Here is a 72,089-nt window from a genome sequence, read left to right on the forward strand (position 1 = left end):
GAATACTACTGTTCACTATTTACAGATTATGTTAATACGTCAGTCAGTCTAGACTCAAGTGTGTACATCTGTGTGACTTTAATAAATATTTGCGTTTGTTTGTTTACTTATCAGATTTGGCATGACGTGGCAAAAGCCTGAATTATTTTAAAACGTAATATAGTTGCATAATAACAACAGCTCATTTTTACTAAGACTGTATTCTAAAAAACTGTTTATCAGATTGTTTTAATGATTTATTTTAAATTAGCAATAGAACTGATTACACTGGTTTTTTTATATTTTTAGCTTCTTTGCTACAAATTAAATGTAAAATGGTAGTTTTTTTTTAGGTTTGAGCAAGAATATTTTTGAGCAATCAAAAAAAGCAATATCGAAAAGATGACTGGCTATTTTAATGGAGAGGTGGGACTTTTGTTTTCACTTTTGATCTATCTATCTATCTCTTAGACTTCCATTGACGAGTTTAGACTTGAATTAGTGCTTACTTAGTTTTTCGGTATCTTGATCAAATAAACTAATCTAAACAGAAATCTACCTTATGCAATCAGATTGTCAGGGAAATGCATTTAGTTTCTTATGTGATTCCAGTTGTGATGCAAAAATACGGGAAAACAAGAGATCCATAGATTTTGTGAGAGGGGGAGGAGGTTTGTACGATTAACAATAACAAATAACGGGGTCTGGACGTTGTGCGATTGGACATCCCCTCACATTCCACACAGACTCCTCCCTGATCCTCAGTTTTTTATTTGACTGCATCTCCATCCATATGTTTCTTCTTAGCCTTATTTGGAAATGCAGCAGACAGAGCACTGTATGTTTTATTTATTTAATGTTCATCCGTATGTTTATGATAATTAGTGATGGATAGATCATAAAACAAGAACTGCATGTTAGAATATGTCAGGATATGCATAATGTTCATAAACAAGCAGTTAGTGTGTGTAGTCCTAATAACAAATCTAATGTCACATTATATAATATAAGCGATAATGTAAAAAAAAAAAAGCCATGCTAGATTGTTAAAGAACTCAAAGTTTTATACAACTTCTTTCTTTAAATAATTAAAAAGAATTACAATAAATGAATCGGAAATTAAACACAATCATACATATATACTTGTATGTTTTAATATGTATTTATTATTTTACTATTAAATTATCTAAATATATATATATATATATATATATATATATATATATATATATATATATATATATATATATATATATATATATATATATATATATATATATATATATATATATATATATATATATAATTATGTATTATTTATTTTAACTCCCCTAAGTATATATAATGTAATACATAATTTTTTATTTCTATTATTTTCTATTTTATTTTATTGTTTTACAAATGCAAGTATGTCTATACATATTATATACTATATATATATATTTATATATAAAATCACCCTCATAATATGTACGTACATTATACATACTATATCCCCAAATCTAAATCAGTGCATAATCCTAATCACACATTCCAATATACAAACTATTTAAAAAAAAAAAAGGATAAAATAGGATGCTGCCATTAATGCAGTAACACAGACAAGTAAAATAATGGTCCTCTATGGGCATTTATTTTGTTATGCTACTCTTAAGATACTGTATAGACGGCCTCAGAATGAACTCGTCTTTCATTTAGCCATGTCACCTGCAGTCTGGTCTGTGCTGACTCATCTGAAGCCGCCTGAGAAGTAACAAAACCTGGTAACAGTTTAATCTCACCTGGAGCTACTCTGTGTGATGTGGAGTAATAAAGTGGCCCCACCTCAATGACCTCATTTATAATTACTTCTCAGCACTTGTCTGTGCAGCTGTTATATGAACATGTCTCACAGAGGAACAATGACTCCATGAGACCTTTGATTTATGAAAATGTTTCAGCATTAGTGTATAATCCCCACTGGCTTTAGGTAAGCAGCAGTTTAACATGCACTGGCCATCAACAGCTATTGATGAGAATTTCACTTTCCTTGTATAACTCACAACTACTGCACCAAAAAAAGTGTTTTACGGTGCAGTAGAAAGCGTTGCATTAGTGCTTCTGGTTGTTGACATGATTGAAAGTCACTTCAACACTTTTAATGTTGGCCAGGCTCTTTTATTTAATATATATATGGATTGCACTTTTGATATAGCTATTGCTATGTTTGCTCAGATATACATTCAAATGTTTTTTTTTAAGAAGTCAAGGTTGGTGGAGCAGTATTTAGCTGTTGTACGATTACTAATGGCAAATGTTTTTTTTCTTTTGAGAAAATGCAGAAGAGCCTAAAAAGAGTGTGCCTTATATACAGCTTTCACTTTCAGTCTTTCTTCTCCTTAACACACAAAAAGAGAGAGACTTGTGAAAAACAAGCTGTTTTTTTTGTTTGTTTTTTTTGATGCGCATTCAGTGCCCCGCCGATCTGACAGCCCTGAAATTGTGTTTTTCTGACACTTGATTTATGTCGTGTTGAAGTTTCACATAATGGCTATTTAAATTTGCACCACTCTGATGACAGACTCAAATAGCGCTCTGACAGCTTGGCCTGTGCCCATAGCAAACTCTCCCCAATCTCTGTACACAGTCCAGCAGTCTTCAGAGCTGAAGTCAGCGTCTCTCTGTTGGGTGACAGTAATCTCATTCCCCCAAGTGAACTCGCAGGTGTGTGTGAAATGTAAATACAGGCCGAGATGGATTGCCCACCTGGTGGTCTGTCCCTGCCCATCCCCATCGCTCATCTGCCTCCAGGTGCAGGATGGGAAATGGAGTGTTTTAGACTGCTTGGAAACTGGCAATAAACTCAATCTGAGCACCGGTGGGCCTTGAAGCAGACAGAAATGAATTGAAGCGTTTGTGGGTGGAAACGTCCCTCACCTCTGATGTTCTCACTTGGGTCGTTGTCTTCGGTTCCTGCCGCGTATCGGTTTCAGCTCTGAGCAGACAGAGGCTGGATTTTTCCAGTGTTAATGTGTCTGAGCAGTCGGTGTAAGATGATTTCTCCAGACCCCATGGCTCATCTCCACCGAAGTCTGACCGCCTTCCTGTGCCGCTCGCTGACTCCGGTTTTGAACCAGAAAGCTCATATTTCTCCAACTCAGAGGACTTTATCCTGGCGTCTTTCTGATGTTGTGTCTTAGCCTATTTAAGTCAAATCCATTCATTTTTCATTTGTATAGCACTTTTCATTGTCTGAAAGTAGCTTTACAGAAAATTGTGTGTGTCCACAAGTTTACCTCACGTGGTTGTCTCAGAGAGTGAACTTATTTAAAAATAACATGTTGCATGTTGACTAATCATGGATTTTTAATTCTTAAAATCATATTTTTTATTTGTTTTTCTCTTAAAATCTTTATAGATTTTGAAGCTATTATTGTAAGAAGTGTTTAAAGCTCACCAAGCCTTATCAAAAATGCCATAAAATGGTAATTTTGTAAAATATTATTACAGTTAATAAAATAATTTCTAGTATTTCTAGTAATTTATTCCTGTAACACAAAGCTGATTTTTTTTAGCATCATTACTCCAGTCTTCAGTGTCACATGATCCTTTAGAAATCATTCTAATAAACTGATTAACTGCTTTATTAGAAACATTATTATTATTATTATCAGTAACTATTATCATTCTTGTATTAATTTGGAAGACATTTGTGTTTAATGCATCCTTTCTGAATACAAGTATTAATTACTTTCAAACTTATATTTGAGTAATGATTTTAAGTGTTATGTTTAATGAGAAAAAAACTTTATATATAACCATATTACGTTTTTATGGTTGGGGGGGGGGGTGGTCAATAAGGTTAAATTAGTTAGTTAATGCATTACTATATATATATATATATATATATATATATATATATATATATATATATATATATATATATATATATATATAATTAATATATAATTTGTATTTTTTTCCTATTATTAATTTTTATTATTTCTTTTCTTTGTGTGTTTGTTTGTGTTTCAGGTGCTGTGTAACGGTCCAGGAACGTGTGTCCCACTGTGTGCCGCTGGGTTGCTCCTGGGCATCCTGGGCCTAAAAAGAGTCTTGATCGTCTATGTGGAGAGCATCTGTCGTGTGGAGACGCTGTCTCTATCCGGAAAGATCCTCTACTACTTTTCTGACTACTTTTTTGTGCAGTGGGCACCACTAAAAGACAAATACCCAAAGGCCATCTACTTAGGGAGACTGGTGTGATCCCTTTCTGTAGACTTTTTCACTTTTGTATTGAGAATTACATTACATTTTGATGCTGTTCTTCAAGGTGAATTCATTCCTATGCCGTTACTGATGTGCTGAATACACAACTATGACAACTATCTCTGAGTTTTGTTTTTTTAAGCCAAACACACATGATAGGCTGATGAGATGTCCTGTTCTACCTTTTACGCCTTTGAAGTCAACAAAACTAAACCAAGAGAAGTTTTTACACATGCAGGTGCTTCTATTAGCACTTATAGTTTCAGTGTTTTCTTCATGCACCACTTCATGGAAAACAGTATTTGGCTTTTGATCAAAGGTTTGTCCATTTCAAGGTTATACTGTCATTCAGATAAATAAAAGACTTGTCTTTAATCTAGATTGTGATACCTCATTCTTAAATGTGAATGCATTTTTTCTTAGTGTTGTTTTGAAATATTTTCCAGCTCACTACGCATTTCAGTGGTACTTCATTGTCTTCCTGTGCTGGTATGTGATTCTAGAGGAAATGGTGTGAAAGAGAGACTATAAACAGATGAAAAGGCTGCAGTTCTTAGCTGTAGTGTTTTATGTGTCTATAATATCCTGTTCTTCTTGTTTTTAGAGATGAGACGGCACTCTGATTCCTGCAGCATGAGGTAGAGCGTAACCTGGTGGTTTCTTTTGTCTTGCATAACAAGTTCATACAGGTAACTTAGTCATTTACTTCTCAGCATAAGGTTCTGCGACTGTGATGTTTCTGAACAGCTGCAAATGGATGATCCCATCAGACATGTCTGAAAGGTATGTGATGTCATGTGGAATTCGGTTATTATGAGCATAGATGATAACCGTAGCATTGCAGAAATAAAAATACCACCTATTTTATCCACAATGAAATCGATTTTTAAAGAACCAGTTCACCCAAAAATGCCAATTTGCTGAAAACGTACTCGCTCTCAGGCCTTCCAAGTTTTAGATGAGTTTGTTTCTTCATTGGAGTAGATTTGGAGAAATGTAGCATTACATCACTTGCTCACCAACAATGAATGCAGTGAATGGGTCCCGTCAGAATGAGAGTCCAAACAGCTGAGAAAAACATCACAGTAATCCACGCCACTCCAGTCTATCAATTAACATATTGTAAAGCCAAAATCTGACCATTTATGGAACTTTTTGGGAGGAGGTACAGGCACCAAACACCAACGGCAAGAGTAATTCAGCATAAGAGTTATCAGGAAACACCTCACCCATTCATTTTTCACTGGGTGATACATCACCAATATCATCAATATGTTTATTTCAGATAAATCACACAACATTCTGGCATTTTGTTTATACTTATGTACTAGAAATATCCACGAAACGCAATCAACCTAAGAGAAAATGTCTTCCTTCTTGACACTGCACAGGTTGAGTGACAGTGAGAGATACTGATCTCCTCAGAAAACCACCTCCATGATAGTTGTTTTTCCTCATGTTGTTTTCTCTTCAACCTTTCAGACAAAAATAACCCTGACATCATAGCTCCACCCAGTACTTCAAGCTCAAAGCATCAACTGCTCATTTAAAGCTACTTGAAAATACAAAAAATGGCAACACAGAAATTGGATGCATACACTTGGTGTGTTTTATGATAGACATGGTTTGATTTCTGTTGATAAATTGTGGTTACTGGTATTTTACCATAGTTAGTATTACCGCAGAAAGGCTGGAGTCTTATTCCATTTTCTATTCTTCTTGTAATCTGGAAGCTTCATTTTTTTTTTTAGTGCCCTGCATGCTATATGTGACCCTGGACCACAAAAGCGATCACAAGTTGCGCGGTTATATTTGTACCAATAGCCAACAACACATTGTATGGGTCAAAATAATTGATGATTCTTTTATGCAAAAAGTCATTAGGGTGTTAAGCAAAGATCATGTTCCATGTAGATATTTTATAAATTTTGTACTGTAAATATATCACAACTTAATTTTTGTTTACTAATATGCATTGCTAAGGACTTAATTTGGACCACTTTAACCTCAAAAAGGGCAAACCCATAAAGAGACATCAGAAAATTAATTTAATGCTATTTTTCATCTTATTGGGACTCAAATAATACAAAATCATGATTTTTTTTTTTTCAAAACTTGATTCTTATATGTGATTTTAATGTTTGTATCCCCCAGGATGTGTTGCTCCTTTCCAACAAACAAATATTAATAAATTATTTAATGTTTAACAAATCATTAATGCACACTCAGAAATTTTGTAAAAATGTCATTTATTTAATTCAATTTCTTTTTTAAGTTAATCAGTGCTTATTATTAATAACATGTTTCAGATAATTCTTAATATATAGAATTTAGTTTCGTTTTAATATATTATTTGTATGTAGCCTACTGCATTCTTATCTGTTAAGCAATAAGGTTTGTAAATTGACAAAAGTTAACCGTGAAACGTTTATCCTGTTATCAAACTAGCAAACATAAAGACTCGAAGAAGACAAAGAAAGTATTATTACTCCATATAACTGTAGAGATAAGCAGCAGCTTTCCAGTAAAGTGAAACTCGATTAATAGTTGTGCTAGGTGATCTATTACTTTCTGCAGTGGCGCCAAGTAGTGCCAGAGAAACAATAGGCTGTTTAATATGCAGAATCGATGCTTCTGATTGGCTCTAGTGGTTCATCATTTAACTCCACCCCAAATTCTCTATAGAGGATAGAAGTTTTTGCGCGAGTCGCTGTTGTGGAAGAAACTCACTGAGCGCGGATTATTCAAGCACGCGGAGCGCCGAATCTTCTGTAAATTACTGTGATCTTACTGCAGCTTTAGGACTTTACTTCTCTCGTTCCCTGTTGGTCAGTACAGTGACTTTAAGAAAAAAATTACAAAAGTGAATCATGACGCAGTTTAACAAGGGACCAGCCTACGGATTATCCGCGGAGGTGAAAAACAAGGTAAACTGAACTTTATTTCTTTGTTTTAAATATTCTTACATTTTTAGTATGTATGGTTTAGAATAGAACATCTCTGAGTTTTGGTTTGCATTATAGAAACAGTTATGGATATTACTGTGCTTTTCAAAAGTAGGCTAGTTTATTTTGCATTATTCCCTACAAATGTTAGTTTGGCATTGGTTTAGTTTAAATGTTTTTTTTTTTATCTACGTGATATTATTTAATACTTGAAAACTTTAATAGGCACGACACAATTATAATTGGAGGTTGAATTCAAGTGAATTTGAATTAAAAGCACATTAATAAAAAAGCTAATAATAATAATAAAAGTTAATTATGATTTATGTTGTCTTTTGTTTAGTATTGAATTTATTAAATGGAAAATTGCTCTAACTGCAAGTTATCATCCCTAGATACGTTTCTGATTTCGTATGGTTGTGTTAGAGTAATCATGAACAAACAACAACAAAAAAATAATAAATTAAATCAAATCCTCAATAGATCTTTGATTGTCCAGAGTTTAGAGATGACCTAATTTTAATATGACTGTCATATAGGCTGGAAAGCTTATTACTTCTGGAATAAATATGTTGTTAATAAATTAAATAAAATATTCTTATAAGGAGCAGGAGGGTCATTTTAAGGAATCGTTATGAAGCATGTCTAATCTTTAATAATTTGGCAGTGATAAGTATTAGTGATTAGTAAATCATGAGTCAAAATGATCAGACAGGATGTTGCATACAATAACATACGTAAACCAATGAATCAACTTAAAAAGACCTCCCTCACACAAACATACATGCATACAGAACAGATGTCTTAAGCATGACATCATCATTTTTGATTCAATCTTAGGTAAATTAAACAGTTGTTTACGCCTGAACAATCCTGGTAGGTTTCTGTGTCTTTCATCTAACCCCTTCGGAAGTAAGGATTTCATCTTGGAATTTTAAGCATTCCTAAAAAGTGACGACAGTGCCGGAACAGCTGTGATGTGTATAATCCTGCTTCATTCAGAAGAGTTCAACTACTGGCTTTGATCTGTCAAAGGGTGTATTGCAATAATGATATATTTAGCTCAATGAATGAATGTAACTTTTTTTAGCCAGATGCCATACAATAAATATTTCACACTGAAATGTAAATTATGTGATTCATTTACTCATGTTGTTTCAAACACGTGTGACTTCTGGTAATACAAAGGGAGAAATAATGGTTGCTTATTGCAGTTGAAAAGAAGCTGGAGCATTCAAGCTTTATAAAAGATGCAAAACACTAGTCGTTATTCTCTGATCATTTTCTCCCCTGGTGAGTGGTAAACTGATCATTAAGTTAGTGATTTGAATCAAATTTGGTTCATCAGACTTGTTTTGATAAACTGGATGAACCGATTCATCTCGTAAGAACAATTAATTCACAAATGTCTCTTATGAACTATGATACTTTTATGATGCTTTCTTGTTTTGTTTTGGAGCTTGACATTCAAATTGAGTTCAAATTAACTTTTTTCCCTCAGCAGAAAGAATGTCATACAGGTTCTTTAAGCTTTTACAATGAAAAGCATGTGGCTAAAACTACAAATTTGATCTTGCTAGTGTAGTTCTAGGGACCAGTTCCATTACACCATTTCCTCTCTTTATCCATGACTTATTTTCCATTTTACCCTGCTGGACACTGAAAGACTGCGGGAAAAGTGTTTGCTTTTTTGCATGCTTACAGTTTGAGGTCAGTAAGAGTTCTGAAGATTTTTCTCATGCTCATCAAGAATGTATATATTCGATCCAAACTACAGTAAAACAGCAATATTTAAAATATATATAAATATATATATATATATTTATATAGATATATTCACTGAAACTTCAAAAGAACAACATTTACTTAAAAGAGAAATCTTGTAGTGTGTGTATATGTCTTTTGTCTTATATAAATAGAAAATAAAACTTTTTATATTGTGCAGGGATAAATAATACAATTTTAGAAGCAAAAATAATATATTCATACAAGAAATACCTACTTTTCAAACAATAGTAGCCTATGTGAACATTCTTAAATGTATTAATTTCAGACTTTTTATAGGTCATGTGCTTTCCGAGGACTTGTTTGTCTCGTTCCTTGAGTTTCATCAACACTCTTACTCTGCTGAAAGCCGAGAGCTGTTTTCTGCCTTTGGAAATGTGGGAAGTCAAAGCTCTTACAGTGAGATCTAGAAACATCGGTACATCAGCCTGTAAATGTCAACAAATCTCTTGTCAAATAGAATTATTCCTTAAAATAAAACTCACAAATGACATAATGGGAAAGGATCTTTTCCCAATCAAATTAACGACCCTCTCTGGTTATGTAATAGCAGACACAATGGTCCGTTCATTATGGTCTTGTTGCCAAAGCATCATCCTCTGCTCCAGTCCAGCACAGTGGAGATATTGTTCAGACTGGTTTATTTTTACACATGGAAGAGATGTCAATTAGCAACCTATTTTTATAATGGCCATTCGTGTTGCATTATATTAATCATATCAGTTGTTTTTGCCATGTTGTTTTCCCCGGACAGTGGGTAGAGACGGACAGGGATTCCTGGATGAGAGCTTTTGCAAGCCATTGAGGATTAGGTAGCTCTGTTTAGTAGTTAAATACTTTCTCTTGTATGTTGCATCCACAAATTTTCTATTGTCAGAACTTTGAATATGGAGTTAGACATGCAGGAATTCCCCCTGAAATGTTTGGATGTGGTTCAACAGACACCTTGATTCTTTCAGGCATGAGAAACGCGTTTTCAGACTGGAATTAATTCATTTTATTCTTGGCTCTCATGCGCATCTCATTCTGCATCTATCTTAGCGTGCATGTCTGTGTTGCAGTCTTGGAAATATGCCAGTACTGGGCCCACAGCATGTCCTGGGACAGGACGAAGGTCAGAGCAAGGAGGTCACGGTGGTTTTTGGGTAAAACCTGACCAGGTTAACCTTAGGGCTTTAATCTGTCGCTCTCTAATACCACATTCCATGTTGATCCTCGGCGTAAAAACACTTTACTGCCATACTGTGACTGCTGATGGGCAGGCGGCCCAGTGAGGGGCCGTTACATTCCCTGCAATGTGCTGATCAGCAATATTTTCCAGGTTTGGTTAAGGCTCTGTGAAGTGTGGCCATGGTTGTTAACCCTGTGTTGCCATTTTAGGAGGAACAGGAAAGCGTGTCTTCCTGAAGCTATTGTTTTGGGTCTATTGTTCAGCAGGATTTTCAACAGTGTAAACTTAGACTAGGCTTATTGAAACACTTATTTAAAAAGATTACCAATGTCTATTGAAGGTTTGAAAGCCTTTTGTCCAAAATGTGCCTGTGAACTGAACTACTTGCACTACTATGCATTTAAAAGCTTTGTGAAAGATGTGTCATTCTGTCATTGTTGTTTTGAGTGGTGATTAAGTCAACAATCGTCATCATTATTATATTTTTATACTTCGGTGGAAAACTTTAGTGACTAATCAGAACTCCCTAGCTATTACCTAGCAACCACCTAAAAATACTGAAAAACTGTGGTTCCAAAGATTATGTGCATTTTCTTCACAAAATCAAGTTTGAATGTTTGAGTTATCTAGCAACCACTCTGAACACCATAGCATCTACTTTGCAACCAATCAAAGCACCCTAACAATCACCTAACAATGCCCTAGAATTGTGGTTACAAATATTACACACAATTTAAACAAAATAAAAAAGTTAAAAACAAAGCTTGGATGAAAAATGTAGCCACCTAACAACCACTCAGAACACCCTAGCAACGCCCTAGCAAATACCTTAGAATTGTTGTTCCATATATTACTCACATTTTATTATAAACGACAATGTTAGGATGGGCTTTTTTGACTAAAGCAAGTAAGTAGCCGCCTAGCAACCACTCAGAACAACCTAGTGATCACCTATAATTGTGGTTCGAATATTACACATATTTTCTTAAAGTGTCGCTATTATGCATTTTTGACTATTGCCTTTCATGCACTGTGTCATGTTGCTGTATGTGAACATAAACTATCAGCAAAGTTGTGAAGCTGACTAAAAGTTTTAAAGTTATTATATGTCAAATAAAGAGTCTGCTCGCAATCGCCGAAACCATTCGTCAGGAATTTGAATCTCAATTTGTTACGGCTCTACACCAATCCAGGGCTGTAGAGAGCGATCTCTATTTCTCTGGACCAATCACAAAGGACTGCACCATCTGACTATTCACAGCATAGAGCATCACAGTCCCGTCAACAGCTGGTGCCGGAAGTAAAAATTCAATGCAATTTCTGCATTGACAGTTTGGGTATAAGCCATAAAAATGTAACCATACATGGTTGACTTTAAACCAGCTACAGCTGTACTAAGTCATAGTATCTGCTCATATAAACGCCAAAAGTTCATGGGGCACTAACCTTGTTTTGAGATAAATGCCTTTTATTCACGATGTCTTGGATAAGTACTTCATTACCCACAATCCTGAACAATCCCACAATCCCACAGTGATGCATCTGATTGGTGGAACTCGTGTAACCGTCTGGTTAAACCCCGCGAAGGTCCGTGAAGACTGAATATCATCAATAAAAAATAAACTTGTGTTGCGTTTTTGCACGGTAGACTTATCAGTGCAATCATTATCTCCTTGGCTTCCATGATGGCTTTTTTCAAGGAGGAAAACAAAAGTGTTCAAAGGTGTGAAAACCACTTTAGATAGGGTCATGTAATATTAGTTGAGTGTAGCGTGTCCGAGGGTCAGCTTGTGGGTTTTGTAAGGGCCAGCATGAGGGACTAGAACTACAAAGTTTTGGTGAGTTTTGCAGGGAGGTTGGTAACGTAAGTTAGCATTATCATCCACTTTAGCTAGACTACTGTAGACTTCATACGGTATGAGTCATATCAATTATTTTATGATGCCACCGACTGTCAAAACAATGTTTAGCCTAGGCATACCTTTTTGTGCATTTACTGAACATTTGTGTAATGGCAAAGACATGTGTTGACGACTGAGTGGTGATTGCAGTCAGGTACAAAGCACTGCACCATTGGTGACGTTATCGTTAACCGCTTTCAAGCACGCACACAATATATAAAATACACAATGATAAATATAAAAATCAATACACAATACCTATATAAAACACTATTTATTTACACGATTAATACTGAAAGAACTGCTATTACTGCACATTCACTATATAAAATAGAATTCACTGGAGGAAAAAGTTTGCGCGACCGTCGTCAGTTTTGGAAGTCACTAAAAAGGCTCGTTCGTGGCTGTGGGCTTCAGTCGAATTCAGTGAGGCGCGGTGGTTTATGGGATGAGTAGTTCCTTCGCTCGAAATGGCATACAGAAATAGGGGGAAAAAATGTAGAGAGGATGGGCTTGTTTGACTGAAGCTAGTAATTGGCCACTCAAAACGCCCTAGCAATGCCCTAGCAACCAATCAGAACACCCTAAAATCACATTGCAATCATTAGAACAACCTAGCTTTTATCTAGCAATGCCATAGCAATGTAGTTGCTAAATATTACACAACTTTCGAAATGTAAACCTTGCTAACATGTTTTTTTTAGGACAAATGTCTGTCAGTTTGTGACTTAAAAAGTTCCTTTTCAAATCTGAAAAACAAGCTGATTTCACAGGCAAATCTCTCCTCATTGTAGCTGGGGTATTTCCAGAGCACATGGTTAAATTTTGCCTAATACTGGCTGGACTAGTTGCTTGCATGCCATTAAACAGGCATGCCTGATTTCAGCACAATACTCTGTATTAGTCAGAGAAAATGAAGTCAGAACATTTGCTCGTTTACCAAGTTTGTTTTTTGCTAAGTTAACTATTATGATGCCACAGTAAGTTATGCACACTTCTGAAAAATTAATTATTTTGCTAATAGAGAAGCTTAGTTTGTAAACAAATGGAATTTTTTGGTGTTGAGGATCGTAGATTTGTGTGTTTTTTAGTCTTTACCCAAGGTGAAAAGGTCACCCCTCCCCTCCTCCGTTGTCACCACTGTTGACATCGATCTCTCAGGGACTGTTTGTCGAATTGATCGCGTCGCATCGCGAGTCCTTTCACTCCCTGCCCTTTTTTTAGTCTGATGTTTGCTTGCCTTTTGTGCTGTCATCAGTAAGCTCTCAGAATTATGAGTGGGGGAGGAGAGCTAGAGGTCGGTCTCTAGCGGGATCAGCCCACAACCTTCCAGAATGTTCTTCTTCCCCAAATGCTTCTAACATCTCCATCAAGGGGTCACTTTTCCACATTTTCCTCTCTTTTTTTTTCTACCACTGGCTGGTTTCCCAGTGGACTGGAAGGAAAGACAAGACAGACACATGGTTCTCCAATCTTTGCTCAGTTTCTCCGTGGAGTTCTTCTGTTCTTTCCCCTTCTTTTGTCAGTCTTGATTTTTTCCAATCCGTGTCTAATATACATCACCCCAGTCAATGGCTCATTATATCAGAGATATAACCTTCTTTGTCTCCCACTACGTCTGAAATCATCCAGTGCTCTTTTGAACTATTTGGAACATGCCAAAAGTCATGCAGTTCTTCAAAGATGAGAGACTGTGTACGGTTTAGCTTTTTGTCTGTCATTATAGGAGAAAAGTCATCTCGGCTGACCTCAAATTGCGCAAGGGACCTGCCATAACACCCCACACACCATTTTTTCCTAGTGGTCTCACATTCTGACTCCTGGGCTGCAGTGTGGGAGGATATCTGATTGAACTTCAGCTTGCCGAAAGGCCTTCTATGGAAGTTTATAGGGCCCCTGAGCTATATCTTCAAATCCCTTAGGAGGAATAAAAATAGGCACAAATGAGACAATTGTATAAAGTATGTGGACATCATAGCTCAGATACTATGTTGGTAATAGATTTGCCGAGACACCAGTGTGATTTTATGCTTTTATCCAAAGCGACTTACAAATGAGTACAATGGAAGCAGTCAGAATCGAAGAGCAATTATACGCAAGTACATGTACAGTAGCAAGGATTTTTATCAAATAAATAAAAAGAAAACAAATAGAATAGAAAATGATTTTAATATTATTATTATTATTATAATATTATGAATACCATAGTATTTTCATACCCTAAGGAGTTATTTTTTTAATTAATTTGAACATTAAAAATTACTTTTTGATATTAATGTTATTTTGTTGAATAATAATCGGGTTCAGTAAGATTTTTTGAAAGAAATTAATACTTTTATTTAGTGAGGATGCATTAAATGGACCAAAAATGAATGAAAAAACATTTATAATGTACTTTTTTTTTTTCAAATAAATGCTTTTATTTTGAACTCTTTATAGATCATTCAACACTGATGATAACAATAAATGTTTCTTGAGCAGCAAATCAGCATATTTGAATGATTTCTGAAGTATAGTGTGACTCTGAAGACTGTAAACGTTAAGTAGCGATGGTGAAAATTGCTTTACCATTGTAGGAATAAGTTACATGTTAACACATAACTTACTGTACAAGTACAACATTTTATTACATGCAATATTTAGCAGTATTACTGTTTTACTGATTGCTCAAATAATGCAGCCTTAGTGTGCTTAAGATACCCCTAAAAAAACAAAAACAAAACAAAAACACGTACCGACCCATTACTTTTGACCAGTAGTGCAAATAAAGCACATACCTGTATGTTAGCTGATCAAATATTTTTCACAGTGACTCCTAAACATGGAGCTATCGTGGTACAAGACCACAAAACTCTGAATGCTAATATTTCCCTCCACTTCTGAGAAGAAAAAGCAGATATTGCAATTAACCTAGAACCTGAAACATAAGCTAAACAGTAAGAGGACTCTAGCTAGATATCTCTGTGGAAACTCGAAGGGTTAGGACTGTGTTTGTGCTGTAAATATGTTTTGAGATAGCAGACGGAAGGCCATGAGGAAAGCCTTTATCATGTTTTGGTGGGAAAGAGAGACATTTTCTGTCTTAAACACCTCATTCTGAGAATATCTTACCCACCCTTTTTTCCCTGTAGGTCCCTTTGTCCCTTTCTCTCATGATCTGTATGATAGCCGCATTTAGCTTTGTCTTTGTACAGTCTGACCCTGAATCCTGAACTCGAAATGGAGTGATAGAAGCCATTTCCTGGAACTTGTATTGTTAGCTACTTTAAATCAGTTTAAACATGCTGTGTTTAAATGTAATTATTTGAATGTCCCCCCAAAATATGTAAACTATTTTTGAAGGCTTACACTTGAAGCTAAAGTAATAGTTAGGACTCATGAAGAAGAAAACAAATCTGTATTAATAAGAAGTGCTCAGTGAGGCATGTTTGACATCTACTATTACACATACTTGATTTTAGAGATTAGAATAACCTAACTCTTACTTTGATGCCTCAAATCACTTTACTAAGAATTACTTCATCACCTACTGCACAATAAACAGACTTAACATTGACATTTCGTTCTGGCATTTTGTAAAGATCTGCTGTTAGTCATACTGTATTTGTCCACTCTGAGCACATTATTCAATGTCAGCTGGTCAACAGTGCTATTTACGGTCAGAAAAGTCCTGAGAAAGAGCGAAACGGCCAGAATAGATTCTCGCTGTGACTCTTTGTGGGAATTTTATGCACAATCGCACGTCGGTGTTGCCTCACATGCTTTGAACGCCATTCTATTCACAAAGGAGAAAGCCAAACAAAGCCAGAAATGAGTTTTTATAGGCAATCCAATTTAATTAGGCTCCATTTGATGATTTTCCATTAGCTCTTATCCAACATTTAAAATTCAAACGGATCTTTTAGGTGTTTCAAACTATTGTTTTGGTGAGTTTTTTAGTTAAATATTCTGTGTGAGGATAAGCAAAAAGTGTATTGACATTACAAAAGTTTAGATAAGCATGTATGCTGACACATTACAGTAGAATCTAAAGGAAGATTGTCCAGGACACATATCTGTGATCCTGCAGAGCCGGTTTGACTCATAAATGACTGATGCGTGTTGGCTGACTCACTGATTGGGTTGTTTCTTCTCACAGATCGCACAGAAATATGACCTACAGAAGGAGGAAGAGCTTCGTTTCTGGATCGAGGAGGTGACTGGAATGCCGATCGGAGACAACTTTCAGAAAGGCCTCAAGGATGGCGTCATACTGTGCGAGTAAGTTGGTAAACATAAACATAAATTGGCCATGCGGGCAAGGCTTCCCTGCTTAAAACAAAAAAACAGTTTTAACAAGCCTAAGCTAGTTTGCTGGCCTTAGATTTTCTCACAGGCTGGTCTATTGGTCAGTTCTGGGAACATTTCAGTTGGTCAGAATGGAAAAAAACACTTGTCTGACCAGCCAAACACTTTTTGTGGCACTATTTGTGGCACTATTAAAGCCTTACATAATGAAAATGGCCAGACATAATGAAATGGCATACCAATGGCATACATTTGGGCTGAGACTGTCTGTTTGGGTGACCAGTATGAAAACAATCATTATTTTGCCAATTCCATTGGGTGACGCTGGTAGAATCGAAATTACTTACTTTACACCTCTATTGTGCCCATTGAAGATGCTTGCAAAAAGAAATAAATTGAAATCATTCGTTGTTTTTATTCTTTTCAGATTGATAAACAAGCTTCAGCCTGGATCAATAAAGAAAATAAACCATTCACAGTTAAACTGGCATAAGGTAAATATCTCAGAGTCTCCTACGGTCTTTGTTTTCATCCAGATTAGCCCGTTTGAGAAGTAAGAATCACTTTCCTTTCAAAGTGACTTACAATACAGCATACGAAATCACATTGTTGGCAAATACTAAGACAGGCAGAAGCTGCTAACAACTGCAGAAACATATTTAGTGTATATAAGCTCTAGTATCAGAACTCTTTACTTGCTGTAAGAATAAATGGACCCATTAATGCACTCTTTGACTCATCAACCAAAACTAACTCTTTTATCTGAAAATGAGGTAACCAATGATGTTATGGAGAAACATACCCTTAATGTAACCATTGTACCCTCAGCTAGAGAACCTTGGGAATTTCATCAAAGCCATTCTGGCCTACGGGCTGAAGCCCAATGACATCTTTGAAGCCAATGACCTCTTTGAAAATGGGAACATGACGCAAGTCCAGACCACACTTCTCGCTCTGGCCAGTATGGTACGTTCTCAGTTCTGCTCAACCTGTGTCTTACATTGAATATTTTGTGTGATTTAAAGAAATATTAAAAATAAAGGGTTTCCTTGAGTAAATATAAATAGGTTCCATAAAATAAAATAAAATATTGACAGCCTAAATTTTGCAACTATAAAATGTTTATTTCTTTTTCAACAGGCAAAGACCAAAGGCATGGAAACAAACTTTGACGTTGGTGTGAAATATGCAGACAAGCAGCATAGACAGTTTGATGAAGAGAAGATGAAGGCTGGCCAGTGTGTCATCGGACTTCAGGTTATAGACACTATTTCTGGAACTTGTTGAATGTTTCTGCATGAGTGGGTTTAAAGGAAGCCTAATTATTGAGAACTGGTCATTCAGTTAATCCTTTTACCAGAATGGCACTCAAAGGATCATTCATTATGAGGTTTGAACCTCCAGATTAAAAATAGCGACTCAATCAAGATCAGTGCAGACATGCCTCTGGGAAGGTTTTCTAAAGATAAAGGTTGACTGCAGGCTTGGATTGTTTGGAGAAAATTCAAGGTGAATCATCTACAGGGGTGTTTTAACCCAAGTGTTTCTGACTTTTGTTTCAGATGGGAACCAACAAATGCGCAAGCCAGGCTGGTATGACCGCCTATGGGACTAGGAGACATCTTTACGACCCCAAGACACAGACAGAGAAACCCTATGACCAGACCACCATCAGTCTGCAAATGGGCACCAACAAAGGAGCTAGCCAGGTATACCAAAACGCAGACATGTATCAACAATATATCAAACAAAAATGATCAAAAATGACACATTTACCATGTGTCTGTCTCCAGGCTGGCATGTCTGCCCCAGGAACTAGGAGAGATATCTATGACCAGAAGGCAGCTCTGCAACCAGTGGACAACTCCACCATCTCATTGCAAATGGGAACCAATAAGGTAGCCTCTCAGAAGGGCATGAGCGTGTACGGCTTGGGACGGCAAGTTTACGACCCCAAGTATTGCGCAACCCCTACAGAGCCCATGATTCATGCCAACGGAAGCCAAGGCACCGGGACGAATGGCTCCGAAATCAGTGATAGTGACTATCAGGCAGAATATCAAGAGGAAGAGTACCAGGGTGAATACCACGATGAGTACAGAGGGCACTACAACGACCAGGGCATCGACTACTAGAGAACGCTGCTGCGCTGTTAGTCAAAGCAGTATTAACATGATGTATATCAACAGAGCAAGTCTTTTGCTATGCCTTTTGCTTCTCACAGTTACCCCTTCCCTCCCAGCGCATGTGTTTGGGTAAACAATCGTGAGTGGTGATATCTCAAATCTGCCATCTTAACAATGGTGAAAATGATCTTTTATAGTTTCTTTTATAAAGTGTTTTTTATGAAGTACGGAGAACTGTAAAGAGAATTTTCTAGTTTTGCAGTACGATTCTTTGTTTTACACCATACGCCTTGTGTTTTGAGTTTATTTTGGCCTTGCATCTCGAGGCTAAACGTTATCGCTAGTTTTAAAGCTCATCCGCCATTAAAATCCCGCTCTGCTCCAACTGCTATATACTGAAAGCCTTCCTGAAGACATTCCTTCCTAAGTCATTCCATTTGGAGTCATTCTGTTTAGAACTCCAAATGCCTGGTATTGTTACAAGCTTACAAATGTTAGCGTTTTAAAGATTAGCTGACTGGACGACCAAAAAAAAAAAATCCCCTATTGCTTAGTTTTTTGTGCCATAATGTTGGAAAATCTTTCCCATTATATTTATTGTCCTGCTTTTCATTATAAATCTTCTGTCATGTGGTTCTCTTATGAATAAATTCTTAATTCTTATAAATAACGTATTGATTGTCTACTATTATTTTGACCATTATTGCCTTTAAATTTAAATATAGCTGCTCGGTTATCTATAAATTCTAACTGATTTCAGTTTTATTAAGATTGAATAAAACATTTTCTCCTTTTTCCTTGTAGTCAGACTGGTTCTCTGCTGTTGTCCTGGTGAGGTGTGGTTTCGGCAATGGCTCTGATTTTGTTATTTGGTTTTTTGCTCTTATATCTTTTATGAGGGTGAATTGAAGTGGCACAGGGCCTTAGATGTGCGCTGGCTCTGCCCAAGTATCACAACGCAGCCATAAATCATGTGTTTTTGAGGCTACCCTCAGAGGCGTTTGGAAGCTGCTCCTCGTGTCGATAGCCCAGAGTTTCTGGAAACAGTTATATAACCACAAAAAGCAGCGAAAACCAGAATCTAAAGTAGAGCAAGTCAGTGTTCAAGCACCAGTTCATAGAACGATTGCATTTTGTGCATATGTATGGGTTTTTAAATGAGTTACTGAAAAGCACCTTGTTTGTGTCCTGGGAAATAAAAAAAATAAAAAAATCATACTCTGCATCTTTTCATCCTAAACCTTCAATTAAGTCAATGAAATGAACTTGATGACTTTACAGCTCGGCTGATGTCCACGGAGGGATTTGGAACGAGTTGCACACCACTGAATTGAATTACGCTTCCCATGCCATGACCTTTCTGCATTCTTACTGGCCGCAGTGTCAACCAAAACGTGACGGAATGGTAAAGTTGTGATGGAACGTTCCAGACGTATTGGACCAGTTTAAGTTGGGTTGAGGCTGTAGACTTGAACCGAGAGCAGAAGAGGAGAGAGCAGCAAATAACATGTTAGAGTTTCATGTTGCTTTCTGGGTCAAAACATTTGGTTTCCATAGTGATTTGAAGGCCAATAATATGTAAGAATTCTCTTCAATGCGTAGTCACGCCAGTGGTTGCAGTTGTAAATGATGAACCAAGAGTCTACTAATTTAAGTAACATGTTAGTGCTTAATCTGGGCATCAGTGAACTCGGTTGAACTGCTATTGTGTAAGTATTGGGTCCACATATGAGGGGAGGACCACATAAAACTACCCATGTGTACAGGACAGTGAGCAAACAGCCAATCGGCTTCATGAGAAAGCAATGGCATTCACTCCAGTGCTGCCCCCTGCCCCTCCCGACTTTGTTACGGCGGGATAATCAGCGCTTTGTGCTCCGGGACAAAAACACAAGACTCAATTAGAGAGAAGGTCCGAAAAAGACTGTTACCGCAGCAACCTCTGAAAGCCTTTAAAGGCAGACGGGAATTCAACCGGTGTTGCAGCTTTTGTATGCTTCGTCACGCTGCTAACTGTGCCACCCTGGTGCCAGAATAGGGGCCCAGGGCCAAAACCTTGTGCAGTCTATGCCAGAACTTCAGAGAGGATCATAAGGTAGTTGGTGGTGTTTGCTAAGGCAAACATCACTATTATTAATGCTCATAGAAACCATAACACTAAGTATTTAACTTCAGCATGTAATTCCTCCTGCACTGTTTGTGCTACAGACATAAATTATGCCTCAAATCATACAGGAAGTTGTCGAAAGTTGTGCAAGTACTTTTCTTCACTAGCAGATGTTAAAATAAACCAGAAATACCACGGATTTACACTAAAGGAGGCACCCAAACCAACCTGGCAACCTACCAGAACTACCAATAATGATACAGATGCCAATCATGATACCAATAATGATTCAAGCATAGCAAGTGTTGCAAAAATACAGTTTCTGATAGAAGCCACCAAAAGTGATGCAAGATATGAGCTATGCTGGAGCTTATGCTTCACAGAGATAAAAGTAGCTCCCAAAAAAGAAATGTGGTCAGCTGTGTAGAGGCAAGCTGGACCTAAAAACAATAAAGAGTAAAAGATGTGTTGAACCAGCCTGGAGTTCATTAGCAGATCAGCTCAGTTCCTCAGGCTGAGCCTCGCTGCAACGGGCCTGGAATGAACAGAGCGGGGAGAGGATGAAGAACAAAGATACACTGATCCACAGACAAACACGCTCCGAGGAATTGTGACTGCTTATCACCATTAATTCATTACTCGCAGTAGAGAAAACAGGCCTGGTGAGAGTATGTGAGTGAAGATTGTTTGTTTGTCTCTCCAGCCCAATGTGGAATGTGTTCAAGCAGCAAAAAAAGCTAAACAAGCTGCCCGTTTTCTGAAAATCTGGCTGCGTTTGCTTTAGGAATGCTTATTATATCCATACAGGAGTGCCTCAGTTTTCTTTCAACCAAACCATTGAATCAGTTTAGATTTATATTTCGCATTATTACGATCATTATAGTAGGTGAACGATTGAGAAGTGGGCTTTAATGAGAACCACAGATGGTTTATAGCTGCTCTCCCAGTTTAAATTTCCCTGCATACAAGCTGAAACCATGTGTCCGTGACATCCGAGACGTCCTCACATGCCTGTGGATATTTTTTTTTTTTTTTAGCAGAACGCTCACTTTCCCTGGCCGCTCCGAGCCTCTGAATTTCAGAACGAGGAGTTCAGTATAGATTCTTCTCCTTTCAAATGCTACCAAGCGGCCTCTAGCCATCTCCATTTATCCCCCAGATACTTAACTCTAAAAGCAATGGATCTTTTCTCGACGGAGAGGAGGAAAACCGTGCTGTATGTTGAAATGCCAAAGGTTTACTTTATTAATTAAAAGGAGTTTCTGTTATAGTACCTCCTGTTAATCTAAAACAGCTGGATTTGAGTTGGGAATTATATGTTATCTCCAGAAAGCCCCAAAATAACTTACTAAAGCCCAGGTAGACGAAGGCGCATTTACAGCAAGGTGAGCACGTTTCTGGACTATCTGTAAACAATGCCACATATTTTATGACATAAGCTGAACAATACAGGCCACATTTCTCCAGCATGATGTGAACCCTCTCATATTTAGTCAGCTTATAAAAAGAAGGTACGACTTCCTCTGTTTTACAAGCAATTAGTTAACTAGTTCTATTTACAGGCGGAAAACAGCACAGGAATTATAATCGTCCCAGAGTTCATCAGGAGCCACACAGTGGAAACCACACATGGGAAATATTACCCATTTATAAAAGATTTCTAAATAAGTATTTAATATTTCTAGAAACATATATTCAGAACAGAATATAAAAAAGCTAATTGCAGCTTTATACTTTATACTTTATATATATAATATAATATATTATACTTTATAGCAGGACTAAGCTTCCATAGATATTTAACTCAAAATGAAATCTAAATTGATGCTATTTACTTTCTAAACACACTTTACTGGAAATATTACTAACTAACCAACTAACTAAATAAATGAATAATTTAAAAAAGAAGATTTTATTCATGTTGATGTCTGAGTATTTTTCACTGAAGCCCTAGATGGTTCTTTAGAGATTAAAAATACTCTTGACTTTATTTTAAATCAGGATATTGGTCGTTGCGTTCTTTAAAATTCCAGTACATAGCTTGTTTTTCTAAAGAACTGGACTGTAAAAATTCTTTGTAGAACTTAAAAGAACTCTAATGCCTGCAAAACTGTTTTTGGTTCTATTAGGAACCGTAAAGAGTGTAGATGTAATGCATTGGTGGATGTCATATGAAAGCAATGGAAGCACATTTGCAGATGCATTAACTTTAGATTTACAACAAGAGCAACACAGGCATTTACAGCCCCGGGGATTATGACATGCTCTCAATTTCCATAAAAGATGAATCGCCAACCAGAGAGGAATGTCTTCGCACATTGAGGGAAGAGTAGCACACATGTGAACAAAATCTGAGACATAGTTGTAGAAAGGAAATAGGCGCTCACTTTGGCAGTGAATCCACTGAAAGAAAAACAGACCTTCTTACTGTACCTTTTTTTTTTTTTTTGGTGTGACTGGCTGGCATTGTGCCATAAAGTCCAGTCTGTTGCATGAGCCATTTTGAATGGCTTTGTTAAAGAGGAATTCAGCGGAAGAGCCCAGACCTCACTGGTCTAAGTAATGCAAAGGTTCTGGGACATTACATAACCTAGCTATGAATGCATAAACCACTGCTCTTATACTCTCTCTCTCTCTCTCTCTCTTTCTCTCTCTCTCTCTCTCACACACACACACACATCAGTATTTTTTCAGACTGCAGGACTGAGGTGGAGTTGATCCAAACAGAGGGTTGTCTGTAACTCTGAGCCTGTTTTCCTTTAAGGGAGGAATGTTCGTCTGGTCAAACAATCACGTTTTTGCTTAGGTTGTTGTGAATGAACAGAACTAGTTTGGATTAGTTAGTGGTTCTTGCTAAAGGTTATATATATATGATATTTGTTTGTAATGAATTTATATAGCCATACATACATTTAATCTAATTTTAAATATCTAAACAAATGTAAAGAATCCCACTGGTGTCAGTCAATATGTCGACTGATATGTATACGATGCCTGATTGATATTTCGCCAGTGGTCTGACAGAGCAAATCTTTATCCCCCCTCGGATCTACTCTGATTTCTCCATTTCAGTCATATTGGCATCATGACACGATGTGTTTTGCTGTAGCCTCTCTCTAAAGTTGGTAAAATTATCTTTGTTGTGTACTATGTGTATGTATATATATATATATATATATATATATATATATATATATATTAGTGCTGTTAAATGATTAATTGTGATTAATCACATCCAAAATAATTTTTGAGTGTGTACTGAATATATATATATATATATGTACACAAAAACACGCATGTATTTATGTAAGAAAAATTTGTTATGTATATATTAATCTATAATAAAATAAATAACTACAATAAAATATAATAATATAAATGAATATACATGTAAATATTTTCAATATATTAAACTATAACAAAATAAATAACTCGAATCAAATATAATGATGTAAATGTATAAATGTATATACATGTAATATATTTTATGTGTTTGTATTTATATAGAAATAATACATCAACACAGTACATATACATATAGTATGCAAACAAAAACTTTTATTTTGGATGTGATTAATTACGATTAATCATTTGATAGCACTATTATATCTATTTTTATATGACAAAAACAAGAAAAAATATGTGAAAAATACAAAAAAATTATTGCATATAAATTCACAGTTTAATGATTACTATACACATAAGTTAACTTTTAAGGAAAAATTGTTTATAAATAAACTAAATAATGTTTAAATACTTTAATTAAAATGTCGAAGATATTTGGCTACATGTCAAATAAATAAATGCTTTGGAAAAGCATATTTTGCAAAAAGCACTTTCTACATCTTTTTCAATTATTATTATTTGTATTTTACAATTAGTTTCATATAATTATGAAATATAATTTTATCCACAGTGATGCAAGTGCTGGCGAAACTTAAAATAGAGCCTGATTTATGCAACAACATATCCACTCCTAATGATTTCCTCCTGAGGCCCCAAAATTGATTCCAGATAATTTGACACTCATAAATATCTTCAGGCAGTGTGAGTTCAAGAAACTGCATATTGTACATTGGCAGGCAGCACAGAGACTATTAATAAAATAAAGCTCAAAGCAGCTTTTACTCAAGTCAGGCCTATTTCATTGTTCCTGTATGTGTTAGTTAAGTCAGCCCGCTCTGTGTTTCCTCAGGAAGAGCCTCGGAGGATGGAATCCTTTCCTCATGGAGCCTGATAAAGTGGAGGGTGGAGTGTGACACAGATGGAGGAAAATCATGTCACTGTGGTGATGGATTTCATTTACACAGGATTTGGCATTTGGGAAGTGAATGATCTGGAACCATGTTGGGTTGTGAAAGTCAATGCTAAAATTAAATGTACTTTATTAATCTGATTACAGTAATTACTAAAGACGTCTCACTTTGGACATGGGAAGTGAGAACTCTTATTAAATCTGTGCTTGTATTGCTCCTGTGCAAAATCACAATCGCACCACTAGGGGTGAACTGTGTAGATTGACTGCTCTCTGGTGGTGAGTAGAAAAAAAATGCATTTTTATTTATAATTTGTAAAAAATAATGTGTTGTAACCTCTTGGCACCTGTCCAGATGCTGAATCATACCTTCTCCTGCCCTCATAAAGGTTTGGCACCTGCCTGTGTGTGGACCACAGGCTGTGGTGTGAATTTATCATGCATTTTTGGAAATAAACTGCCAAATGTGACGAACAAGCTATTCTAGTGCCCTAGTTTATTCACCATAGGGGGTCAACATTTGAACAGCCCACCTGTTTGTTCGGTCAATATAATGTGAACTTTGTGTGTAGGTATATACCAAACATCAGGTTAAATTATAATCCAAGTTTCTGAAAAGTAGCTTTAAAAGTTGCAGTTGTCTTTTTGTGAAGTGGCCTGGTGTGGGAAAATAACTAGGGCTTTTTAAAATCACCAAATATAGCTACAATTATTTTCCATTTTTAAAAGAAACTTTAATCTCTGACAAAGCTTGGATCATTTGTGGGAAACCCCTTTTACCTGCTATCCAGCATATTCATGAATGGGGGGAAAAATGTAAAAATATTTCCTAAAAATATCTGAATAATAAGAAAGGCGATTAGAGGAGAGTACTGATGGATGGTGCTTCATTAAATAGTTTGCCATGTGGTTGGAGTGCAGTGGTGTGTGGTTCTGACCTAGCTATTTTTAGCTGTCTGGGACAAAAATAAAAATGGCTCAAATTTTTCCAGATGATCATCTAAATATGTCCTGCTTATGGCAGAAAAAAGAGAAAAACAAAAATGACCAAAAGGAACCTTTATACTTGGGGATGTACTAAATAATGTTCTAATACTATTATTAAAGTCCGCATGAAATCAAAATAGCACATTGCTAGTCTTGATGTAACCGATTGATCCGTGCAAGTTAATCCTCTGAAGAAAAAGACTCCTGGCATCAACTTTAAAATTTCAGTGCTTAGTTACATTTACGAACAACAAAAATCAAAGAGAGGTCTTCACGAGTGTCGTGAACGAATAGGTTGTGTCTAATTAATCTTTTAGGTGAGCAAATTGTTCTCGACTCTTAAAGGGATAGTTTACCCCAAAATGACACAACATAATTTTATTAAGAATTGTTAATGTAGAATTGTTGAATAAATTATGTTCTTTTGTTTTCTTTGTGCACAAAAAGTATTCTGGACTCGTAGCTTCATATAATTGAAGTTGAGCCACTGATGTCACATGAGCAATGATGTCATATTCTGGACTCATAGCTTCATATAATTGAAGTTGAGCCACTGATGACACATGAGCACCTTTCACGTTGCCATTACGGAAAATACATGTGTAATATGTCCCGGCAATTGTTCCCGGGTCACTAGATTTTGCCCTTTTCACACTGCCAGTGATTACCAAAAATATGTGCGTGCATTCACACCATAGACTGTGTTTCACACACAACCCGTAATGGTCCCGTAAAGACACGTGACATCAGGATGTGAAAGTTAACGCACGTTAACTTTCACTTAAGCTGGAGAAGGATCTCAGATTCAGCACGGATAGTGAGGAGCTAACTGATCTCTGCTTTATTACAGTTTGCACATATTTTTTTAGTTGCGAACATTGATCTGCCTTCAAAACACCCGCTAAAAGTGTCATCATTATGTCACACCTTTTACAGCATTGGTTCTGGCTTTTGTTCACATAGAGCTCATTCCGGGACTGAACCCGGCAATGTTACTAGGTCCCCGACCCGGGTTCAATCCTGAATTAATCCTGGACGTGTCTGCATTCACACAGAAGGTGACCCGTTAATTTTCCGGGTCCAACGTGCAGTGTGAAAGGGGCTATGGACTGCTTTACCGATGTCCTTACTATGTTTCTGGAATGGGACATTGCTGGTGCATTGCTGTCTATCAGAGAGCTCTCAGATTTCATTAAAAAATATCTTAATTTGAGCTCAGAACATGAGGATGAATAATTAATGACATCATTTTCAATTTGGGGTGAACTAACCCTTTAACCCTTTAACTTTTTCGTTCACTTAGGCACTGACTCTTTTCCTGACTCACGAGCCAATAGCGGACTGTAAGAAAGCATCACATTGGTTGGATCTACTAAACGAAGCTCGATGAAACCCGGCAGCGGACTAATGGAGGAGAGTTTTTCTTTGCAGGGAAAATTCTTATTACATTTCCTGAAGACTGTTTTTTTTTTAAACAAATTAGTTGAGAGAATGATTCAGTCACTCAGATTTTTTTTTTATTTTTTTTTGCCACCTAATGTTACTGGTGTAACGATAACCTGCAGAAACGGCCCCTGAATGAATCCTGTTAGTGAATAACATTTAAAAGACTCGACTCGCTGATGAATCAAACTTCCCACCACAACAGATGACAATATCCGTGTGTGAATATCTCTTTAAGAATGAAGCTGAAATTGGATCCTCTCGTTCCCTTACTTCCACCACCACATACAGCAATCATTCTCAACATGCTCTCAACGACGCGCGCTATAAAACCCACTCGAATCATCGCAGATTGAGATTATTATAAGGACCACCAGTTTTATCTGTTTGATATGAAATCATGCATTTCATATCGCCGTGGAGGGAGGAAAATCATGCATGTGTCTAATTGACGAAAAACAAGGATTTGTTTCATATCAGACCATGTTTTCAGACACCATGCACAACTAGCCAGCAGACGATACCATTGATGATCGATAAGAGGTAAACATATGGTTAACGCATTTATTTCGTTATATTAGATCATATTTTAATGCACAAGCGTTGTGTTTTCAGTCAGTATTGCGTTATGATTTGGCCTAAAGAAAGCAGCAGGCATGTTGATAACACGAGTCAATATCCGTCCATCGCAATGTTTTTTACATAGCTTTAGTAGAGATGTGATTCAGGATTTGTGTCTACAGGCTGTCAGTGCTGAATTGCGGTTTTTGATGTATATTCAGCAAGCATTCATCTTAATAAAATGTTCATCTAAGCACAAATGTATACAATTATATGTGTGCATGTGTTACACAAGCAATGCAGTTCAATGCTGCACACCAGCTGGAGTTAAATGACCGAGTTTATTGACAAACGTAGGCTTCAATATCATCTAAAAGCCAAACTCTGAGTGGAATATTTGAATATTTATATTCATGCGTGCGAGTCTACGGTGAAAATACTTGTCAGTATGAAGGGAAACATTTGTTCAGGTTTGCGAATAGAAAACATTAATTTTCTCTGTATTTAATGGACATGCTAAATGCAAACTTTTTTAACGTATTCGGCATTTTTCATAAAAAGAAAAGAAAAGTTTCTGACTTTTAAAAACTTATTTTCTGCTGAGGTCTTTTATTCTGCTCTTCCTTATTTTGGTTTACTTTCAGTTTTGAGAGCTGTGATGTGTGTACAGTATATACAGATACCAAATTAAAATGATTTATTTTGTTCTTTTATAATCATGTAATGTTCTTAGAAATGTAATATTTGTAGTCATGCATTGTTTTGGAAAACATTGATGCCATTTTTTTTAAGGTTTGATTTCATTGGCTCTTAAATGTCATGTGGTACAACTCAAGCAATGTTTAAAATTCTTTTGCTGACAAAAACGAAGACAAAAACAAATTTGTAATTAATAGATCTGCAATCCATTGATCAATTTTATGAAACTACAATGGTATTGACATCAGATACCATCATTATACCATGGTATCTGCCATAAAGCATATAGTATATAGGCCAATATTTGATAGTGTGATAAGTAAAAAAAACAAAAACAAATTCTAAATCGTGTTTTTTCAGGCCTTTAAAAAAGAAAAGAAAAAAAAACTTTTTTTTTTTTTTCTGTATACATATGTTTGCTTGTGTACTTGGTAGATTGTGTCAGACTGCTTTTGCACTGCAGTTTCCTCATGGTTTTAATAAAGCATCCATTTAGCTATCCATCCATTATGCTGCTCTATGAGCCTTTCTTTACGCAGCAGATCTTTCATTCATAGGGCAGCACTGCTTCTCTTAATCTATGATGCATTTACTCAATGCACTAAACTAAAGCATGCCAGCAGTGCAGCTTTGTCAATGCTGTGATCTGCCACCCACATGACAAACCTGTGCACCAGTAAGGAAAGCATGTTAATCTACCCAGTCATACATTTTTTTTCAAAAGTTTTTATTATTGGCTTTTAGTTTCTTAAACTGCATGTTCACAAATGAGATACATGTACATGGATCAGAAAACCTGCAATCACCCTTGTTCATCTGTGAAAACTGCTGAACTTCCTGTTACTATTGCTTTATGGCCTCTTTGGACATCTGCCCTTCACCCGTATAGGAACTATAGTACACCCACCCTCACCCCTCCTCTATGTGGTCATGTTGCCTATTGCTACATAAGGAACATCTAAATTTAGAGACCGCATGTTTTTTGACTCTTATCGCCACATGAGGAGATGTGCTGATGTCAAAGTCTCTTAGTTTAGCTGTTTGACCATATCCGAAATAATGTTGACTGCAACTTCATTGATTATGACCGCTTTAATTCTTGTTATGTGTTCATTAGATAAGTTTGCAGATTTTCGACCAGCTTTGTTACAGTGTGTATAGTGGTTGGCTGATATGGATTTTGTGATGACTGCTATAAAGTTGATATTAATTATATTACACCATATCGTTTAAATAACATGCATACCAGTTGCTACAATTAAATTTAATACATTTTCTAATTTTAATAAATTAGAAAATTAATTGCAAAATATTGTAACTTGATAAACTTCTTGATTCTGTAGTACACCTATAGTAGTTTTCGCAAATAAAGAAATGTTTAAAAAAAAAAAAATAAATAAAAAGGAAGTAAATGCTAACTAACAGTGCATTCTGTAATCTTGTAAGGTTTTGCACATTCAGAATAATTTTCTTAAATAAAGACCGGGCAATGCTAATTTTACATTAACTACACATCATAAATTGAAGTTAATAAATATAGCACGGTATAGTTTGTTTGTAATCAATGATTTATAGATTATGCTTACGTCTACAATCATAACAAACAGGACAACTTCTCTGCAAAAAAAAAAAACTAGTGTACCACACTAGTTAAACAGCTTTAACTAACCCAATGTAGACACATTTGCTGAACCAGTGGTATTTTGGGGTGGAACCGCTTTTTTTGTCCACTTATTGGGAGACTGGTGTAGGAACCCTACAGTTTGTTACCACTAGTGGTGAAGAAATGACACACTTCACCTTTTGGGATATTGAATATTGAATTTAGGGAGGTGGGATTGGCTATTGTTTGTTTTAGCAATAATGAGCAAGTTAAGGCATGTGAGGATGTGTGAATGACCTCCTGTGTGAATGACCTCATTTGTTTCATTTGCATCTCTGCTGATATGCAGATCTCCTTTCATGACCGTTGGAAGTCTGCTTGTTGTGACATGTAAAAACATTAGAGACTGTGTGCTGCAGATGATGGTTTAACGGCTACATCTGCCATTGATGTGTCAATGTTGAGTGGACATTCATGAGTTGTTTTTTGTAATTATTGTTTCTCTGCTGAATGTTTATAGTGTAGATGACCTTAAAGCTAGTAAACCGATTAAAAGCCACAAAAGTCCAATTTCCTGGTTTTCAAAAGTGTGTCAGTTTCTTCTCGCTACACTCTCAGTGCAATGGGTTCATGTTTTGTGTTTTTCTCTCGTGCTTTGAACACTTTTAGCCTCAGGTAAGAGTGCGATTCATGTTTTCCATTAGCTGTTATGGGCCAGAGGTCTTGAAAGTAGATCAGCAGGATATGTTATGAGCTATTAGATGCCTTGTGGAAGATGTCTTGTAAAACAACCCTTCTTCCTTGAGGTTTCTTGAATTTCCCGGTCTCAAGGATATATATGTACTGATATTAGTAATATTGTATATATAATTATATGTATATTGTTATTATTATTTTATTATTTTAATGTGTTGTAGTGCCAATTATTGAATGATACAGTGAATTAAATGCTTGTTTACAGATGAAAGGTTTAATCAAGTGATGTGATATTTGATATGGTCTAACCTCTAACTAGATTTAGTCCAGCTAACCATTTAAACATTAACCCAGTGCCTTTTTCCTCAGATGATTAACCATATACACTTGCAGGAAAAAAGGTACAAAAGTTGCCACTGGGATGCTACCTTTTCAGAAGGTACACCTTTGTACCTGATTTACCCCTAAAGGATGCAAGATGTTAACTTAAAGATGCATATAGTATTACCTAAATGATACATATCTGTACTTAAATGGTATACATTAGTAGTTACTGCTCCAGTTACGAATTTTGTACCTTTTTTTCCCCTGAGTGCATGAAAGACACTTTGTACAGGAAGTGAGAAAAGCGCAGGCGAGCATGAATTCGATCTACTGTATGTCTTTTGCTCTTTGTGCTGAATGATTGAAACGCTGTGATTATTTTAGCCCAAGGTTTATCATTATGGATCACTGCTTTCTAACTTTGTGCCTCAAAGGGGACATGTTTTTCTGGTGCACAATCACTGCACCAGACTGCAAGAGAAACTGTTTGAAAACATGACGAGGACAAGGTTGACATTTAGAGCTAAGCTCAATATGATCTGTACATACAGTACTTTTATAAAGGATAACGTCTAATGCCATTTATGACACTGAAGCCCACTTTTGACTCCGGAACAGTTGTCCAACCATTATGTGTAACACGTCTGAGATTTTGGAATGGTCAACCAAGTCTTGCATCACTCCTGGCAGCAATAATATCAACCAATATGATGCTTTAACTAAGTCTGAGAGGACTGATACTGTGACACTTCCCACAGCCTTTATTCGTTTTATGAGTGCAGATAAAGACGTGGGTTTTGCATCACCTCGTTTCCCTTTGCTAGCACAGTAATGGTAGAGGGCATGTCTGTTAAACATTTACTTTGCTTTTCTCCTGGAACGGTGAGTTTTCCGTCGTGTGATTTCAACGGGACATTGATGTTCGTGTCTTATTCTAAAGTGTTTTTCTGCTCTTTCTCTTTCAGTGGGGTCGGGTGGCCATGGACCCCTTCAGCCAGCTGATCCTGCTCATCTCGGTGGTGAGTTTTTGCACTTTCCAGTGGCTTTTTCACAGCGTGAGCCCCTGGGTATCGTCCAGAATCAGCCCTGGCTTCCTCAAACTCTCCCACAAACAGAAGATCGAGTGGAACTCAAGGTACACAAACATGATTTGTGCCGTCTGTTGGAGTGCTGGGACTAGTTCTGCATTTCTCTTTCCATGTATTACCTTCTCATGTTCAGTGTTTCTTAAGTTTAAAAGAGTAACTGTAAGCTGTATGTGTTTGATTCACTAAAAAGAACTGACTCACAAGAGTCAAGTGTTTAGGAATCAGACTGCATTGGTTGCACGGTGTGGTTCTGATTCATTCAAAGAACTGACTTGGAAGACTAATTAATTTTGGAGTTGCATAAACATAACTAGTTGCACTGTATATGTTTGACTTGCTAACAAGGTCCAGGTCAAAATACAAATTTGTTCAGGAATCATTTAGAAAACAGGTCAACCTGTGTGGTTTTGATTCACAAAAAATAAATTACTTATAAAGAGTTGTTTAGGGATTGGACTACTGTGGTTGCACGGTGTGGGTTTGATTAATTAAAAAGAACTCAAAACGAATACATTTAGGAATCATTAAGATATAACTGGTTGCACTGTATGTGTTTGATTCACAGAGAAGAACTGGTTCATAAGAGTCATAATGATTCGGATTCCCTATTTACTAAAATTCGGATTCCGATTATAAAAAGATTCTCAATGGAATTATTTGGTCAGAAATCATTTGCAATATCTCCGCATACTGAATGGTTTTGATTTACTTAAAACAACCAGTCATTTGTTAATAAATCATATTACACCGTTTTTATTTTTTATTTTTATATATTTACTTAGAAGAACTGGGTCAAATGACTCGATGATTCCTTAATGAATGTTTTTGATTCACTGAAAAGAACTGTTCGCACTGATCCACTAGTTCTTAAGAGTCATTTGTTTAGAATTCAATCTCCAATACAATTAAAACTATAATATCCGTTCTAAACAGGCAGCTTGTTAAATATCGCCAGAGGATTCGCAGTGGTGCTTCAGTTATTTCCCTGTTAAATGACTTATCAGAAGATAACACTGTAGAGATCGAGCTGTAAGCTGTCGCTCAAAATCACTAATGTCTGCATATGCGTATAGAAACTGGCAAGAGGCGAAGATGGCAGCGATAATGCTCATTTCAGCAGGCTGTCAAGAGAACGGCCAGCTGGAGGAGATCTTTAGATGTAGGACACAGCGCTGAGTTGATTGACAGCAGCCAATCGCTCCGTTTCGATTGTTTCAACTTGACATTATTCAATGGGAGAAGTTAACACTGCTGTCAAGTCATAAAACCTTTTGCGTCTCTGCAGGACTGTGTCCACGCTCCATGCCCTGTTGGTCGGCCTCTTCTGCCTCTACATCCTGTTCTTCGATGAGGCAGTCAATCATGACCCCGTATGGTGAGTGCTCGACCTCTCACGCTGCATGAAGGGCATGCTGGGAAAGCGCTGCTCTCCACAGATGAGCAGGATGCTTTCCGGAACTGTTTGTGAACTGAAGGTGATCTTCCAGTAATCTCTAGTAATCCTCATCTTTACCTCTACAGGGGAGATCCTGCTCTGGTGAAGATAAACGTGAGCATTACTACAGGCTACCTCATATCTGGTGAGAGCTTGAAAATTGAAATTAATTTTTAGTTGATTGCTTTTTGGGGGGTTTCTAGTAGATAGTTTAGGCTAGGCTAGTTTTACCAAAGAAACGCCTCAGTAGCTTTACCGTCTCTGACCATATTAACCTGGTTGCAGATCATTCTGTAATTCTCTATTATAATGTCATGTTTTTGAAGGATGATTTTTTTTTTTTTGATTTTTTTTTTTTTTTTGATTTTTGTATTAAATGCATTCACTGATTTATAAAAAAAAAAAAAATAAATAAATAAATCCTTTGACTTGTTGCACATTATTTGACCAGTGTAATGCATTTATGTATTTAATGTACATAAGCTGAAATGTGACTGATGGAGAAAGACCCAATATTATTTTTTGAAAAGGCTTTATGATAATATTTCAGAATGTTAATTTTAACATTTAGTTACTTTATTTTTTAAGTTTGGACAAACAATTAACAGTTGTATTTGTATCAACTAACTTAACAAAATTAATGAAATGCTGTAAAAATATATTGCTTATTGTTATCTAATCCATTAACAAATATTCACAAATGAGATGGTATTGTTTATTATTAATAAAAATTAAATTAGACCTTTTATTATAATATTTTATTTTAGTCTCCGTTTTCAAATTCATTTCAATATTTGAAAATGTTTTTATGGCAGGTTTTTTCGTTTTTGTTAGTTTTCTCAAAAAAAAAAAAAAAAAAAAAAATTATATATATATATAGCCTTGCAGCAATCAAAGGTGTTGGCAGAGACTTTATGAAAATCTCTGAAATAGGTTAAAATGACCACAGAGAAGAATTTTGGTGCAAATGTCCCTAGATCAATGTTTTCTTTTGAGATGTAGGTATATTATTGGTAAGCCGTGTTATTAGTAGTTATTTGAATGTATTAAATCACTTGTATGCTAAATTCATGTTCTTTAAAGCAGTTCTGACTCTTATTGCCTTTTTCTTTCTGTGTTTTCCAGATCTGCTGCTTATATTTTACTATTGGAGAGCAATAGGAGACAAGTTTTTTGTAATCCACCACCTGGCGGCATTGTATGCTTACTACTATGTACTGGTGAGTCCCCTGTTGTCCCATAACAGAACATGCAGGCAAGATGGGAAAGAGACAACCAAGAGTGAGCAGTGGTGTGTCAGGTGTGCAGCTGGTGCTGAAAGCTCTGTGTTCATTGGCTGATGCTCCACCAGACCAGCGTTCCCTTATAACATAGCACTAAACTATAAACAGAGAAACAGGAAGGTCAGAGCTGGAAATCAGTAACCTGTATGTTTGAGTTGTGACCTTCTCTGATTGTAAAAGTGTCCTTCACAATGTATGTGTCCTCATCTGTAGAAAAAAAAACAACTTATATATATATATATATATATATATATATATATATATATATATATATATATATATATATATAATTTTTTTTGTTTAATTATTAGAGATAAGTCGTGGTAGTTTAGCTAGCCAACACCTAATTTAAGTGGTTTACATTTTTTTTTAAACAATTTAGATGCTTTAAATGGCATGTTGACTGCATGCATCACTTTTATTTATTAATCATTTACTAGGTTGCTAGGTACAGTTTTTTTTTTAAAAAAGTTGCATTTTAAAGCACTGTCATTACATACAACGCACACACATTTAGGCGGATGTTTTAAAAATCCAACTTTTAAAGCTTTTATTAATCTCTATTGAGTCATTCTGTGCAGTTTTTTTGTGCTCGGTCTAGTTTTTAACACTATAACCTTTCTTTTGTAAACGGCTGCTAAGAAACTAGTTTGCTCATCCCTAGTTGTCATAGTCCTTGTTAAACTTGGTATCCAAATAGTTGCCAGCCCAGATCTTTAACCACTAGTCTGCACCACTGAGGGCACTACTGTTCACTTTTGGTTTAGTTGTATGGTCACCCTCTAGGTCACCAGGTTCTGTAGCTGACTATGGTTATTATAATGATGATGATGATGATGATGGTATTTTTTGCATGGAATGCTCATTGATGGTTATGCTGAAGTCTATTTTCTCCTCCTCTACTTCTCTGACTCCCCCCTCAGCAACTCTGTTGGTCAGTTCTGGCCAGCTTTGGGCTCAGACTGTACCAGATTGGATTGTGTGCATGTATTGATGCTCTCTGCTCCCGTGGTGCCTTTGGAGGGTTTCCTGTGTGCATGCTCTGAAACCTTCCCCTGCTTTGAGCCGATCTTCCTCCTAAACTCTCCCTCTTTCTCTTCTGAAACCTAACATCCACGTCTCAACTGCAGGATGAGTAACAGCCAGAAAGCGCTTGTTTGTTGGGCTGATCCACACTCACGACATGGGAAGGTTTTGCTGAATAACATGTTGATCTGGTCCTCAGCTGAATTCTAAATATCTATGCATTTAGTTTACATGTTGCACAGGGTATTCCTCATGCCTTTTGATAGAAATGAATCAGAAATTAGTTAAAAATGAACCTAAACGCTTAAAAAATAGCATCTGCTGATGCTCAGTTATTTGGCATGGGTCTTTCTGTAATATGTGTTTTACAGAAAATGTAAATAATGGCAATAATACCAGACAAATAATTTGTTGTTAATAGGTTCATAAATATAAAGAAGTTATAATGCATATTATTGTAATTTCCATCTAAATTAATATACATGTTGGGATGTCATTTCAGCAACCTTATATTAATAAGTTATATTATACCTAATAACTATACATGCTATTGAATGAAATTTTAAGTTTAAAAAAGTTATTAAAAGCTGTTAATTGTTAAAGTCATTAACAGATTTGAGTGACCTGGGTCATGCTTGCACGGTATGTGTTTACTAAATGCACGAATGGTAAGAAAAAAAAAAGATCGATTATACTTTACAATATAATTTCTTAAGATCAGCTGTAATTCTGCCATATATCTTGATAATTATTTCATTTTAGTCACAGATGTATTGTGCACCTCTAGTCAAACAATACATACAACAGACACTCAAAAGGCACATGTTTTGCAGAATGACCATGACAAATGATGTTTAGGGCGTGTTCATTTCTGAAAATTTGGCGGCACAAAAAAAACCCCTCATTCCTAAAAATGCATCTGGGGCAGCGACTGATGATGGCTTTACTGTTGCTTATATACCCTACAGTTACCTTGCACTGATTTAATGCAACCTTGAGGATCGCCTCAAACCTGAACATGCATTTTGTTGTCAGGATGTAGACCATACTGTCACTGGTCACTTTTATGACTGCCTTTTCAAGCCTTTTTCTAAATTATTACAAGCTAATCTAGGTAATTTAATGTGGAGCTGGAAGTCTCTGTTGGGTCTCAGTGAGTAATTAAGTCTGTCGTTGGAAATGTCATTCGTTGTTATTGTTTCCTGTGTTCAGAAATGCTATTAGCGTTAAAACCAGAACTTTTTTTATGTCATTTTGTTAATTACTTCAGACTAAATTCCAATATTCGCCTCATTATATTTTTTAGGACATATTAAATATAGAGCATAATAAACCCCGTCAGTCTTCTCAGTGTTTAATAATTGTGCTTCATTTAAGAGCAAAGTGTTTCGCTATATTTAGCACTGACACGTAACCTTTAAAGGTCTATAATCAAACTATGAGAGGAATTTTTTTTAGAAGTACAATAAAATCTAATTCTTTTCAGCGTGCGATTTGTTTCTCCTAGTGCATGTCCAACGAGTTTTAAATGTTGTTGCTGCTTCTGTGTCGTTCGTTCTTTTTGCATTTTTTCTGCACCTTTTTTCCAAGAATCTGTCTGTCAGTCTGTCTCTGTCCCACCTAACATGACTTCTTGAATAGCGCAGCCTCACTTCCTCTGACCAGCAAAACCCTTCATGCAAAAACTACCAGTGTCACTGTTATTGGGGTTAAGAGATGAGGGCTATAGGCTTGGCTGATCTAGATGGACTCTCTCCTGTCTTGTCTGCTGTCCTGCTGTTATGGAACTCTGAGCAGTTACTGAAGCCCAGTTACAGTATGGACTTACCAGTACCTAGGGGTACCAGCATGCATCTGCTAGCAAACCTGATTATTATTTTTGTATCCTTGATTTTTATATGTCCCATTTTGCAGTAAGTATGCTAATGTGTGTTTTAATTGCAGCCCTTAAGGTAGGTGTGTTATCCAGAAGCCAAATGTTTATTCGCTTGCTGTAGGAACGATAATGTCAAAACTTGTTTGGAGAGGAACATTTCATTGGATCAGGTCTGAAAAATCCTCGCTTTGCAAGGAAAAGCTATAGAAGGAATCATTCTCTGACAGAACATGCATGGCTGACCATGCAGTGGGATCTAAACTTCTGATACCACATTAAAAATCTGGGATTTTATTTGTATCTAATCTAGGGGGGGGGGTTGCTAAAATTCTTCTAAATATCTTCTTTTTGCGTTTGGAATGGCTTGAGGGTGAGTAAATGAGAAGATAATTGTAATTTCTTGGTGAACTATATGGTTAAGTAAATTTGACATTGATTATGTAAACATCTTTGTACAGATGATTAGAAGTTCTTGCTTCCATTGAAACACAAGATGATCTTAAGATCATTCTAAAATTATGCTGGAATATATAAAAAAAACAGGTATTATACACACTTTTGTACTTAAAGCAAAAAGGAGGACAAATTAATAAGATATTCTCAAATTTGTCATCTTTTTTTTTATTGAAAGTTACACTATATTTTAAGATGTATGATATTTATTATTTATTATTATTAAGAATTCAAAATAGAAGATATTTCCACCAGTGGTTTCAGACGTTTGGACTCCACTGTATGTGCCTGATGATATGTGGCTTATTTGAAATGTGGGTTGTTATTATCGACGGCTCCGTTTTGGTTTTTAATTTCACAATTATCATTGTTGAATAGTTTTGTCGTACATTTACAGAAAAGAATGCAGGTACTTTAAATGGCAAGGAGCGGTAATCTGAACAAAAAAACTAGTTTGTTTTAGTTTGAAGCAGACTATCTAATTCTGCTTTATTTAGTACATGATTGAAAATACTTTTTTCATGATGTATGTATTTAAAAATGCATAGTTAACATAATATTAACCTAATCACTCTAATTCTCATAATCTATTTAACATACACGTATGCAATTTTACAGTAGAAAAATTGTAAGTCATTTATAACCTCTACATTTTCCATAAAAAATAATCTAAACATTGACAATAAATACTGAAGGGCATTATTTGATCTTAAAATAAATCTTATATTACTAGAAAAACTTTTTCTATTTTCTACATTTTTTTTATTATTTTATTTTATATACATTGCTCTATGTGAAGTATCATAACTCGGCACTGAAGAAATTACTGTTGTTGCCTGACAGCAGGAGATATTGAGACTGTTGGAGCTGATTCATAAGTCTGTGCTTTTCTATAACTCGTGTCCGTGTCATTATTTGTTTGTTCTTCACCTTGTGTCTCCAGGGTCAAGGAATGTTGCCTTATTTTGCTAACTTCCGTCTGCTTGCAGAGTTTTCCACACCATGTGTAAACCAACGGTAGGTATTTGACTGATTATTTGTTATTTGTCTGTCATTCAATATAATTAGACAAAAATTATAGCCAATCTACACATGACCAAGGAGATGTCACTCTGGGTTCACCCAAAAAGGAACATTTGCTGAAAATGTATTCTCCCTCAGGACATTCAACACCTAGATGAACTTGTTCCTTCATCAGAACAGATTTGGAAAAATGTAGCAGTACAATCACTTGATCACCAATGGATCCTCTGCAGTGAATGGGTGCCGTCAGAATGAGAGTCCGAACAGCTGATAGAAGCATAACAATAATCCACAAGTAATCTGCATGACTCTACGTGTTTACAACTAACAAATCTTGCTTCTAACCAAAATAGTCAATAATAATGCTTTCTCCAGTGAAAAAGTCTGTGCATATTTCTCTTTTGATTCAGACAGTACCAAGTGTTTCACTGGAAAAATCTGTATTATGGATAGAGGACTTGTATTTTAGCCAGAAGCAAAAAATAATTATTGATATTGAGTTTGTTTGTAACAAACTGGCTACTTTTCGCTTCACAAGATGTTAATTGATGGACTAGAGTTGTGTGGGTTACTTGTGGACTATTGTAAAGTTTCTGACAGCACCCATTCACTGTAGAGGATCCATTGGTGAGCAAGTGATGCAATGCTAAGTTTCTCCAAATCTGTTTTCGACAAAATAACTAACTCATCCACATGTTGGATGGCCTGAGGGTGAGTGCATTTTCACTTTTGGTTGAACTGTACCTTTAAATGTGTTTCAAATGCAATTTCATGTTGTCATTAATAAGAAATGACACAAATGAAATGTTATGATGCTACTGTAGATTAGTTCACAGCATGTCACTTTGCTCACCTGTGTTTTCCAGCTGGTTCTTTGAAGTATTAGGTTACCCCAAAGTCTCCAAGCCTAACATGGCTAATGGGGTACTGATGGCGCTTGTGTTTTTCCTGGTGAGGATCGCCGTCATGCCAGTATACTACAGCCGAATGTGTTCAGTGTATGGCACGGAGGCCTTCTACAGGGTCTCCTTTGGCGGCCGAAGCGCTTGGATCTTCTCCAGCATCTGCCTGGACATCATGAACGTCATGTGGATGCATAAAATCGCCCGCGGCTGCTACAAAGTCCTGCGTTCCAGCCGGAAATCTAAACCCGAGAGCCAGGAGAATGGAAAAACCGATTGAGTGAAAAGAAAGGGCATTCGAATTTTACACCATTTGCTCACACACAGGGTCGTTGTCTTATTGACGGTCTTCATGGGACACTATGGTGGGATGGTGACCGGTAAAGACTTTGAAAACTACCCCAGAGCAATATTTCGGAGTTAAGACCCGAAACTCTGACAAAATGTCAAATTGAGATCTAGTACACCAGAAAAGACTGGCCGTCCCACTTTTAATTTGTGTTTGTTTTCCAACCGTTCACCAAAAGTGCAAACGATGCACTGTTCGAGATTGCTGGATGAACTGTATTTTAACCATGTTTGGTTTTCATTTTAAACTGTGTGGGCAGGTCAACAACATTATTTATTCATCAAAGTTCAGTCCCTCGCTCTCAATCACTGTCCTGTGCAAAGGGGCCAAGCAGTCAGTCACCTGATGTTCAAAGCCGCGTATATTGACTGTGAAAAATTCATCCACACAACTGCACTAAACGAGGAAAATCTGTGTACTCAAGAAGAAACTCTTTGAAAATTAATGTCACATACTTTAGATATTTTATTGAATGCCCCAATGAGATCCAACTGTGGGTTGAACAGGCAAAATATTTTATATATACAAGATGTGAGCAGTTGTTGCATTAATACGGAACTGTTTTTAAGAATGAAACCTGTTTACACTCGCTCCAGATTCAGTTCAGATTTCGCTCCGCTCCCATGAAACGGACATCACGCTTTGTTCGCACTGTACAGTTAATTGCATGCGGCAATGTTGTTCTCTGAATGTTTGCATTGTACATAGTAATTTTATTGAACCTACGATAATTCTTTTAATTACGTTGGTGTGTACAGTGTATCTGTTCAATACTGAACTAAATGATCGATTATGTTTTGGAAATGGGTTTAAAGGAAAGTGTAGCTCGTGTATGTTCGAAGACTTTCTCGACGTCGGATAGTTTTCCTGCATTGTACTTAATTTATTGACCCAGTTTTGCACTGGGACAGCATGGTAATGTTTGTACGACATATTTATTATTTTTTTAACGGAAAGGTATAAAAGTCGTCAATGTGTCGGAGTAGATATACAGCATATGAGAGAATTCACAATACAGAGATACTTTTATGAATTCATTTTAAAATTCATTGTCACAATGACGAATTTAGTGTAGAAAATTCATACTATACACGTGCATTCAGTGGCGGCACGGATGTTAGCGCATGAGTTTTATTGATTTAAAATGTATGAAAGATGGCTTAAAGCAGTTTGTGTGGAAACAATTTTAAAGCGTTTTTTTTTTTTTATGAACTTATAAGTACTTGAATTTTGAAATGCGTTATTTCTGAGAGCCAGACCTAGGATGAATTGTCTTTACTGGCATGAGATATACAGGAATCCATATTGTAATCATTATTATTATTATTATTATTATTGCCTTCGTATTCAATCACTCAAAATGCCTTTTTTTGTTTCATTAAATAAACGTCTTATTTTCTACTTCTAGTGTCATTTTGTAACACATGTTCATTGTATGGTCATGTAAGGAATGCATGTGGCTATGTCGATCACTTTGATTGTTTTATCTTTTTAGTTCTCACCATTGTTCCAACCAAAGGTCAAAAATAAGAATGGGTGTTTTGAATCGTACATATTAAATAAATGGTGGCACAACAACAGAAAAACCCAGCTGGATGAATAGACGTGCATTGTTTGTTTAAGTATAATCTGAAACAAGCATAAAAAAAGAAGGGAAAAGTTCATTCAGTGTAACTTTCAGAACCTTGTAGGTCATTTCCAAGGAAACACTGAATTATGTATCTACAAACAGTTAAATGTCATTTAGAACAATATTGCATTTTACTTTTACTAAAAGTCTTTTCAATGCATAAAGTTCCAAACCTTCAGTCTTCGGCATTAATGTTTAATTTAATGGAATGTGAAAATGCACAATATCATGACACTGTGTGTGTTTTTATAACTGAACTGTTCCATAAACTAATGTCACAGGAATTTGTTGCCATGTAAAGGTTTACATTTGTAACTACGGTGAGCACAGGGATCATCTTCCCTTTATAATGAAAGGAAAGTGCATGTATCTGAGGAATGACACAACAGCTGTTTTTGAATATTTGTTCCTTCACATGTCTTAACTTTTCACTTCCGTTATGCCATTTGCCTCAATAAAGCAATATGTTTATTTTGATCCTTGAGGATTTTGTATGTCCTTTTTAAGGTGATTCCTTCATTTCAATATCTTGCATATTAATTTATTAGAATTGCATTGGTTATTATTCCAACTTGTTTGTTGAGATTACAGTATGTAAAAAGTATATTCAACAAATAGAAACATTTTAAAGCAAAATGCCCATTTATGTAGTACCAACCGAGCTTTCACAATATAATTAATATTTATGAGCTACGCATTTGTCCCGCCCCGCTCGCAGTGCATGCTGGATGAAGCGGAAGTAGCGCTGCACGTTGACATTGCAGAGCGTCCGATTCTCACATTACACTCACAGAAAGGTGAGATTTGCTGTCATATCTAAAGATTTAGTTAAATATATTATTATTTTAAAATCTGGCTACGTTTTAAAGAAGGTGTTTTAGATAAATATATGGTCTGGTATTCCGTGACATTGTTTGATATGAGTATGAATGATGTTGTGTAACTTATTTTGTAATTATTACATTTTGGGATTGGTAAAAGTCGATTTTTTTTTTTTTTTGTACAATTTTGTATAAATGATTCAAAGTATTTATTTTAGATGTGCTCTCACTGACAGAATATCATTTTAGTCCGTTTATCTCTTCTATTATGTCAACGTAGAACACCGTGCAAAGTTGTTCCAAATCTCTATGAGATATATATATATATATATATATATATATATATATATATATATAATATTTATTATTATTATTAATATATTTGTGACCAGCTCCAAAAATGACTAACGTTATAATAAACATGCTATACTAGTAGTTCATACCACATAATCCAAGTCAAAAAAGAAACCTTATGATAGCTTTGTGTTATGAAAATATATTTTTACATACATTCATATATGGAACATCAAACTGTTTTATAATACTTATATAGTCTGTATTTTGACAGTCATTTTAAATGTATTTTTTTTGTCAGAAGAAAGAAGTCCTACAGTTTAAGAACAACACGAGGGTTAATAAATAATGGATTTTGATAAAGTAGATTTTCTATGAACATCATAACACAAGTTATGATGCAGCAGGATCTACTTGACCTTCAGTGTTCTTGATCTCTTGATCTCTTCAGGATTGGTGTTCATCATGGGTGCATCTGTATCCAATCTTGCCCCAACTATTCAGGCAGAGTCCGTGATGTCAGCGCCTCATTTTAGTGGGGTTTCCCCACCCCCTGGGTGTCCCATGCATCAAGAGCCCCCTAAAAGTGAGTCACACACCGTCTGTTATCATAAGCTTGTATTTAATAATTATTCATAATGTGTCAAATAAACCCAGGCTCTCCGCCTCCTGAGTGCCCCATGTATCAGGCTCAGACGCCCCCGGCAGGCCCAGCACATCAGGAGAGAGCTTATGAGTTTGTCGAATGTCCCATGAGAGCTTCTGAAGGAGCCGTCGATCCCACAAACATGGTGAGCTGGGAATCCCGTCATTAAGATGATGCTTTTTGAGATTGTGTGTTAATGTTGCTTTAACATGTCCCACAGATGCCTCCTCCAAATCAGGTGCCCGCCCCGGACCAGCCATTCTCTCTGTCCGTGAAAAGAGAGGAGTCTAAAATCCCACGATCAAGCACAGGCCAGAACTGGGTTTATCCTTCTGAACAGATGTTTTGGAATGCAATGCTGCGGAAAGGGTGAGTTTACCTTTGTGTTTCTGTCCCTAAATGTTTTACAACCAGACACGTGTCCTGTTTATGTTTTGGAGAGCTCTAAGTGGACCATGGGCCCGTTCTTTGTACGTCGCTCATTACATCCGAGATCAAATGACACATCCAAGATGATATCATCGTGCTAATCATGATCCGGCTAATTGGGTTCTTCGAACACACCTGTTGTGTATGATTAGTATCGCTGGATTGAGTTATCTGAGATAATTGCGCGTTCATGTGTTCATTGTGTTGGGGATATGTATCGATACTCGAAACCATGATCAGCAGTGCAGCGATTGGCTAGTGGCACGACGGCAATGTAATGACGTCATATAACTAAAAATGACAAATGACGAAAAACCGACAAATTTCTGGACTTTTATAAGGAAACAGCCAAGCAAACAAAACTACATAAATGCTATAATAGATACATCAAACAGATAATAGAAACATTTTTTTATTTTATTATATATTTTTTCATGATTCACAATTATTTAGATTCGCAATATATAATAGTTGTGCAGTCTTTACCTTTTTATTTCAATGTAGAAATTATCTATTCATTTCATTTTATATTTGGACAGATTTGTTACGTGACAGCATTAATGAAAGTTTCTTAAGGGTCAATATCATGTTATCTGCATCTCCTGCGCTCCATCAAGCCACTCTTATAATAGCAGTCATCACTCAAAATAATGCACGACTCTATTATCTGTATAGCATGTGTGTAAGACTCTAATACAATTATGAAGTAATAATTTTATGACAAATAAATATTTCAGTGAGTAAAACTGGCTGTGTCTATAGTAGGCTGTTATGGACTACACAGCATTCTTATATTATTTTTAAATAAAAGTTTAAATGATTATTATTTAAAATGATCGTCCCTGGATCAGTACGATACTCTTGTAATAAAGTAGCGGTGGTAGCAGACATATTTTGGTACCAGTTGTGGTTCAAAAGAAGCGATCTAATCCTGTTTACATGAAATAAGCTGCTCCCGAGCAGGTTTAAGCTTACGGACCTGTTGCTATGACAGCAGCTCCGGGATGAGCTTCGAAGAACCAAACGATCCAAGATCACGCCAAATCGTCAACATTCAAATCCAGCTAACTGAGTTAGCGACGTACGAAGAACAGGCCCCAGATATGCCATTTGGCTTCCCTTCAGGATGTTTGTGTTAGTGCTGTAACTTGATTACCTAGATAGAACAAAAACTAACAGATTAATTCCAATAGAACTTGATGTTAGTTTTTGAACACCAGTCTTCTGCTCATTAAGGCTGCATTTATTGAATGATCAAAAATACAGTAAAAAAACAGTAATATTCTGAAATATTATTATTACAATTTAAAATAACCGTTTTCTATTTTAAAATGTTTTGTAATGTAATTTATTCCTGTGATGGCAAAGCTGAATTTTCAGCATCCATTTCTCCAGTCTTCGGTGTCACATGATCCTTCAGAAATATCTTTACTGTCATATTTGATCCTTTGAATGCATCCCTGCTGAAGTATCTTAGATCTTTTGTTTTTCTATTTTACTTGTTGCTGTGCACTCTGAGATTGCTTTCTCAGTGTGGTATATGCAAAATTCTGCCTTATATTTTGGTCAAATTTGGTATTTTGGCAGGCAAATATTCGGTAGGCAAATTTTTGCCTTCTGTTTAGGGAGTGCCTCTGTTTCCTTAAAATGCTTTCAAGATGAGCAGCACACTGTTCGGAAAGGAGATCTTGTTTTGATACTATGCAGAAAAGAATAGAGCTTGTTTTGCACATTTTGGAAAGAAAATCTTGTCTTTTTTTCTGTGTTGAATTACTGTAAATTACTAAAAAAAATTTTTTTGCTAGGTGGCGTTGGAAGGATGACAGTCTTGCTCCAGAAGACATGACCAATATCATCCAGATCCACAATCGTAACAATGATCAAGCCTGGCAGGAAATCCTGAAGTGGGAGGCGCTGCACGCCAGGTAACTACAACAACAACTCTCACATGAGCAGTGCCTTTAAACATTTTTTTTTATTATTACAAGAAATATATATTATTATTATTTTTTTTATTCAATAAGGATGCATTAAATTAAAATCGAATGTAAAATTAATTAGTGCTGTCAAACTATTAATCGTGATTAATCCCATCCAAAATAAAAGTTTTTGTTTACATTATGTATGTCTACTGTGTATATTTATTATGCACCGTATATATAAATACACATACATAAAGTATATATTTAAAAAAAAATTACATTTATATTCATATATTTTATATTATATATAAATATATTAAATAAATGATAAAAAAATTCTTAAATATATGTATGCATGTGTTTGTATATAAATATACACAGTTTACACACATATATTATGTAAACAAATTTTTTTATTTTGAATGGGATAAATCGCAATTAATTGTTTGACAGCACTTAAATTAATGCTGTTCTTTTAAACTTTCTATTCTTCAAATAGTGATTACAAGAGTACTACAGGAATAAACTGCATTTAAGAATATATATATATATATATATATATATATATATATATATATATATATATTCTCTGTTTTTATTGTTAGCAGAAATAATGGTGACTGATAATGAAGTAACTTGTGATGCTAAGCACATTTGAATCAGATAAATCATCATCACCTCGGATGCCCTGTTGCTGTCAGATAAGCGAGGTGATGATATGGTGTCAGTCATTGGATGGTCAGTGTCAGTGTGATCTGCTTTGTTTCTGGCAGCGAGTGTCCATGCGGTCCGTCTCTGAAGAGATTCGGGGGCAAAGCCAAAGAGTTCTCGCCCAGAGCCAGAATACGTCACTGGATGGGGTGAGATATAAAAATAAATCCTAAAGGAAGTGTTTAAAAAGCGACAGAGGGCTTGATTTTTGTCTGTAAACTTTCTGTGTAGATATGAACTGCCTTTCGACCGACACGATTGGATCGTAGATCGGTGCGGAAAGGAAGTCCGGTATGTCATTGACTACTACGATGGCGATATTAATAAAGACACCTACCAGTTTTCCATCCTGGACGTGCGTCCGGCCTTCGACTCTCTGCAGGCCGTCTGGGATCGGATGAGGGTGACCTGGTGGCGCTGGACATCATAGAATCCTGTATAAAACAGTTTTAAGAGTTCTTCATCACTATAAGACATCACAGATTATTCGGTTGCAGTATGCTAGGATCTGTGTGCTGCTGAGTTCTGACTGTAAACATGAATCTTTGCAAATTGTTGCACATTGAGAGACTTAAAGGTTGTGAGTTCTTTCTGTTGGAGAGCGCAGTGAGTCTGATGAGGATCTAAAATCAATCAGTTTTTTTTTGTCTGCTTGTTGAGTGAAGGTTATCAAACTGAAATCTTATTCAGAGGTTAAACATATCCGCTGGTTGTTTTTCTCTCTCGAAGGCTGATTATTGAGTGTTTTAGTTCATGTTGAGAGCGATTGGCAGCTGTTGGCGTTTGCAGCCAATGGTTTGGTGGTTTTTGCTTTTGAATGTAATGGATTTCGATGAAGCATATGAAATAATAATGTGTTTCATCGGTCAGCTTCCATATTCACTGTTGTCAGATTTAAAACATCATTTCTTGTATCTACTGTTTGAGTTTATTTATTTTGTGCAAACTGCTTTATTACTCTGTGTGTGTGTGTGTGTGTTGCTAATTATGTTCTTTTGAGTGAGAGTGTTTCTGAGTATTTATCTGATTAAATCTAAAATTAAAAATCAAGTCTTAAAGTACAGGTGCTTGACTGTTAGTTACTTCACTTTTTCACTTTCCGGAGTACACCAGTAGGTGGCGCACTTTCCTCAGAAAATAGTGATAGTGACTACTAGTGATCAACTATAGTCACCTATGAAATAGAGGAGGGCCATAAAGGCTTTAACATCTTGCTCAAGCACAAATCTGCTTGTAAGGGGAAAATTTAACCATTTTATGAAATAGTCATGATCAAAAGGTCTTCCCATGAACAAAGAGAGATGAACAGTGAAACTTGCATATAATCTGGAAGATGTAATATGGAAGGCAAAGATTCAAAACATGGTTTTGATAATGAATTATTTTGATGCCAAATATCACAGTGCAATTTTATTCCACGTTGGTGTGATTCTAGAGTCAATGGATATGGCATTGTATTGATTTGAATATGATGCACTGCAAGGTATTTCATTTATTTAAAATATGTAGTTGTCTAAAACTACAAACCTTCATTGCAAAGATGTTGACGTGATGTTTTCGCCTTACTGTAGTGAAATGCATATTGCACACTGAACAGCTGACTGATATATGAAGAGTCATACGGATTCAGACCAATTATACATAACATACATAATCCTTTATTAGACGGAATTGTGCGGTTTATGATTTTACTAAACTTTTTATTTTATTTACTTGTGTTATTTGAACTGTGAAGCTGTATATCTATTTGTTTTTTTATGGTTATTTCATGGTTTAGGATATTATGGACATTAGTGTTGTTTCAAAGCAACAGTGCTACTTACTATGTAATACAATGAGAATTTTCAGAGAAAAGCAATCTGCAAAAATGAAAAAGATCACATTTAGAATAACAGTAAGAAGGTCATACAACGTTTTTCTTTGTAAGTTGTGTTTTTGGGATTTTTGTTTTGTTTTTTTTTAGACCTCCTTGAATCCTTTGTACCGATATGAAGCGGTCTCAAGACGAACAGCAGTTTCTGATGACGTCATTTGTACAGTATGTTTATCCTGAAAGGTGATGAAGTCCCTCCTGGTTCTTTCGTGTCTGTGAGTAGGTGTGTGAAAGAAACCTTCACTCATGGTGCAGAATAACCTCATCTTCTGGGGAAAGGTTCCCCGTCTGCATTCTTTGCAGATGGAAAGCTGATTTTGGTGAGTTTCATGAGCAGCTTTTGCTGTGACTGATCATGGTTGAGGGTCCATTGCCTGCTTTTGAGTAACGTGTGTGTGGGGACAGATACTGTATGTGTGTATTTGGTTTTTCATCTGGGTTTCTGTTTGGCAGGGAACCAGAAAAGCCCCTTGTAGTGCACAGCGCAGATCTCCAAACAGCCCGTGGCAGTGGAGCCCCCTGCAATCCATCCAGTCTGTTTCATTTACATACCAAAAGATGCCCAACTGTGCCAAGTACAATAACCAGTCTCTGTCTGGAGTCCAGAACTGTAACATTAATTACGGGAAGGAGTAACAGTTGGAAAGTTTCTAGCTTGCGGGTCACTGGTGGTCCTGACATGTTTTTTGCTTCTGTATTGATTGTACTGCATCCAGAGTGATGCTGATGGAAAGCCTTGTGTGTTGCAGATTCAGTGCCACTTATTTTTAGCTGCTCGGTTATGGCAACAAGCTTGTTTGAAATTTGTTAGCGAGTGCAGGGTTATTATCAGTAACTAAAATCATCCTATTTTCATTGCTTGAAACCGAAGTTAATATTTTATTTATTTTATTTCAGCTAGTCATTTCATTTTTGTTTAGTTTAAGTTAACTAAAGTTGAACTAAAACCAAAACTTAATGTAAACTTTATGAACATGTTTAAAGAAGAAACAGAATAAGAAAAATGACAGACACGGCAATTATAAAAAATGTAAGTAAAATCAAATATAAAAATAAAATCTAATTCAAAATATTGGCAAACGCTATAATAGTATGTATCTGATTGAATGTCACTGTGAAAATATCCTACTTTACCACCTTTCTGTCTGGTTATAGGATGAATGCACATCTTCAATAAGCTTGGTTGACAGAATTTGTGGCATAATATTGATTACCTCAAAAATGTATTTCTATTTGTCCCAACTCTACAATAAAAAAGCAGAACTTACAATGGAAGTGAATGAGGATGAAAAAAAAAACAGTTTTAAAAGTATAGCCACAAGACACAATAAAATTGACTGTTAAAATGTATTTATAGATCAAATAACAGTAGAACAATTTAAATGCTTTGATTGAATTTTCAGCTTCACACACACAAGTCCTCTAAAGAATCCTCCATTTTAAGTGTTCCAGTGTAGCTTCAAATTCTATTATTATTATTATTATATATATTTTTTTTAAATGAGGGCTCAGTCAATTTTTATTTTATTTTATTTTAACCAACATTATGCTACAAATGCTGTCGATTAAACTTAATTTGTATTAAACCTGTATAATTCCTGTAGGCCACACTTAAAAATGTATAAATGTCATTGAATATCAATCCAGTTGGCATTTACTGGTAGGAAAGATAACGCAAGCACACTTACGTGTTATATATTGCAAACATTCATACATTTTTAAGTGGCACAAGTGTTCAAATTGGCTTTGGGGTCACTGCATATTTATACAAAATGTGAATATGCTCTATCTTCAACAGTGAGAAATCTGAATCTTCATATATGTTTAGTGTCTTATCCCTAGTTTAATAATAATTCAATAAGCAGCTGTTTTAAATGCAAATCCCATCCATGATTTGCATCCGGACCACTTCTCCCACACACTTTACCATAAACATACAGCAAAAAAAATAACACACTGCAGTTGGTAATTGTGCTCTTTCTACATAATAAAGAAAACAACATTATGCTGAAACTAAATGAATGCATGCAGGGTGTTTAAAGGCTGTCAGTCGGAGGCCTGCAACAGGAAGACAACAGTCCCACAGGAAGCTTTACTGCACTTAAGAGTTTGATTTGAAAGTGAAATGCAGTAACCATGGAGACAATTTTATGACACCCAAGTACCATTTTGCGCAATCAGCGTGGGTTTATTCTGCATACATCATTTATTTTCTTTTGCAGTGATATTATACATGAGGGATATTTGATTGCGCTTCTCTAAATTTCTTCCCAGTAAAGGCTTCAGTGGTCAAAATGTTGAATGAAATTAAAATTTCAACAAAGGATTAATTATTATTTTTTATTTTTTGTAAATGTTCACAAACACAGCCATAATACCTTGCAAAAGAAAAGTATACCTCATAAAAACATCATTACATTTTAAATAGTCTCTGCTCATTAAATCAGAAATGATGATCTCATTTATTTGGTGCTTATTTAAATGGTTTCAAAGCAGATTAGAAGGAAACAGATTAACAGAAAAAAATGTAATTTAGTTTTTTTATTTATTTATTTTTTTCAGAAAATGACTGTAAAATAAATTGTTTTCATTTGTTGTGATTGAAAATTAGGGTTATTCCACCAAATAATAGATTTCTTGACTCTTCTGAAGTTAAAAAAGGGGTATTGTGTTGTATAAAGATGAATATGAATATGTCTGAAAACTTGGAATTTTTGGTTTGTTTGTTTGACCAATTCCAATTTTAGGCATTGTTTACATCATAAAACAAAAACTATGTTTTACTCGAACACAAAACTATAAATTGTATATCCAGAGAAACAGAGAATATTTAAGTGGTCTCTTAATTTTGAAGCGTTCAGATGTGAAAGCCTCTAAGTGAAAATTTCTTCTAAAACTATGGCATTTTTCTCAGGCTCAGTTATTTTACTGTAATAGCAATGAAAACAACCAAGGAAGGCTATCTCACGACCAATTCGTACGTATTTTACGAGGTTGACTAATTCATACAATTCGTATGACCTCACTCGTATGATTTTTCTAGACCCCAGTTTACGGGCGGGGTAAGTTGAAGGTCATTCGTACAAATTCATACAAATTGTGCACCTCGTAAAATATGTACGGATTTTTTTTCATTGCCCAACCATTGCACAACCTATTTATTGCCATTAAAAAATTACTGAACCTACACATAGGAGTCTGATAAAAATGCTAATAAAATATACTTTATATAAAGCTGCTTATCCTAAACATACCTTAATATATACAATAATATATATAAAAAACATCCAATATTTACTTTCAACATATATTTTGGTACCTGAGGTGGTTTTTGGGGGAAAATACCTGCTTATTTATTTTATATTTTTATTTCTTATTTCAGAATTTTCAGTCTTACTGATGGATGTACATTGTGTTGAATTAGACATTTATAATAAGGAGGTGCATATTGGCCTGTTTAGAAGGAAATGTTGAGTTCTTTGTAAATTCCGTTATTTAATATTTTTTAAATCTTGTATTTGAAGTGTATAACAAAACAACATTTATGGCATAATTTATTTGCTTTCTTGATTAAACTGCTCAAAATCAAGCAGGTAAATATATATATATAAAAAAACGACAAATTCTTCTAGCCAAATACGTGCAATGCCAAGGCAAAGCAGGACCTCAGAAATTAGAGAAGAGATATTTATCCTTGACACAAGAAAGTTAGGGGGTCTTTAAGGCGCTTACATCAAGAGGGTCCTAGCGGCCCTCAGGCTGCCAAAATCCACAGCCGTCAACATTCAGCATTCAGTCTGACTTCCTCACCTCGGATAATTTATGCGCCCAGCACACCGCCAGAGGGCTTTTGAATACATTAGGAGCCACGACTGGACCTCACACTGTTAGTCTGTGTGCGCACCACAGGTCATGTTCTGAAAGGACCCGACTAGTTTGTGGCCAAAGGATTGGCACGGATCCGTCTCAGACGTTCCCTCCAGGGAGATCCGATGCGCAGCCCTCTGGAAACAGAGAGAGAGAGGCTGAGAGCCTTCTACGAGGCATAATCAAACCAGTTTCAATTTGTGCTGTGGGTTTATCACAGCACTGGAAGTGACGAGTTCTTGACTTTTATAGTGCAGTCAACCAGCACGCTGAGATAGACAGGCCTTCTGCATTGTTTTTTAATGAGCTCTGATGGAAACCGGTAGAAATCGGAGCAGCTTAATAAGTAGAGGGTGAAAGCAGCTCATGTATAATGACTAGTGCAATGATCCGACGTCCCACCCTCCGCCCAGATCAATAAACTCACCCTCTTGTGTGGCGTCTTCTTGCGGTGAGGAAAGATGAATTATCAGCAGCTTTGGAATAATCGTTTTGTCTTCGATTGTTTGCACCATCGTGGCCTCATTTTCTGTCCTATCACAATTGGATGGGTGCTTCCTCCTGTCTGATTGGCTTTGCTCATGACCGAAAACAGGCTCCTTACCTATACTAATTATTTCTTAGATTAGGTGCCGAAGTCATTAAATGTAACCCAACATTTGGAGCCGCATCGATTCATGTGATTCTGTAATTAATGTTTTTTGAAACCATGACTGATTTTTGTGATTGTTAGGTACTGTAGTTCATTTGATTGGATTTAAAGGGTTAAAGGGTTGTTAAGGTTTTAGGATATAAAAGCCTATTAAAGTATCCATATGAATGGCACGGCATATTTCACATTTTCTGAGGTTATACAAAAAATGTGTGTGACTTTTAACCCTGTTGAACGAATAATTGAGACAGTGAGTCGAATAGAAGTAGCCTGTTAAGAGAATAAATAATTCAGACAGGTTGTGTGAACTGAATCAATGATTCATTGAAAAGACTCTAATGAATCATTCATTCTCAAACTGAATATTGCTTCTTTCCTCATGAAATACCAAATTGTTGTAATAAATAACTGCAAAAAAAAAAAAAAAAAAAAAAACATTACATACATATATTATTTGTTCCTTATGTTTGTACCGAAAATTCAAAAAAGTTTTGTAGTCAAGTGTAACCCTACATTTTTTAGTCTGTGTGGATCCCTCATTATTAATTATATGTATATATATATATATATATATATATATATATATATATATATATATATATACACACACAAATACACACACACACACACACACACACACACATATATACATACATACATTTACATTTGTTCAAATTATCTGTCTTTTTACATTTTTCTACCATTTTACTATTTTGCTAATTATGTTCAACACAGACTGTATATACTGTATACATTTTCTATATACAGTATGCATAATATAACATTTTCCTTTAATTAATTTCCCCCTTAATTATTTCTTTCTTCATAATGTTTCTTTGTTAATTTTTTTTTAAATTTGTCCTAAAACTTTTTATATTAAAATGTCCATTATTGTCAGGGTGGTCTCAGAATCTGTTAACCCCACTCTACACACATATAAATATTTATGTATGAAATATCATTTTTGCTAACATGGTAATATTTTTCAGTTTAGGGTATTTAGAAATTCCATTGATTTCCACACCGACCATACGTCTGATTTCGTCTTTCCCGGCTTCCTGCGTGTTTTAGTTAAATGAATTCTTGATGTTGAATCAAAACGAGCTCTTTTGGGTGTCTGAAGAGCTCAGTGGATTAATTATTCCCGTCTCATTGTAACGGCCGACCATGGTGCTCCTATCCGGCCATGAGCGGTAATAGCTTTTGATGATGATCTTTTATCCAATTACTGACTGGTGACCCGTGAGGCTACCTGTGTTTGCGGGCTCAGGTTGGATTCATTAGCGGGATAAATCTGCTCCTGACCCGCTGGATTGGACTGGATTTTGGGGCCATGGGAGGGGACGAGCAGCTCCTGTTTTCTCAGGAAAAGGAAACGTAAGATTGACACCCCTCCCCCCCGTTCCAAGATATCAGCTCTGTGGCTGTGATAAATGGTAATGGCTGAGGGACCCTCTAACCCCGTTCAACAGGGACCAGGTCTGATAGACAGAGAGAAGACAAACAGCACAATGGAGAGGAGGAAAGACACTCCTGCTCCTCCAGGTTAGGAGCCCGGTGGCCCCTGGGAGGAAAGATGTACACATAGCCTTTTCCGAGCACGGCTGCTATTATCTCCGCAGGTCTTAAATAATAACGGTGTGTGTGAGAGACAGAAGCTGCGGGGAGATTACTGTAATCAGACCATACAGTACACGAACGGACGCCCTGCGGCACAGCAGTAGGTGGGATTCTGGGATGTGCGCTGGATGTTGTCTTCCCGGAAAGATTTGAAACTCAAAATGAACCTTTTCTGCTATGGTTCAACTCATTTTCTCAGCTCCGTGATGAAGGAGAGTGAGAACTTCAACTTTAAAGTGTAGGTTTGTGATGTTCTCTGTGAAGTGATGACCTTTAAAATGATGTGGGCGGGTTATTAACGTGCTTCATTAAATGTTTTTATATGCTGGGGGTGAAAGGAAAGTGATTACGGTTTTAAAATTAGTATTGTGTTTACATCAAGTTTCACATTCTCTGTTCACGGGCTTCATTAGTTACATTATTAGCTTTAATCTCATTAAAAACATATCATACTGAATAAAGTGTTTTAAAAAAAGAGAACAAAAAACACGTTATTTCTGCAGTAATAAAAAAAGTATACAGTGACCTCAGAAGTATTTGGAAAACTGAATCATGCCTGAAATGTATGAATATCACAACAAAATATTAAAGTTGCCCTATTATGGGAAATGAAAGGTTCATATTTCGGTTTTGGGAGTCTGAAACAACAGGTCGATATGCAAACAAGGTCAAATAATAATATGCATCTTATAATATGCATTTAATTTGACATTTTTACCACTTTAAAACAAGTGGCATTTGCAAACCAGGGTTTTTGCAGTTAACTAAAACTAAAATGTGAAAACTTGAAATAAAATATAGCCCAATTCTAAAACTGAAATAATATATAAAAACTATACAAGCATATTATATATATATATATATATATATATATATATATATATATATATATATATATATATATATATATATATATATATATATATATATATAATGACACGAACATACTACTAAATTATTTAAACTAAAAAATTAAAATGAAAACAGAAAAACTAATGCAAATTATTAATAAAAACATCTCAATGATACTAAAATAACAATGCTAATGAATAAAAAATTCCAAGAGACTTTCACTTTTTTTATTACCACTTTTTGAATAACTTTTATCCAACCTTTTAGTGGAAGTGCATGTGCTATCTTTCTTTAAAATGAGTGAAAAATAAATAATTTTCAATAAATTAATGTACTTAAAAATTAATTAAATAAAAGTAGTTTGATATTGTGGCTAATGCCATGACATTCATGCAGCCAATTCAATAAATAAAAAAGCAAAATATTTAAACAACAACAACAACAACAACAACCACAACAACAACAACAACAACAGCAAAAAGGATTAAAGGTTTAAAAAAGCACTTTTTTCCAGGAATAATATGAATTTTCCAGGAAGAATATGGTTCTGAACTGTGTTAGCCTACCTGATTACAAACTGAATGATACTTTAAAAATCCTCTAAATACCATGTTAGTTTCGTCCAAGGTGCAGTTTGGAGGATTACCTAACATCCTCTCACAAGTGAATACATTTTAAGGCATTCTTTAAATAATCCGTAAATATTTGACAGCATATTAACAATACTTCCGTAGAGTTCGAAGTCTCACAGTGTTTTTATACCGGCAGTGTCCTGCGGCTAAGTGCGTTTACAAGTCAGTCCCCTGCCCTTGTCAAATTAGCATTATGGTTTCTTAATTACAAAAACAGCCAGATTACAGTAGCTCATTAGCAAGCACCCTCCTGCACTCATGAATAATGTATTAAAGGAGTGCAGATGTCTTGCATTCACTCAGAGGAAACCAGGCAAACACCTGCATTCGCTAAATGAGGCTGGATAAAGAAGATCTTCAGAATAGTTGCAGTGTAGTTTATTGTTGTGATTTGCCACATTCGTTTGTTTTTTATTGTAGAGATAGTCAAATCTAACATATGCCATAGTCAAGCTGAATTTTAGCCTTGAAAATAAAGAAAAAAAAAACGTGTTCTTTACTTTTTTTGGCATGCACAGACACAAAAAGCATATTTAATATGCATAAGCATATTTGATTTGATTTCTGTAGTGTCACGCATCGGCCACACGAGGTCACCGTTGCTCTTTAACAAAAGGGGCAGGTTTCTCTCTGTGGGTGAATGTATGTCACATCTGATCCTAAGTCTCTTTAAATATAAACTCAAATTAATGAGAGTGGATAGACACATTATGCACTGAATTATGCTTAATTGGACTTCTTTAAATAACACTTACTGTCAGACTGTGTATAACCCTGTAGAAATGTTTATTTCTGCCTTCCTCCGCTCTCGCATGATGGCGTCTTCTGTCAGCGAATTAACCGAGCTGTCATTAGCAATTTGATGAAGCCTTTCAGATAAACATTTCTTTATTTGTCTCTTCTTCTTTGGCTTTTCATTTGTACTTTATCGAGCACACTTTGCTTTGCGAGGTTGCAGATTTTTGAAGTGCACTGCAAGCAGCTTTCTTGGCTCTTGAAATGTATTGTGGTGTTTTCTCGCACTGCATTGCGCTTTCTCTGCTTCTCGGCTGACACATGCAGTGGCCTGTGTTTGTTTGGCACCGTGCCCTCGCCAGCCCAAGCTCAGCCCTTGGTCTATTTCATTTAGGCCAGAAATCTTGACTTGATCTATCTATATATCTATCTATCTATGGACTTTTCTTAACCATTGGAAAATTTGATTTTGTTTTTAACACAAATCAAACAAATCAAATAATTTAATAATTAAAAAAAAGACACTAGTATGTGGTTAGCCAATGATAACAGAGTGAACATTTAGTGGAGAAAAAAGGTAAAAGTTTTAAAGGGACAGTATTTAAAAAAACAAACAATGTTTTAACCCATTATACTTCACAATATCTTGTTGTGTGTTTCACAGAATGAAAAGTCATGTTTGAAAGCGACTTCATGGGGTGAGTAAATAATGACTGCATTTTCAGTTTTGTATGAACTATCACTTTAAGCATTATAGGTGGAGAAGTATAGGTGTGTTAAGGTTCTCTATAGAATCAAATGTGTGTGTGAGTGGGAATTCTTTGGCTTGATATAACGTCGCTCATCCGAGGTCCTGGTTGGGTTCATCCTGCCCTTTGCTCACTAATACTGATAGATGATGTCTGTCAGAAGGGTCAGTGGCCTCCCGTCATGCTTCAGGGGCCGGACAGAAGGCCACTGAAACAATCAATGACAAACCAATCAGAGCGGCTTCATTTAACTATGTGTGAAGACTCAACCTATCAGAATGCTTCTCTCTCTCACTGCCTGAAGCATCAAGCTCTCATGCCACAGGTTACCAATGCAGGTGGCCAATCTGAACTCACTTCACAGACTTCTGTAACACAAATAGAGAAGACAAAAAAAGTCCCCTGTGCTACTGCTTTTGATAATCAATTTCACTGTATGTCACATTATGGAGGAAAAGTAATGTTTTAATGTGTTAAATTGCTATTTATGAAAAATATACATTATTAAATTAAAATGTTCAGTTCATTTCTCTTGGTTCATGTCAAATTAATTTTGATAAATAGGTCGCACCTGACTATAAGTCGCAGGACCAGCCAAACTATGAAAAAAAGTGCGACTTATAGTCGGGAAAATACGGTAAATAACTTTCAACTTAAGCAGTTTGTGTTGGCAAAAATCTACTTTTATTTACTTTAAAGACATTGAAAATCATGATGCACATAGGCAGGTTGTGTAGTTACTAGTATGGAAATGCTGGGACTCATTCTTGAGTCATCCTAGCAGCATCATATTGGTAGAAAATATGATATGAAATTACATGAACCCAACAGGACTTATCTAAGCATTCCCTCCAAAGCGTTAGATTTCTCTCCGATGTGGTCACTTTCTCTTTGCCGTTTGGTGTGAAATGTGTTCCTGCAGTCTCTGAATTGCTGTGTGATCTATGTGGCGGCCAAGTTTTAATGTAGAGTAGTGGTATGTGTGTGAACTTGATTAAGCATCTAGCAGATTGCAAGTGCTTTCATTATCTCTGCGCCATGCAGGCACCACTGCGGCCTCTGAGACCATTTTTTACACTTCTGCAATAATCTAAGTAACAAGCTTGTTTTGAACACAAGGATAACACATCTCTGCTGGAACTCGTCTCTTGTCGTTTAGAAGTTATGTCAAGAAAACCCCTCCCAGACCCTCTTTTATAACAAAATAAATGCTTATTAAATGCTGATTAAAAATTCTAATTTCTAAAAAAACAAAAACAAAACTGACCTGAAACTTTTAAACAGTAGTGCATTTTATGCTTTTAGGTTCCATTCACCCCAGAAAGTCCAATGTTGTGGCTTCCTACTTGAAAATGTGCAATAAAACACTACAGGTGTGTAGAGCGCAGTAAATGATCTCTGTTGAAAATCATACACCTGCAGAACAAATGCTAGCATTACAGAAAGTAGCATTGGTTATCCTCCAAATTTGTAGCTATGGAGATTTCTTTCTCTACAATCGAACACCTGCAAAGCTAACAATCTCATTTTGTTTTCATATATATCATCTTCCAATTGTCAGGCTGAACACCTTTATGGTTTAAAGTTAGAAACATCCCACATATGACTTTGGATGAAATGCAGCAGCAGCAGTGCTATAGGGAATCATACTTTTGTGTGCTTCATACCAACATTAATTGATTTAAAATGAAAGTTTTAAACATATCCTGCTATATTCATTTTTAACTTCTTTTTAAAGTAAAATAAAACTCCTTGAAATAAGATTTTTACATGTGAAGCAACACTAGTGTATGTATTTTATTATGACTCATTTTTATAGATTCAATTCTTCTTATTTTAAACTTTCTATGCTTACAATGACTGTAGATTGTTGAAAGGCTGTCTAGGGTGCACCCTTAATGGATGAACCAACGAATGGATGACCTCAAGCACATGTGTGGTTTTGTTTAAAGTTTCTGATTCACTTCCAAAAAGAGGAGTGTGAAAGCAAACCACACCAAGAAAAGAAAAAAATCAACATTGTTTGGTCCGGGACCCAATCAGGTGAACTAGTAGACTTTCCTGGTGTGAATACACCCTTAGAAGCAAGGCATCTGGCACTGATTGCTAGTTAGCAAACATGAAATTCAACACAATATTTTATACTTTAATATATATTTTATGTTTATTATGTTCTTAAATGCCTGAGGTATAATTGCAGTTTTATTTGCATTTTAATGCAATATGCAGATTATTTTCTATTTGTAATTATTTGTTATGTGAATGGATATAAATGAGATTTACATTGAATAATGTAACAGTGAGTGAAAAAATTGTTCCGTGCAGACAAAATATTTATCTAATTTCAAGGATTTTTAGATAATTTAAGTAGACCAAAAAAATGAAAAAAAAAAAAAGCCCCCCAAAAAAAACAATTTAATGATAATTTAAAATAATAATAATTGTAATAATGTCTAGCAATAATGTTCATTTTAGGCAACAGGGATCTTATTTTCACTGGCAAAAAAAAAAAGGGCCAACTTGGCAATAGCCGAAACAAATTGAAGTATACAAAATTTACTAAAACTAAAACTGAAATAAAAAAAGTTAAATAAAAATCATAAAAATTATTAAAATATGAAAAAATAAGAATAATATAAAAAATGTAACAAAATGAAAAAAAAAAAAAAAAAATTTAAAAAGGAAAAGACAAGTACTCAAAATGTAAGTATATAAGTAATAAAAAAAACTAAAAAAAAAAACTATATCCAGCAGTAGGCAGCCACAGAGCGACCTGCTGACCTCCAGCCATAAAATCACTCTTAGTGCAAACGCTTTAAAGGGTATCCTGCTCAGATTGGTACTAGACAGCTCTTTAGGTTTAGTAACAGAGCGATATTGTCTTGATGAATCTTATTACCCTCACTCTCACCCTTAAGAGCGGAACAAAGCAGCCCTGTTTGAAATGATTTTATGTCACATTGTAATTTGTTGTGTTTTAGTCCAAGTCCCCTTGTAAAGGAGTCTGGTGTCATTAGAGTGAGACGAAAGCGTGGCTCAACCCGGCACCGGGGTGGAATGAGCTGTTTGAATTCTTAACAAATGTAATTTGTCAGTGTTTATTATGGCAGGTGGGGAGGCTTCGCACACTGAGGAGGGGGTAAATAGGTACATCCACATGGATTAGCATTTGAGACGGTATCCTGGGCCTGGCGAGTATGAACTGGCATCAACCACCAACAGGCTGTCTGGAGTACATTCTGCTGATTACTAAAGCGGGAGAAAGACAAAGGAAACAGAGGAAACTGTAAACAGGAAGTGCACCCTCCTTGTGACCAGCAGGAGCTCTCTGAACAATCCCAAACTTCGGACTCCGAAGGTGACAGCAGGGTGGACATTTGGGAAGGATTAGACCTTCATATAATCCAGCTCTTAGCTGTGTGTTTGAGAGGTGTGTGTATTGGTTTGTTGCCATCGTAAGTGTGTGTGTACGTCATGGTAAGTATGTTTGGGCACAGAGGGGTGTGAGGATTACAGCTCTTTTTCAATTTCCTTTGCGAGGCATCGTAAGCTGTTTCTAAAAGCTCACATGGATGGCGTGTACGAAAGCGACCTTTGGCGTGCCACGTTGATTAGAGATCAGGACAGACCCCCACATTTCCCTTAGATTAGAAAGCTCATGGGCAGCCAGTAGGACACGACACACTGGGCTGGACATCTACTTATAACACAGCATCTATTAGCGCAGACAAAGCAATCCTGTGGGTAAACACATCTACAGTGAAGCATCAGGGAACCTAGAAAGAACACTTGAAAATTATTTGAAAGACACAGATCTCTTAATATTCTGTCATCATTTACTCACTATTAAACAACTTTGGGTTTCCTAAAGAACAATTTATTCGTAATGGAAAACATTGTAATAATCTAAAGAACTTTTTTACTCTATAAAGAATCTTTTGTGGTATGTAACGCCATGTCCTCTCTACATGCTTCCCGATGTCGCGATAAAAGTGTCTCTTCCATGTTAATCAGAGGTTTTGTCCTAACTAGCCATGATGGCGACGTGAAATATTTTCTGTATAATTCTCAGGTGATTATGTGCTTTAGTCAAAGTTAAGAATGTCTAATGTGAGTTTGTATATTTTGCGTGACATTTATAGCCATACTAAAAGCAACAACAGATACGGTAGTTTACCTTAGATCTTGAAAATAAATTAAAGCAAACATATACGTTAAAACCATGATCTCACTACGGACCAACGAGTCCGGAACTAAGATGGTATCAGCCACTTAGTATGTACATAAGTTTGATATTTATGAATTAGATTATAAATTTCAATGTATGGTATGATCCTGTGAACTAGTGTCTGTTTGATTTATACCTAATTTTGGATCAATTTGATAAATTTGTAGACATTTTAATGACAAATTTAGTTTAATAAAATAGGAAGTGATAGTTAATATTCTCTTGGTGGCCTGATTAACCAAGTTCTCTGTTTAATTCATTTGATCAAAAATACAATAAAAACCGTAATATTGTGAAATACTGTTACAATTTAAAATGACTGCTCTCTATTCGAAAATACATTTTAAAAAGTAATTTATTCCTGTAATGGCAAAGTGTCTTCATAGTCTTCAGCGTCAGAAGATCCTTCAGAAATCAGTCTAATATACTGATTTGGTTATCAATTTTAAAATAATCTGTGCAGCTTAATATTGTTGTGGCAACTGTGATATATATTTCATGATTTTTCAGGGCCCAAAATGTATTAGCAATATAGTGTATGTGAATAAGATTTACATTAAATAATGTAAAATATCTTTATTTCCCACCTGAAAGCCATTGTATGTCTTCAGAAGATGTGGAATATGCACAAGTTATAAAAAATACTTAATTAGCACTGCAAAGTCATTGTATGCAAAAGAGCACCTGAGATATATTGCCACAAATTATTATTTGGGTTCTTTGAAGAAATAGAATCATACAGTTTTGAAATTACATCATAAATAATGACAGAATTCCCATTTCTGGATGTAGTGTTCCTTTAAGCCAGCAAAGCATTTTCTTTACCTTGCTTCCACATTTGCAATCTAATTCTCTGTGGTTATCTACGAGACCTGCTCGTGATCTGCGTGGGTTGGAGGGATTCGGGGAAAATGTGTGTTGCATAGATTTTAATAGCTGTAATCATATAACCCTATACATGACAATCTTGGGGGGGGGGGGGGGTGGGGGGTGGATGAAATTTTCCCACTCAGAATGACTTTGAGACATTTGGTTTTTAGCTGTAGGTACAATAACTGCGATCTTTAAACCCTTGGGAGCAGACGAATGCTGCTGAAATGAGAATTAAATGAGAAGAGAAAGAGGGAAAAAGGAGAACACTTTAAAGCTGACTTTAGTTTTTCATGCAAAAATAATTTCTCCTGTCCCAGTTTATTGTGCACTACAGTATAAATAAGCCAAAAACCTTTGGATGTATTTTTTTTTATGGAGATTAATGTATAAAACAAAGTCTCAGCTTTCAAAAGTTGTCATTTTTGTAAGAAATTCAAACAATTGGCTAAATACCGTTTCGTGGCTCTTTATTGTGTCGTGGCAGATTCAAGCGCTACATGAGACATCAAACTGATAATTTCTTACTCTTTACTTAAATTTAGGCCTAGAACAAAATAAACATGAATGAACATCAGAAGGTATCTTGTTTCAACCGTGAAAAGATATCAATATACAGTTTTTCAAAATCAAATCCACCCTCCTGTCTGATTGTTTGTGTGGCAGATTCTGCGTTATGATTGGTTAGAACGCTTGTGTTTAAACTCCCTGCGAAAATTCAGCAAGGTTTGGAAACGAGTCAAAATTTAAATTGATCTGCCAAAAATGCCACCCCCCCCCCCAATTGGTTCAAACCGACTGATGTTGATTTATTCAATATAATATAAATAAATTTGGTATTTCTTTCAGATTGTACAGCCTTGAGGCTTTGGATGAATTCTCTGCTGGTTATTAGGTTAAAGACGGTTCTGGCATAAGAAAATAAACACTAAATTATACAACCGCTCATATTTAGAAAATCTCACCTTGTTGAGCTGCACTTGGTGGATGGTTTTTCCCATCTCTGAGTTTTTAACGTGAGTTATGATCTCCCTCAGAGACTGTGGGTGGCTATTCTTGATTATGATCTGAATTTATTTAATTTGTGTTCCTCTCCAGAGCCTACGAGGATTTCAGCAGTCTGTCTTTATTAGAGCGGTCCACAGATCGTACCCCAGCAGCTAATGTATTCAGAGAGCCTGAATGCTGCATAAACCCATATCATTAGATAACGAGCCTGCCCATCAAGGTTTCTTTTTTCAGAATAATTTACAAATCAACTAGAATTTCAAAGTGAATACAACTTACATGGCTTATTAATGAGAGTGTTAATGTGTCTGCTTTAATGTAACTCATGTTTTGGTAGAAAAGCTGTCGATCTTGATCTTGAGAGCTAAATATAATAAATACATTAATTAGCCAAAAACTAGAGAAAAAAAAAAAATGTATGAGCATACTGTACTTTTGCTGTAGTGTGTCAGTAAGAAATATCAACTTACATTTCCAATCATTCTGCCATTAATTGTAATCATCCAGTGAGATTTTAGTTTGCACAAGGACTCTGACAAAAGCCAGTGCTCCACACAAATATCTGATCTCATCATCATCCAGTCTGTTTGGAGTGACATGAAGAAACAGAACAAACTGAGACAGACTAAATCCAAGAGAACTGTACTGTAGCAACATCGCTTACTCCAAGAGAAAATGGTAAACAGTCATTGTTCAGTTGAATTTGTCTGCATCTGAAAATCTAAGCTGCTGACATGCTGCCTTACCACCTATCAGCCAATGACTTCGCAGGCAGCATTTGTTCATGGAGGTAAGTCATTAAAGTGTTAACGGACATGTTTCTGAAGCAGCTTAACAGTTCAATTATCTACAACAAAATAGAACGAGCTTTGGTGATAACTAAGCAAATATTCAATGATTCATTTGATCAACCATCATGGGCTAGAACCTTGCCTTGAAATTTTGCCTTGAAATATTGACCAGAAAAAGTTATTGCAGGAGGCAGGAAGTGAAGCTAAATTTGGATTCGATGTGTCTCGATGCTTTCCTAACTTTAAATATGTCCAGTTTTGGATGCAGCTGTCAGTCCAGCGGAGCTACCATTGGGGCCTTTTAGGTCCGGGCCCACCCATTTTGGCCCAGGCCTATGAGTAATGAGTGATTTTCATTCTAGCGGTTCATCTAATAAGCAGCCAGAGGAAAGCTTTGAGTGAAAGCTTCTCAGCCAATCAGCGGCTTCTACCCCACATGTGGACTCTGCATCGTCACCAGCAAGTGATCCAATGAAATGAATGACGTTGGTGGACATCATTCATTCAAGACAGACACAGACAGTTTTGCTAATACATGTATGAAACGTAAAACAAAACAAAACAAAGTTTATTTTATTTTAAATTCACCATTGTCATTCTGAATTTATAAGAAACAGTTAAATAATTCTGGACAGTTCCCTGCCCGCCGTGTTGGGTAAATAAATGGAGAGAGAAACAGAACCTCCAAACATATAATTCCGTTTCAGTCTTTTTGTGTATTGAACGTTCAAAAGAGATAAATGAAGTTAACTTAGTGCCAACAATTAATGTGTATTTCTCTGTCTGCTTCAGCACTGAGCGGAGGACAGCGATACAAGTTGCTGTCCTCAGTGAAGCAGAAAAGCGCTGGAATGGAGATGGGGGGGAGGGGGGGTTGGCTTATTTTACCTGGCCCATCCAGTTTTCTGGAGGCCCACCTACAATAAAAATCCTGGTGCCGCTAGTGGTTCAGGGTTGATTCTGTTCTCTGTTGGGAAAATGCTTGTTCATAAGTTATATTTGTACTGTCTGGAACATGCTTATCCCAGAGCTACCAGTTTGTTATTGGAACATGCTTGTTCTAAAAGCTGTAGCCATATTGGCAATATGCTTGTTCTTAAACAACCTGGTTGTTATTGGCAACATACTGTTCTAGAGCAATCCGGTCATTATTCGGAACAAGCTTGTTCTGAAAGCTGCAGTTGAATTGGAACGTTGTTCTTAAGACTATCTGGTGTTATCTAGAACACGTTGCTTAAGCTTTTAAGGTATTGGCAACATATTCATTAGGTCATCTGTTAAAGGCAGCAGAATTGTTGCTACAGGTTATGCGGGTTTTAGCAACATATTTGATTGGTCATTGGTTAGGGGCAACATGCTTGTTGCTTAAGGTTTTGAGATTTTGCTATCAGTTTGAGTTGGGGGATATCAGCATATGCTTTTGTTTTGGGGGGTTAACGCTGATCTCCCTGCTGTCATCTATGGTAGGCTGCATGGATGTGCAGGGAGTTCTTGCCCAGAACAGAACCACAACGCTAATACAAACTTTATATGCTAATTGTCAATCATCTTTGATGATAGTTGTCTTGACAGAAATCAAGCATACCCTTAGTTCTGGCAGGTCACATTAGTCAAGCTCGCATGAGCTGACTCTCAGCTGATCCCCATCTACCTATGGGAAGACGACACCTATTTAAGCATTTATATAAAGTCCCTCAGTATTATCAGCAGTTTTAGCATTGCTTAATAGCTAATTACCCTCCTCCATCCCCAGCTCCTCCACTGTCAGTCAGAATTCAGCCTTCTGATTCTACTTTGAATCAGACTAATTCTAAAGTCACTTTAGCACCCTTAGTGTTAGAATCGAAGATTACATTAACATGCATTTATAAACATATTTATATTAATACATTATTATTAAAAATGCATTTACATAAAAAAATATATTATTTGAATGTATTGTGTTTTGTTTTAGTTAATTATGAGGACCTAGCTGTTAACAATGTTATTTTAGTATAATTTATAATAGTTTTTTGAATTTTTTTGAATTAGTTTTTATAGTTTGTTTTATTTTAGTTAGTTTTACTGATATTATTTTTATTAATTTTATTTCAAATGAAAATTTTATGTGCATTAAGTAGTATATATATATTTTTTTAATGATTTTATTCTTAATTTACCACAATAATCCATTTGGCTTGATAACATAGTGTTTCTTACATATAAACTTCTCTTATATTTGTTAGTCATCAATGATTTCAGTTCGTAGAATATTTTTTATCTGTTGTTGAAACCTATATTTTAACTAGGAGTCATTTGTATGTATTGAAGATGTTGATTTCGACTAAATGTGGAAATAGAATGCAATATTTCTAAATAATAGTGAAGCAAATTAAAGCAAGCTTGGCAGATAGACCCTGATGGACATTTCACAGCTCAGACTGTCACTAATTGTAGTGTAACCTTTGGTCCGAATGATTTAGTTAAAACTTAAAAATAAAAATTATACAATAAAATCTAGCCTGAGATGCATCTGTCTGTGATGTGTGCGGGAGGAAGCCTTTGAATATTCACTTTCAGAGAACATCCATTCAGCTATGGCGTTCTTTACATAAGGAAGCGACAGAGTTGATTTTTACACAGTCAGGAGAAAATGTCAGGGCTACTTTCAATAATGTTTTTTGACGGAGGCGGTTGCAAAGAGAAAGAGAGCAAGAGAGAGAGAGAGAGTTAAATGCATACACTGGAAAGATTATTCCAGCTAATCAATTTCGAGATTTTCAACAGTCTATTACTACAGCGCAGCAGCGCACACACATGCACACAATGCTCTATTCAGAGCACTATAGTGAACAGGCGCTCATGGAGGGGCCCCCGAGATCGTAAGGAGGTGGAGGGGAGACGAACAGACTGATAGCACAGATGGCCCAGTCCATTCCCAGTACCAATTAATCCCCAGTTAAATCTGACACATCTTAACCTGCGCTGGGTCTCATTCAGCACTACAGGAAAACCCATATGGCAAGGAGACACTTTCAGGCAGCAATTTAGACCTGGCGGGGTGCCACCACCCCCTTTCCCGCTAATAGACATGTTTGTTCTACACATCTAGTCAGCATGCGGTAGTAGTGTCCGCCTGTTTTAATGAGGGCCAGTTTTGATATCACCTTGTCTTACATTCATTCGTTCGGCCATTGCTGTTACCGAGCGAGAGCTTTATCTGAAATAAGTCTGAGGAAAAAAAGTTGGGTTTTGAAAGTAAAAATGTCACATAAAACCTTTCAGCCAGACCTGCAAAACGCTCTGGGGTGGTTGAAACGCTATGTGCTTAATGCATCAGTATGATTTCATCTTCATTTTCTAGTAAACTGTTTTTAATTGGCGAATTTCCAGTGAAGTATACACTAGCCACAATCCTCAAGTCTATGTTAACTTTGAAATTGCTGCACTCTAAATCGAAGAGTTTTTACAGACTCACGAAGGCTAGCAAGGTAATTGTATCTAGCTGTTGGTTAACATGGAATGCTGTAGCTAGATGACTCTAATTATATCTAGCTACCTAACTATTTAGGCTACCTGATGTTTGTTAATTTTTAATGTTGTTAAGCGTAGCTACATAAGCAGCAAAATATTGAATGTTCCTGCTAAACAGTTCAGCTTGTATCTGTGTTTTGGAGCATGATAGCTACTTACTTGAAAGAGCTAATGACCAGTTTGGACCCGATTGGGCAAGCTACTGTAGCTATAACTGAATGTTTAATATCCCTGTGCATGATAGTTGGTTTCTAGATGGTCTAAGCTGGTTATTAGCAAGAGCTAATGACCAGGGTCTCATAATAATGATGATGTTAGACGGGCCAGAAATTAGCTCCTTCTTAATGGTTGTTAATTGTCAATGTTGTAGCTAAGTAATGTTAGCTAATGATAGCAGCTACACAAGTAGCAAAATTCCTGCTGTGTTTTGGAACATAGTAGCTATTTTTTTTTTTTTTAAATCTATAAGCAACTCAGAAGAGCTAATGACCAGCTTGGGCCAGATGATAACCATATTTTATCAGCTCGAAACTAGCATCTGCTCATGTTCATTCTCAATGTTTTAACTAGATAATGTTGGCTAATTATAACTAGCTATATCAGTTACTAAATAGAAAATTCAGTTAAACTGGTATTTCTAGCTGGTCAAAATGGGTCACTGGCCATCTTGAAGCGCTGATGACCATTTTGGAACATCTTTAGCTAGATGATGTCCTTAGACCAAATAGAAACCAGTTAACATGTTCCATACAAGCTTAAGCGTGGTTAGTTTTTTAAGGAACATCTCTAATCATCATTTTATAGTCTTACATTAAAAGCTTTATTCATAAACTAAAAATTTAAGTGTATTAAACATATATAAGAATATATAATGTGACAACTAATATTTATTTGCATTTTAAGCATTTTTAGCATGTTATATATATATATATATATATATATATATATACATATATATATATGTATATATATATATATATATATATATATATATGTATATATATATGTATATATATATATATATATATATATATATATATATATATATGTATATATATATATATATATATATATATATATGTATATATATATATATATATATATATATATATATATATATATATATATATATATATATATATATTATTTAGACTTTTCTGACCATTGATTGATATGTCAGGTTTTACAAGGTTAAGCTGGCTTATACAACTAGTCTTTTTCCAGCTGTCAAATACTGTTTGTTTTGAATCAAATGCTGTGATACGTCTTAGAGCTGGTTGGACTTGTTCTACTTCCTTCAAACTCTTTATTGAACTTTGTTTTTGTTTTTTTGATAATGAATGTGTACTTCTATAACTCAACTGCAGTGAGTCACATTGTGTCTTCTACTTCACGTGCCCGATCATTATCGACATTTCGCGCCCGTTCTGGAGGGAGAACTGTGACGGACTGAATTACAGGGTTGCACCACCAACTCCTAATTGTGATAAATTTGTCACATCTATCTAGACAATGAGCTGAAAGGCAATGTGATCTGTTAAACTGGATTTAATTTCACAGGCGTTTGGCAAAGCCGATGCGATTTTTACAAATATCACACTTCTGTCGGCCCCTTCTGGCAGAGGAGTTTCCTCTGTTCCCACACACTCATTCTTAACAGTGCCAACATTTATTTACAGGAGCATCCAAACCTTGAGGATTTCACCACATTAAGCCCGTAATATTCAAACAATTGCTTTATCTGTTAACACCTCAGTTGAAGTTGTGTCGTGAAATCGGGATGTCTCGCTCGGCGGAACGTGACACCGACCAATTGCTGTCCTACTTGAATGAGTACAGTGTAATTTTGTGCATGTTAACATATGCAGGTGAGCTCTGTCACAGATGCAGATTATCCCCCTGCCTACCTGAGCGTGAAAGGGGGGACAACGCAACTTCAAGTGACCCAGGGAACGTGGATATCCAGCTCTTTACAGAGGCGTTGAAGTGTGCAGTAATTGTAATAACTTGGGCTGAACATGCCCGGCAGATGTGCTCAGACTGTATTATGTAGTTTGCTTCTCACGGGTGTGAGCCATCCGTTTGAATTCAGGTCGACGCGTCTGCTGTGAAATTTCTCCCATGGAAGACATGCCGTGTTCTGGTGAGGGGGAACGTCTGATTTAAATGCTTTTTCCAAAAGAAAAATAATCTTTCTGAAAGAGCGTGTAGTGTCGGTAATGAGGTTGAATCAAAAGGAGTGTCGCACAGGCCTCTGAGAAAAGTTCACTCCTTTTATTTATACTAAATATCAGGGGGACTTCAGTACAGCAGGAAGTAAAAATATGAAATAAGCAAAATATGAAATAATCTTGTAGATGTTATAATGGGATTTAGGCACATGTTAGTTAACAAAATCTAGTTAACCCTTGATAGTTAATGTTGTAACAACAACACCTAGATAAAAATCAATTTATTACTTTATATTATAGTATATTATATATAATATGTATAGTTTATATTATAGTAGATGTTTTTGGTAACACTTTATAATAACTGCATGCTATTAATCATTAGTTAAGCATTAGGAAACAGTTAATTCATCATTTATAAAGCATTAATAGACATTTATAAGCAGTTTATAAATACATATATAAATGCTTTATACCTGATTTAAAAGCATATCTATAATGTATTTAATAATTGTTTTTTCATACTTTATTAATGATCAATTTATCATTTCTAAATTAAGTATAGCATTATTTACACACCAGTTATTAAGGAGTTGTCAGTGGTTCATAAGATCACTTAGAAATTGTAAGTAAATGATTAATAAACTATTTAAATGTGCATTCATGCATCTTTTTATTCAGACATATAGTAATAGTTACTTATAGTGTTAATAAATGGTTTATTGACATGTATTTCTACTGTAATTCAGGGTTAATTCAGGTAGTTATAAAACATATGTAGTTGTTTGTTAACTATTTTTGTGAGCTCATCTAAAGTGAGGACTATTTATGCCTTGTAAAGCTTTTACAAATGAGATTTAAAGGTTGTTAATATTTCTACGTTCTGTATCACTGTGTTGTGTTTGTTTCTGTTTTTTTGTTTAGAAGATAACTGAGCCTTTAAATATCCTTTATAAATGCTTTACAAGGCATAACTAGTCCTCACTTTAGATGAGCTCACATAAATAGTTAACTGACCACTACTAAATGCTTTATAACTACCTGAATTTACTACATTTCTTGTGATCTTATGAATCAATGGCCACTCCTAAATAACTGGTTTGTAAATAATGCTATACTTCATTGAGAAATGATAAATTGATCATGAATAAAGTATGAAATTACACATTATAGATATGCTTTTAAATCAAGAATAAAGCATTTATATCTGTATTTATTAACTGATTATTACTGTCTATTAATGCTTTATAAATTATGAATTATCTGTTTACTAATGCTTAATTAATGATTAATAGTGTGCAGTTATTATAAAGTGTTACCCATTCAGGTTATACTTTTTTTTTCTTTCTGGGAATCGAACCCACAACCTTTTGCGCTGCTAACGCAGTGCTCTACCACTGAATAAATATGTTATAAATAGTCATAAATCCAAATAAATATTTTTACATTATAGTACACTATATTATAGTACATATTCTGAGAGTGAATGGCTTTGACATCACAGTTTAGAGTATTTGGTATTA

General features: G+C 35.7%; 4 protein-coding genes across 7 annotated transcripts in view; all 4 read left to right on the forward strand.

The window, feature by feature from the left end:
- The window catches only part of alg14 (ALG14 UDP-N-acetylglucosaminyltransferase subunit), a 10,650-nt gene extending 6,044 nt beyond the window's left edge, over window positions 1-4,606 (forward strand). Inside the window, exon 4 of the mRNA XM_052595393.1 lies at window positions 3,994-4,606. Coding sequence (XP_052451353.1) covers window positions 3,994-4,224 — 231 coding nt within the window. The 3' untranslated portion in view covers window positions 4,225-4,606. The remainder of the gene's footprint in view (window positions 1-3,993) is intronic.
- Window positions 4,607-6,923: 2,317 nt separating this feature from the next.
- cnn3a (calponin 3, acidic a) lies at window positions 6,924-19,112 on the forward strand. 2 transcript variants are annotated; one of them, XM_052596352.1, is made up of 7 exons: window positions 6,924-7,154; window positions 16,168-16,289; window positions 16,744-16,810; window positions 17,145-17,282; window positions 17,457-17,573; window positions 17,879-18,025; window positions 18,110-19,112. In XM_052596352.1, exons 1-7 carry the CDS (start codon window positions 7,098-7,100, stop codon window positions 18,449-18,451), a joined length of 990 nt encoding a protein of 329 aa, XP_052452312.1. In that variant the 5' UTR covers window positions 6,924-7,097; the 3' UTR covers window positions 18,452-19,112. The 2 variants fall into 2 exon arrangements, with proteins under 2 accessions (XP_052452312.1, XP_052452313.1); XM_052596353.1 differs by lacking the exon at window positions 6,924-7,154 and adding an exon at window positions 8,775-8,882.
- An 8,349-nt stretch (window positions 19,113-27,461) lies between these two features.
- On the forward strand, window positions 27,462-42,659 carry tlcd4a (TLC domain containing 4a). 3 transcript variants are annotated; one of them, XM_052596177.1, is made up of 7 exons: window positions 27,462-27,777; window positions 32,083-32,252; window positions 33,491-33,580; window positions 33,727-33,785; window positions 34,766-34,860; window positions 39,222-39,295; window positions 40,168-42,659. In XM_052596177.1, the coding sequence occupies exons 2-7, from the start codon at window positions 32,098-32,100 to the stop codon at window positions 40,481-40,483; spliced, it is 789 nt and encodes a 262-aa protein (XP_052452137.1). In that variant the 5' UTR covers window positions 27,462-27,777; window positions 32,083-32,097; the 3' UTR covers window positions 40,484-42,659. The 3 variants fall into 3 exon arrangements, with proteins under 3 accessions (XP_052452137.1, XP_052452138.1, XP_052452135.1); XM_052596175.1 differs by lacking the exon at window positions 27,462-27,777 and adding an exon at window positions 31,850-31,999; XM_052596178.1 differs by lacking the exons at window positions 27,462-27,777; window positions 34,766-34,860 and adding an exon at window positions 31,848-31,999 and having other exon boundaries at window positions 33,727-33,754.
- A 222-nt stretch (window positions 42,660-42,881) lies between these two features.
- Window positions 42,882-48,066, forward strand: LOC128012820 (holocytochrome c-type synthase). Its single transcript, XM_052595364.1, has 7 exons — window positions 42,882-42,979; window positions 43,749-43,883; window positions 43,955-44,088; window positions 44,164-44,312; window positions 46,178-46,297; window positions 47,068-47,154; window positions 47,237-48,066. The coding sequence occupies exons 1-7, from the start codon at window positions 42,904-42,906 to the stop codon at window positions 47,433-47,435; spliced, it is 900 nt and encodes a 299-aa protein (XP_052451324.1). The 5' UTR covers window positions 42,882-42,903; the 3' UTR covers window positions 47,436-48,066.
- Window positions 48,067-72,089: the final 24,023 nt, after the last annotated feature.

This window comes from Carassius gibelio, chromosome B24, assembly GCF_023724105.1.
Source record: "Carassius gibelio isolate Cgi1373 ecotype wild population from Czech Republic chromosome B24, carGib1.2-hapl.c, whole genome shotgun sequence".
Taxonomy (NCBI): domain Eukaryota; kingdom Metazoa; phylum Chordata; class Actinopteri; order Cypriniformes; family Cyprinidae; genus Carassius; species Carassius gibelio.

Coding starts and splice junctions, on each gene's coding strand:
- cnn3a (XM_052596352.1), top strand. CDS start 7,098: ATGACGCAGTTTAACAAGGGACCAGCCTACGGATTATCCGCGGAGGTG. Junction 7,155..16,167: donor CCGCGGAGGTGAAAAACAAG/GTAAACTGAACT, acceptor TTCTTCTCACAG/ATCGCACAGAAATATGACCT. Junction 16,290..16,743: donor GATGGCGTCATACTGTGCGA/GTAAGTTGGTAA, acceptor TATTCTTTTCAG/ATTGATAAACAAGCTTCAGC.
- tlcd4a (XM_052596175.1), top strand. CDS start 31,949: ATGGTAGAGGGCATGTCTGTTAAACATTTACTTTGCTTTTCTCCTGGA. Junction 34,861..39,221: donor ATGCTTACTACTATGTACTG/GTGAGTCCCCTG, acceptor TTGTGTCTCCAG/GGTCAAGGAATGTTGCCTTA. Junction 39,296..40,167: donor ACACCATGTGTAAACCAACG/GTAGGTATTTGA, acceptor TGTGTTTTCCAG/CTGGTTCTTTGAAGTATTAG.
- LOC128012820 (XM_052595364.1), top strand. CDS start 42,904: ATGCTGGATGAAGCGGAAGTAGCGCTGCACGTTGACATTGCAGAGCGT. Junction 42,980..43,748: donor CACATTACACTCACAGAAAG/GTGAGATTTGCT, acceptor TGATCTCTTCAG/GATTGGTGTTCATCATGGGT. Junction 43,884..43,954: donor GCATCAAGAGCCCCCTAAAA/GTGAGTCACACA, acceptor AAATAAACCCAG/GCTCTCCGCCTCCTGAGTGC.